A 72089-nucleotide genomic window follows, 5' to 3' on the forward strand; every position below is an offset into this window, starting at 1 on the left:
GGATACGTTGTTTAAGGATTAAATAGATGAATTTTAAATTTTATATCTAACTAAATAGATATAAAATTTGAATATTAAAATTCCTTTTTGGATGCCTAGTGGAATACTATTCAGCCTTAAAAAGGAAGTTCTGATATATGCTAAAGCATGGATGAAACTTGAGGACATTATGCTAAGGGAAATATGTGTGCTAAGTCACTTCAGTTGTACCCGACTCTTTGTGGCCCTATGGACCATAGCCTGTGGGCCACTCTATGGACCACCAGGCTCCTCTGTCCATAGCGTTTTCCAGCAAGAATACTGGACTGGGTTGCCATGCCCTTCTCCAGGGGATCTTCCTGACCCAGGGACCGAACCCATGTCTCTTCCGTCTCCTGCACTGTCAGGCAGGTTCTTTCCCTCTAATGCCACCTGGGAAACCCATAAGCCAGTCACAAAAAGACAAGTACTGTGTGATTCCTGTTCTATGAGGTATGTAGTCACAGAAACTCTTAGCAAAGAAAGTAGAATGGTGGTGGCCAGAGGCTGCAGGGAGGAGTTGGGGGAGATACAGAACTGAGTTTCTGTTTTGCAGGATGAAAAAGTTCTGGAGATTGGTTGTACTATAAAATGAATACACCCATTGTTACTGATCCATATATACGCCTAAAAATAGCTAAGACGGGAAATTTCATGTTATTTTTCTTTTACCACGAATCAAAAAAAAATTCCTTACTGCATTAAAGGGTTTCCTGAGAGATTGCATCCTCCTTCAAATGACACAAACATCGCTGAAGCCACACCTGATAGTCACACAGCCCAGGAATTGCATTTGTTCACATTCAGTGGAAAAACATCTTAGTAAGAACTGAATTTGACCTGTCCAGTTCCCGTGACTGGTCCCAAGGGTTCTGAGTAAGGCAAAGGATTTCTGAGGAAGAAAAGTAATTCTAGAAAGATGCCAACCCACATGCTCCAAAGCAATTCTTAAGGGGAATTTTTCTGAATTCTTTTTTTCAACCAGCCCACCCACCATGCACAAGGGTCTCTCTGGCAGATTATCTTGAAAGACAAAGGATTTCCTCCTCTTATCTCTTAACCAAATGGTCTGCTGATGAGCTGACAAGAGTCCATATTTGCAACACATAATAATTGTTTCCTTGGCTAAAAAGGATTAGTAACTCTGACATCATAAACAAAGAAGCACACTAGGGATTCATCTGGAATTTGGTTAATATTACATGGAGGGAATGGGATTAATTCCAGGGCTGATTTGAGGCTTAATGTCCCCCCAGATAAGTACTCAACTATTACTTAGAGGAATATAGGATGCTTTTACACATGAGACATACCAACTCTGGCCCCTGTACCATTGTTGCTCCCTCCGCAATGCTGGGGGTTCTCATCTTGGAAATTGCCATGACGGGCAAATTGGCCATGATCTTATAGAGGAGATGCAAGAATTGGGCTCACAAAATCTTCTCCTGAAAGTGTCTGTCTGAGGACCTGTTCTGCTAGTTTTTCCCAGTACACAGAGTGCCTCATTCCTGATCTCCACCCTAAATTCCTTTCAGGGGGTGTTGAAGGTCAACAACTGAAGCAGCTCATAATTTGATCTTTGCAGAGGTAGATGGCAAGTGCCAGCTTGTAGCCGGCAGTACAAAAGCAATAGTTGCTTATAACAGGTAAAGAACAATGGGGTTATGTTAAGATAGTTCATAATCTTTTTCTCCAGGCTTCATTCAATCCCACCACCTTGAAAAAAAAAACAATGTTAAGTTTTATAAGTATTCTGCCACAATGTATGTTTATATATACATATAAATAAGTATATTCAAAAAATATAAGATTATGATGCATGGGTTATAGTATTTTACTTTAACAAAACTACTATAATCATTACTCAGCAGATTACATTATTTCACAAATATAATATTATGGATTTTTCTATAGATGCAATGCAATCTTTTTTTAATAGCTGCATAATTGTCGATAGTATGAATGAACATAATTCATTTAACCATTTAGAGTTTTCAAATAATTATTTTTCTGTTACAAACTATACTAGAGTAGCATGTTTATACATATCCTTATTTTACTCGTGGCTTGATTTCTGCAGACTAGATTCCTTGGAAATGAAATTTCTGGATGAAAGCATATATACACATTCAGTTTTAATAGATACCACTGTGTGCGCTGTGCTTAGTAGCTCAGTCATATCCAGCTCTTTGCAACCCTATGGACTGTATCCCACCAGGCTCCTCTGTCCATGGGGATTCTCCAGGCTAGAATACTAGAGTGGGTTGCCATGCCCTTCTCCAGGGGATCCTCCCAACACAGGGATCGAACACAGGTCTCCTGCATTGCAGGCAGATCCTTTACTGTCTGAGCCACCAGGGAAGCCCAAATAGATACCACTAGATTACTTGAATGGAGAAGGCAATGGCACCCCACTCCAGTACTCTTGCCTGGAAAATCCCATGGATGGAGGAGCCTGGTAGGCTGCAGTCCATGGGGTCGCTAAGAGTCGGGCACAACTGAGCGACTTCACTTTCACTTTTCATTTTCATGCATTGGAGGAGGAAATGGCAGCCCACTCCAGTGTTCTTGCCTGGAGAATTCCAGGGATGGGGGAGCCTGGTGGGCTGCCGTCTATGGGGTCACACAGAGTCGGACATGACTGACACGACTTAGCAGCAGCAGCAGCAGCAACAGATTACTTGAAAAGATTACAATGTTGTAGCCATGTGTTCCAGGAAACAAACTCACTCAGAAGGACAATGCAGATAGTGGGGTGCAGTTTATTACACCGACGGGCCCAAGGCAGAGTTTCCTCTTAGCCAAGGACCCCAACCAACTTTTGTGAAAACCTTATACACCATAAGTGTACTGCTCAAGCCCACATCCCCAAATTCCTTAAACCTAGCCTGGAAAGTGTTAAAGGCAGATACAATCAGGTTACAGCCATGATTCATAATCAGAAGGGTCAGCTGGTTTACACTGCAGCCTACACCAATGGATGCCATAATGATCACAAAGGTGATGGACCACATAGGATTATTACATTCTTTTCGGCGACGGGAAACCTTGGTATGGAATCTGTTGTTTATCAGTCCAGGAGGCCAGTTCAGCCATAGGTATGTTATCCCCATTGTTACCAGACACATAGTCCAAAGCTCACTGAAAGCGCAAGATGGAGTTTCCTTCTTTTTCAAGACAGAGTCAGCTTGGCCTGTTCATTTCCTCCCTCAATAACAATTTAATCTTCCACCAGCAATGAAGATTGTGTCCATTTCCCACCACGCTTGCCTGTGCTGGATGCTAATAATCTTGAAATGTTTGCCAATCTGTTAGGCAGAAATTGAAATTTCCATCATTTGGTTTGTTTACCTGACTGCTTGAGACTTTGAGCATCTTTTCATATTTTACTGACCATTTACATTTCCGTTTCTGTGAATTGCTTGTTCAGAGCTTTATCTCATCTGTCAGGCTGTTTGTAGTTTCCATATCCATGTGGAGGCACTCAATTTATTAGGGGTATAACACTTTGTCTGTCTTATGTATGGCAAAAAACTTTTCCTGAGCTATCATCTTTTTTTTTCACTCTGTGTATAGAGTGTTGGAGTTTCCCTGGTGGCTCAGATGGTAAGGAATCTGCCTGCAATGTGGGAGGCCTGAGTTCGACCCCTGGGTTGGGAAGATCCCCTGGTGAAGGGAATGGCCACCCACTCCAGTATTCGTGCCTGGAAAATCCCATGGATAGAGGAGCCTGGTAGGCTACAGTCCATGGGATCGCGGAGTTGGACATGACTGAGCGACTAACTCACACAGTGTTTTGACACATACAGAAATCTTTGTATGTAGTCAAAACTGTTAATCTTTTTTTAATGGCTTTTGGACTTTTCTTTCAAATGAACTTTAGAACCAGCTTAACAAATTTGCATTAAATAAACCCTTTTCAGCTATTAATTGGGATTGCATTGAATTTATAGGTTAATTAAAGAGAAACGACATCTTCACAGTAATAAGTGTGCTTTCCACCCAGGAGTGGTATGATTTTGACTATATTTAGATTTTCTTTCATTTCCTTCAAGAACATTTAGCAGTTTTTCTTCACTTGGGTACAGATGTATCTTGTTTGGTTTATTTTTGGGCATTTATGATTATTGCATAATTATGGACTGCATCTTCTTTTCCACTCAAGTTTGTAGGGATGGAAATTGTGTTTAGAGTCAGTTGAGCCCAGTGGTAAAGGGCAGGAACTTTGGACTCAGTGCCCTGAATTCAAGCCCCAGATTTCCCACTCACTGTTAAGCAAGTTAATTCCTCTCTGAGCATGTTTCTTCACCTGTGAAATGGGAATGACAAGTTTGTTATGATGCTTAAGTAAGATAATGACATCTCATCTTCAGTTCAGACCCTAGAATGGAGTTGCCACTAAATGATAACAAAGATGATGAAAATTGAAAGTGTTAGTCACTCAGTCGTGTCCTACTGCCTATGGACTGTAGCACTCCAGGCTCCTCTGTCCATGGGATTCTCCAGGCAAGAAAACTGGAGTGGGTAGCCATTCCCTCCCCTCGGGGATCTTCCTGACCCAGGGATCAAACCCAGGTCTCCTTCTCTGCATGCAGATACCTTGCCATCTGAGCCACCACGGAAGCCTAACAAAGATAATACAGACCTCTAATTCATACATCTTAAGACTTACTGGGTTTGATTCTCTTGGCTTTTATAGGGAGAAAAATCATATACTCTTCTAATAGTGATAATCCATCTTGATCTTTCCAATGTTTATATATTTATTTCATTTATTGTCTATTACACTGGCTGAGGCCTCCATTCCAATGCTGAATTGGAGTGGTGGTGAGAGCCAGCATCCAATATCCAATTTACATTCTCAGCAACAGTGTTCCCTTTTCTCCACACTCTCTCCAGCATTTACTATTTGTCGACTTTTTAATGATGGCCATTCTGATAGTCCTGAGGTAATACCTCATTGTAGTTTTGATTTGCATTTCTCTAATCATGAGTGATGTTGAGCATCTTTTCATGTACGTGAAGGCCATCTGTATGTCTTCTTTGGAGAACTGTGTATCTATATCTTCCGCCTATTGTTTTGATTGGGTTGTTTGATTTTGGGGGGATATTAAGCTGCAGGAGCTGTCTGTATATTTTGGAAATTAATCCCCTGTCAGTAGCATCATTGGCAATTATTTTCTCCCATTCTGAGGTTTGTCATTGCATCTTGTTTATGGTTTCCTGTGCTGTACAAGATCTTTTAAGTTTAATTAGGTCCCATTTGTTTAGTCACTTTTTTTTCCTTCTCATGTAATATTGGGTTGAGAGCTCTCTAATAACCAAAGTCAAAAAAATTAACATTAAAAACTGGTCATAGGTGGGTAATACCCCTGGGGTCCCTGGCAAAACAAATACCAGGAAAGACACTCTATATTTGGGGTACAAAGAAGTGCCACAGACAAAGCATCTCGCTCATGATTCCTTCCTTTCTCTCATTTCTCACACCCAATCTTTACCTCAATCTGAGGGACAAATACAACCATTTAGCTTACTTGGTGCTCTGTTTCCTCTCTGGCTCTTCACCAAACCATTCTGTACGGATAATCAGTGTTTTAGAACTGTGCATCACAGCATGTAACTCCCTTGTTTAAAAATCTTTAGTTACCTACCACTGCTCTTAATAGAACATTCAAGCTTTCTGCCTGGTGTTCAAGGCCATATACGTTCTGTCTCCCGCCAATCTTCTACTTAATTCTCCTGCATGTCTCACTAGGATTTACAAAGTTGTAGCCACATTGGCCTCCTTCGTGTTCCATGAAGCCAACAAACACAATGGGGATTCTGCTTGGGATGAACAGCAGGGAGGAAGAGTAAAGAGATAAAGACCTCTTCCTGACATCATCAAGACCCTGGATCAAACCTTTCCTGAAGTCCCATTTACCACTGGACTTTGTGATCACATCTCATTCCTTTTCCCTTTTCATTTCCTTCCTTCCACCAGCCACTCTCACATCCAGCATTTTTTGGCAAGTCAGGGTCTTCATCCATAAAGAACTATGTCCCTTTATTGACCATTTCCCAGAAGCTTTCAGAGAAATGTTACAGCCAAAGGCAGTCTTTACAGAGGATTTGATTCTATTCCAGGGTCCAACAAAAGTTGAAGAAGAGCTACTCGTGATATATCCTTGGAGAATTCACATTTACCAATATTCAGGAGCAACTGAACATGACGTTTCTGAAATTTAATGTAGCAGTAGTTTTCTCATTCAGTTTGCAATACCTTTTGATAGGTGACACACGTTTTTCTATTTCACCATCCTTGTATATATGCTTTTAATGAACTCAATAGTATTTAACAACCACAAAGCACTCCCTTTCAACATCACTTCATGTAACTTCTCCCCACCCCCCCACCCCCCAACCCCCCACCCCACCCCCATCAAAACAATTGGTAAGAATTTTTTTTCCACAACCTATCAAACATTCTGGCCAATTCCAAACATTTGCCCCATTCTTTGAACTCAAAAGGTAGCAAAAAAATCAGAAGTGTGTCACATTCAAAAACAAAAGCTTCTAGTTTACAAAATTCCTTAAGCATGCATTGTTGTGTTAAACTCTAATGACAATGCAACAGTCCTGAAATACACTCAGTGTGAAGAACATCCTGGTTTTACAACTGATGGGAGGAAAGTGAGAAAAAAGGAACAAACGTACTGAGCAACTGCTCTACGCAGAGCGTGCGTGCTAAGCTCCGTCAGTCTTCGTGACTCCCTGGAGTGTAGCCCACCAGGCTCCTGTGTCCGCGGAATTTACTAGGCAAGAATACTGGAGTGGGTTGCCATTTCCTCCTCCAGGGGAATCCTCCCAACCCAGGGATCAAACTCACATCTCGTACATCTCCATCACTGGCAGGTGGGTTCTTTACCACTAGCGCCACCTGAGAAGCCCATTATCACACAAGAAGTGTACATATGTCATCTACTCTAATCATCTCCAAAAGTTAAGTGTCTTCACCACATCACACAGTAATTGCCAGAGGCAGGACACAAACCTGGTCTGCAGAGCCTTCTCTGCTGCAACTCGCCTCTTCAATTCAGCATCCCTGGGAGCCTCTTGTCTACACAAGGCTACAGGCTGAAAATGATTTATTCTACAGGAGCTCATTACTGTCTTTTTCCCCTCAGAGCTGCCCACAGACTTCTCTGATTTGTGTCTTTGACTTCATGTGATTGGTGCTGAGTTTGACAGTTTATTATTTTCAAATGACAGAACAATCAACTCTTAAGACAGCGTGGTATGGACCAAGTAAGCAGTTCTTAAAATTCAATTACTTATTAATAGCAGATCTTCCCACTTTAACTCTTTTAATATTGTAGCCTTGGGCTCGGATTCTATTTTGATTTACATCTCCTATAGGACAAAAGTATTTTTTCTGGTGTTGCAAATACTGTCTCATGTCAAATCAAAACATCCCCTTTGAGACAGAGATGCTTGTATAATGTGAGTGTGATCTGAGAGTCTTAGGATGGAGTTTGGGATCCAAAGTGAGAATTATTCATTAAAAGGGAAAATACTCATATAGGGCTTATCTGCCAGGCGCTGTGTGCTTTACAAATATCAAATCATTTATATGATTAGCAGTCCCATTTAGGGACATTAGCTTAGTCGTGGTTTTCTCTTGTAAGCAACAACAGTAATCCTGTAATAAAGGAGCTTATGAAAGAAAAATTGAGTGTTCACAGTGGGGTTGGGAGGGCTGGCAAACTAGGCTAAGGGTTAGGCATCCTGGAAACTTCCAAAGCCACACCAACAGCTGGCCTGGTGAGAGACCACCATGGTTGACTCTGCCGCTGCCTTGCCCTCAAACCACACCCTGGGCCACCAGGAGCTCAGTCTCACAGCCACCAGAAAACCACCACCTGTACTCGACTGCTTCCTCTTGAGAGGGGGAGGTGTGGAACACAAACCCTCTGCACAGAGCCTGGGTCCTGACGTCACTCCCGCCCAAAGTATCAAGCCGGCGTGGCTGCCTGGAAGCTTATCACATACGTGTCCCCGCAGCAAAGCAGGCTGGGTGAACTTGAGCTCTGGTATCTAAGCTCCTTCGTATCTCCACAAAGAGCAGATCTCTCCCAAGGATAAGGACGACCATGGATGTGATGGGACAGCCCCTTCTAAATGAAAGCCCTCCTTCACCTAACTTCCAGTAAGCAGTCCATTCTGGAGGAATGGGCGGCTGCGGCACACATTATCTTGAAACATCAATTCAGTAAAGTGCATTTAATTCCACTCTATTTGGACTGTTTTCTAGAACACCTCAACTCTAAAGGGGACTGGGGCTCAGATTTCTCTTTTTCAGCTGCACTTCTGTCCCAGTGATCTTAGTCTCACAGCTTTAAATATCTTTCTACAAGTGACTTAGAATTTCTATCTCTGACACCCACCCCACCCTGGAATGCCAGCCTCCTAGTTGCAACTGTCTACTCGGATATCCAAAAGATTTCAAACCCCAGAAGGCCAAAACCAAATGGATGGTCTTTCCCCCTGAAGTCAAAGGTGCCATGTAGATGCTTCTTTCACGCAGATGCTCAAGACGGAAGTGTGGGAGGCAGGCGAGATTTCACCCCTTTTCTCATTCCCCTCATCCAGCCAACCGGAAAGCCTACTGATTCTACCTTTAAAATACATCCCAGTCTCTCCCCTTCTCCCACCTTCCCCGCTACCACCCTTCTCTCACCCAAATTCCCTGCTATTACCCTTTTCTCACCCAGATTGCTGCAATGGCCTGTTGCCCGCTCTTTCTTCTAGGACTGCCTTCACAGGGGAGTGACCAGTGCCACCACGTGGAGATCCACGCATATGGAGGCCCCATTCTCAGGGCTCACTGCTCTGTGGAGGTGGCCTTGACGCCCTTAATAAGGTCATCTTGAATTTGTGTTTCCAAGTAAAGTCTGATGGGACAAATCTGCATGCCCTGGGGGTTTGAAGCCTGATGGGTGGCGATGTTTCTTGCTGTCTCATGGATAAACATGAATGAGTAGGCATGGGTTTTATGTCATCTCTCTGTGTGTCAATGAACATGCGTGTTCAGTTGCTTCAGCTGTGTTTGACTGTGTGCAACCCATGGATGCAGCCCACCCAGGCTCCTCTGTTCATGGGATTTCCCAGGCAGGAATACTGGAGTGGATTGCCATGCCTCCCTCTAGGAGATCTTCCCAACGCATGGATCAAACCTGCATCACCTGCATTGCAGGCGGATTCTTTCCTGCTAAACCACCTGGGAAACCCCTGAGTGTCACTATTTCACGTCAAATGAGCAAGAAGTGAGTAAGAGCCTGTGTGGATAGGGATGAGCAAGGCCATCTCAGGGTCAAGCATGTGCTAAGGGCGGGGAGTCCTGTTTGCATGGAGGGTGGTATGCAAGAAAGCTAACAGTGGGTGATGAGTCGAGGCACGTGTGTGGGAGCTAGCAAGGGAGGTAGGATTAGCTTCACATGCTAGCAGGTGTCAGGGAAGGCGGGTATCTAAGTGAAAGAATCCAAGGCCAGTTGACCGGCCACCAAAGAGAGTGGAAGTCACTGAGTATGGTGTTAATATCCATCAGCAGTAGAACTGAAGCTCCGGCTTTGCCACTAGGCCCATCATGAATCTTTGGCCGCAAGAACTTTGCTGAGCACAAAAACATATCCCACCACACTCAAAGCAAGTAAATCTCCAGCTCAGCTTCCTCCTAGGCAGGTCTCAAATTTCCCCAAAGTTCTTCTAACCTCAGGCAACACGAGAGGAAGTGGTTTGACAAGAGGCGAGGTTGCAGAGAAAACAACAGACATCTTAACCGAGATTGGCTAAAATACGTGACTCCTGCAAGTTTTGCAAAATCAGGTGAGCATGTCAAAGAGATGGCAGGGCCCCTCCCATGGACTCAGAAGGAGAGAGGCAGTGAAGGGCCCTCTGACTTAAGTGTCTTTGGCTTCCTGCTAAATCCAGTCACTCAGTCGTGCCCAACTCTTTGCAACCCCATAGACTGTAGCCTGCTAGGCTCCTCTGTCCATGGGATTTTGTAGGCAAGAATACTGGAGTGGGTTGCCACTTCCTTCTCCAGGGGATCTTCCCAACCCAAGGATCAAACCCAGGTCTCCTGCGTTGGCAAAAGGATTCATTACCACTGAACCACTTGGGAAGCCCCAAACCCCGACTTTGCAGGCCCTTAATAAATACTTGTCAAATAAACAAGTAAATGCATAGTAAGGGCTTAGACTTGATGTCTGAGCATTAAACAATGAGCATGTTCCAAGAGTACTTCTGAATTATACCAGTAACTAAAAACCAGGCAAACAAGCTTAGAAACAACAGCATCAAAGCTTAGCATCAGAAAACTGATGAAAAGTATGAAAAGCTGGGGTGAAAAATAAAACCTCTTGGTGAGATACTGAGGATGAGGCTAGTCCCTGTGGCTGAACTTTGGATGTGGAAGAGCGTGTATATTATCTGCCCTCTATCTGTTCCTTTTCATCTGGGGACAGGAGAGAGATGCACAGAAGGAGCTCCAGAAAAGTCGCTACTGTTGCCATTTCCTGCTCCAGGGGATCTTCCTGACCCAGGGATGGAACCCAGGTCTCCTCCATTGCAGGCTGATTCTTTACCATCTGAGCCACCAGGGAAGCCCCCAAACAGTTGTGGGCACACCCAATTAATGTCACACCCTCCCATGAGCTAAGACAGGAGGAAATAAACCAAGACCATTTCCAGGAGAACAAGCAGAGGAGGTTTATCCAGTGTTTGCTGAGGCAAGGGAGGCAGCCAGGCCCCTTGCATTTGGCAGAGATGCCAAAGCAGAGGGCAGCAGGGATGGGAGGGTTTCCTGGAGAACGGGGGAAGAAGATTCCTGCATCCTGCTCTGAGGTTGCTGGTCTCAGGGAGCTCGAGGTGGGCCAACTAGAAGGGGATGGAGGGGGTGTGAGGGCTGGGGGGTGTCCTGTGTGATGAGTTGTGAAAGTCGTTCAGTCGTGTCCAACTCTTTGCGACTCCATGGACTGCAGCCTCCCAGGCTCCTCTGTCCATGGAATTCTCCAGGCCAAAATCCTGGGGTGGGTAGCCATTCCCTTCTCCACGGGATCTTCCCAACCCAGGGACCAACCCCAGGTCCCCCGCTTTGCAGGCAGATTCTTTACCAGCTGAGCCACCAGGGGATGGGTTGGCGAGGGGGCTGCCTATTTGGCTTTCCCTGCTTGGTCCCAAGTTAGAAGCAGGGACAAAAATTAGGAAAGCTGGAAGTTTTAAGTCAAGTCCTGGCCATTTGGGGTAGGTGATTACATAAACTATTATTCAGTTTCCCGGACTGTTATAGACGGAGCAGTCTGTCTTCCTACAAGTCTAGTCTGTCCGACAGCAGGCTGGCTTCCCAGGGTGTTTGGCAGACGAGTAGGGGTAGGGTGGGCTTCCTGGGCAGGGGCTTTGGGCTGTGAGTCAGGGCTCTGTCTGCACACGTGACCTGGCCACTGTCCCTTCCTCCAGTCCATCTCTCACACACCATTTGCTGTCAGACACATGTAGACCTGTGGCTGATTCATGTTGACGTAAGGCAAAAACTGTCTGTAAAGTAATTAACTTCCAATTAAAATGAATAATTTTTTAAAAAAAAGCTTTTTGAATAGGTATATTCACCGTTACAGGGAAAGGCAAGAGGGTATGGATACTGGTTGTTTTTCTTAGGAAAAAACTCTTAGCAGCTCCATGAAGGGAGAACTTATGAAATTAAAGGGTAAATGGACGTGCAAGGGCCAAGCTGCATGCGTCTCATCAGGGTAATAGGAGGCGTGTGGCTAAGTGCCCACATGCGGGGCTAGAAAATGCCCCTTCAGTGTTTTGAAACTAAAAAAGCAGGACGAGGAGTCAGTTCACCCTAAGCCTCCTCAACCTGCTCTCAGCTCATCTTCTCTCAGGAGAAAAAAAGTGGGGAGCACGCAGGTCTGTTACTGCAACAGGCCCTGAGAGGTCATCATCTGGGCCCGATTCACAGCGATAACCACATTCCAAGCCCAGAAGTGACTCAGATCGTTTACAGAAGAGTGCTCTCATATTTCTTTTTTTTTTAATTTGAGCCAATTATTTAAGGCAAAACTATCTTTCACATTAAAACCCCAGCGGGCAGCTTGTAAGCATGGAATACATTGCACCAGGGGTCCATTTTCCGGCTCTGTTATGTAAAACTGCCAGCCTTACTTGCTCTGCTAGTTGTGGAAGAAAAAAAAATGCATTATTCTGCATTTCACACACACACACACACACACACACACACACACACACACACACATGCACACACTAAGCTCAAAGGCATTTTTTAAATGCAGGCTTGCCTTTCCAAACTTTGCAGAGTCCGTGGGCTCTAGGAGGTAGAGTGAGTGGGCCGGACTCACTCCAGTAAATTAGCTCCACATCCTAACAGGATGAATGTCTTCCCCACCCCAGGCAGGGCAAGGAGGCAGGCAGAACCCTCCCCTTGGGACCAAAGACAGCTTCCCCTCCTTCCAGAGAGGGTGTGGCCATTAACCAAACCCTCCCCACAACCCCTCAGGAGCAGCAAATATGAAGAATTAGTTCAGTTCAGTCTCTCAGTCATGTCTCTTTGCCACCCCATGGACTGCAGCACGCCAGGCTTCCCTGTCCATCACCAGCTCCCCGAGCTTGCTCAAACTCACGTCCACTGCGTCGGTGGTGCCATCCAAACATCTCATCCTCTGTCGTCCCCTTCTCCTCCTGCCCTCAATCTTTCCCAGCATCAGGGTCTTTTCCAATGAGTCAGTTCTCCACCTCAGGCGGCCAAAGTATTGGAGCTTCAGCTTCAGCATCAGTCCTTCCAATGAATATTCAGGACTGATTTCCTTTAGGATTGACTAGTTTGATCTCCTTACAGTCCAAGAGACTCTCAAGAGTCCTCTCCAGCACCACAATTCAAAAGCATCAATTCTTTGGTGCTCAGCTTTCTTTATAGTCCAACTCTCATATCCATACACGACTGCTGGAAAAGCCATAGCTTTGACTAGACGGACCTTTGTCGAAAAAAACCTCTTAGCGGCTCAGATCAGACCTGGAGCAAGGAAAATCTCCCTTCAGCTTCATCAACTGGGTCTGCAGAAGTGCGTGAGCACAGCCCAGTAAAGGAGCCCAGTAAAGGAGCGACTGTCCCCCAAACTGCCCATAAAGTTGAGCTGGGGCCTCCATTTCCTGACTTGTTTTCAAATAGCTGAACCTCCACTTTGCACAGTCACTACTGGACACGTTTCTTCCCAAGAGAAAAATAAGCTGACCAGAGGCACCGTTTCCTTCAGCCTCCATCTCTGCCCATATGGGGTTTTTCTGCCTGGGAGCTGAGTAGCCTGGTGGCTCCCAGGAGGCCTCCCTGGAGAAGGCATCTTGGGAGGCCTGAATGTCCTGTTGAGTCTCTGTCTCTTTCATTTTACACAAGGTCAGCACTAGAGCCAGCGTCCCTAATGTGGAGCTGGGAGAGTTATCACATGCATCACATTGAGAGAGTCCTCCACACTGTGCTTAATTCTGGAAAGGATTAAAAAAAAAACAAACACCAAGGGGGACTTCCCTGGCAAACCAGTGGTTAAGACTCTGCACTGCCAATGCACAGGCTCGGGTTCCATCCCTAGTGGGGGAACTAAGTTCCCACATGCTGCTCTGCAGCTAAAAAAAAATAATAAATAAAAATAAAAAATGTAATATAAAAAAAATTTTTTTTAAACATGGAAGCTGCAAACCAAACCCCAAGGATTTACATGTGACTGAGGAGAAGAAACCTGCACTGTGAAATACAGAAATTCATTCATTTTCCAGATTGAACATTCACGATATTCTAGGTGGGATTTCAGAGACTTGGCCCTGCCCTCAAGTAGTTTATGGTCTAGAAAGTCAACATCCAACTCATAGCCAGTCCATCCCCAAATTCTGTCGATTACTTTCTATCTCAATTGCCCAATTCGCTTCTACCTCCACTCCCATGAGAGCGGCCTGAATCATCACTGCCGTCATCTTCACCATCATCATCAACCTCTTCATCTCGCACCTGAACTTTGACAGTGGCCTCCTCCCTGCTCCTCCATGTCTATGCTTTGTTTCCAAAGCCACAATGATCTTTGCAAAAGCAAAGTCCACCTTAAAAATCTGTGAGCAGTACCCACAGACTGCAAATAAAATGCCTTAAACTGTCCTTAAGGCCCTGCCTGCTATGGGCTCAACCTGTAACTGAGCAGGACTCTAAGGGGCTTTCCTGGGACAGGCCTTCCCCCATATCCTCTGCTTTAGCTCCTCTCTGAAGCACCGCTATAACAGTGTTTGCACATTTCCTGAGTTGTTTTACCAATGTGAAAACCTCACACCCTTCCCCACCACCACAACCACCAAAAGGAAGATGTTAACTACTTCATGACATTGAGCATATAGGCCCGAGCTTAAGGACTGATAATGTTAACCCCTGAGAAGTCACTCAGTTGTGTCCAACTCTTTGGGATCCCATGGACTGTTGTCTATCAGGCTTCTCTGTCCATGGGATTTTCCACGCAAGAGTTCTGGAGTGGGTTGCCATTTCCTTCTCCAGGGGATCTTCCTGACCCAGGGATCGAACCCAGGTCTCCTGCATTGCAGGCAGACGCTTTACCCTCCAAGCCACCATCAGACTGTCAGAGATCTGTGCATGAGCTGATCACATACCCTGAGACCACACCCCGTCACCTGACTTTTAAAAGTACTTTGCCAAAATCCTTTGGCGAGCTCAGGGCTTTTGAGGGCATGAGCCACCCGTCTTCTTGCATGGCCCTGCAATAAACCTTTCTGTGCTCCAAACATGGGCTTTTCTGCTTGTTTGGGATCACTGTGTGTTGGGCACATGAAATTGTGCTAGTAGTTGCAAAAATGGTCTCAATTCTCCACCCCTCCTTGTATTCCCTGGTTCTGCAATGTGACTTCATAGCTCATTGCATTAAGAAGTGAAGTCCGTTTTCCCACTCTTGAATCCTCTCTGTGAATTACTTTGGCCAACAGAAGGGGATGGAAATGTTCTGAAAACATAAGCCATCCTGGGTTAGGATCCTAGCTCTCCTGCCTGCTAGTTTTGTGTCCATGGAAAGACTTGTAATCTCTGCTCAATTTCCTCATCAGGAAAATACCCATCTCAGAGCACTGTTCTGAGACTTCAGCTGGAAAGTGTTACTATCCATGGTTTAAAATAACTTAAAGGAAAGTTGAAGATTGTACAACTATTTACAGATCAGAAGAGAAAAGATGGAAATTCATATTGGAATCAACGGGACCAAGGTCAAAGGGATAATTACTATTATTTACACACACATATACTTTTTCTTACTCAGCCCTCGAAGACTCTTTCACCTCATTAAGATGCCAACTACTCATTCACCTTGCTTTTCTACTTAAATCATCAAGGCAGATTACAAAGATCAGCATAGGCATTCCCTAAATGGACCTTCACTTATCCACCTGCCAAGTTTAACCAGCACTCTCCAAGTTTCACTTTCCAAGTGGAACAGACTGATAACCAATGCCTTAAATGTTCAGATCTACTACGTCATTCTCGGGAATGCATAAACACTTCTGCTCACATCAGCTCATTATATGTTTATCAAGATTTGGTTACTTTTATTTCCCAGTCTATGTCCTTACTATTGCAATTACATAATGTAATTAAATATGAAAATCAACAAAAGATGTTTTAAAATTATTTTTTAAAGTGAATTGTTTCTATGACTTCTAAGTTGGATACTATAGAAAGAATGAGTTGTAAAGAAGATTGTTGTTGAACTTGGTGTGGATGAAATAAGAGCATTGGACTAAGAATAATTCTTAACTCTAGAAGATTAATATACTCAGACTGGTTTTTAAGTATTTTTCACTTCTCATTTCTGCTTCAAAGAAACTAGAAAATGTAGGTGATGCAAGATAAATTTAATTTGCAAAAAGAAACTCCAATGTGTAGAATCAAACTCAATGAAAGAGTCATGGCACTGTATCAAGAAATCAGGGAAAGAACCACACTTATATGTTTCAGCTAAAATAAAATTACTGGAAATTTCTACTTTTGGCTAAGATGGATGAGCAAGAATATAAAGAATTTCGTATCTGAAAACTGAACAGAATATATGGAATAAAAGCTTTCAAAACACTGGACATTAGGAAATGAAAGGAAACTATCTCTAAGAGACAGACCATAAATTAGGTGCCCTTGTGCATTGTCCCAGGTAGAGCCCAGTGAGCTCCCTGGATTGAAATGGAGATACAGTTCAGGAAGCCCAAAGGTTTGCAGGTCAGAGTTTGGAAAGGAGAAAGCTACACAGAGAAAACTCTGAGGATCTTCAGAGGAGCCCCCAGAAGAACTCAACTGGGTACAGATCAGTTCACACATATAAGGAAAAAACCTGCCCAAGGCTGGGGGAAAAGCCACTGGAAACAATTGTCATTGTTGTTTAGTTGCCAAGTCATATCTGAATCTTTTGCAACCCCATGGACTGTAGCCCACCAAGCTCCTCTGCTCATGGGATTTCCCGGGCAAGAATGCTGGAGTGGGTTGCCATTTCTTTCTCCAGGGAATCTTCTCCACCCAGGAATTGAAGCCACATCTGCATTGGCAGGTGGATTCTTTACCACTGAGCCACCAGGGCAGCCCACTGGAAAGAGTAGGGTGCCTATTTTTAAGAGTCAGACTAAAAGTGTCATCGTTCATGAAGCACCGAGGAGAGTTTATCTCAGTGGTAGGTAATGATTAGCTTTACACTCACTACTGCTCTGATTAAGCCTAAGAAATCTTACAAAGCAAAAGCCCCAAAGACCAAACTGTTTTCCAAATTATTAATTACATTCCAAGAATAGAAGCTCAAAAGATTTATAAGAAAACAAAAATATCCAGTACCCAACAAGGTAAAGCTCAGAAAGCAGGGATCCCCACTAGTTCATGACAGGAGTGGTCTGGTTAGAATGCCATCAACGGCACCTTTATCTCTCCCACTGCAGGACAATATCACCCTTTCAGAACACCTGTATCACTGCCATAGACACACTAACTATGTTGCTGGCTGCCTTCATCATGAATAAATCCTAAACTGCCTTTTCATCTCTTTGTCACTAGTTTGATGATCAAAGTCCCAAAGAGAAGTTAAAATTGGTCAAGCCTGAGTCATGTGACCATACACCAGCCCCCAGGTAGTAGGAAAAAGAAATATGTGGTTACCTTTGGCTTTTATGGTGGGAAGTAAGGCCAATACTCACAAAGGTGGCCTCTCCCTAAATAGGATGGGGCTTTAGACGCTGGGCAGCTAAATGAATGACCAATGTCTACTATGGTGATTGACTATGTATTATTTAATTTTTTTTTTAATTTTGAACTTTTTATTTTGTATTGGGGTGTAATCAATTAACAATATTGTGATAGTGTCAGGTGAACAGTGAAGGGATTCAGCCAGACATATACATGTACCATTCTCCCCAAACTCCCCTCCCATCTAAGCTGCCACGTAACACTGAGCAGAGTCCCCTGTGCTATATACTAAGCTTGTTGGTTATTATTCTTCAAACCTAACCTTAATCTGTTGTCTTTCTTCATGGTCCACAGTAGCTCTCTTATAAGGATTCAAACTCTTCTTTCTTAATCATCTATTTCATTTATTTTTCTAGGATATCTTTTTTTTTTTTTTTTTTGCATTTTAACAGTTCTGAAAATGTTGTCTTACAATTAATGAAAATTATCAATCCATTAGAACTGATGTCTTAAATAAATAAAAATTAAAAATTGCCAACTATTTTTTCTTAGAGCTTTATGAAAAGGATAGATCTTTTAAATTATTATGGCACAGTAGATTCAGTGAAATCTGGCAGCATCTTTTCTCCCCTGTTATGCAACTTATCACATTGAATCGTCTTTATCTCTCATTAGACTGTAAGTTTCTACATATATCTTAATCTCAGTGCTTAACAGAAAATAGATCCAGAACACGTTTATTGAAAAAATGAGTAATTTGGTGCATGAGAATAAAGCTGCCAGGCAAATTTCTGTATTCCATGTTTCATGCTCCATGAGTCTCTGAGATTTATTTAAATACACCCAGAAAAGTTTGTTTTTCAATACTTTCAACCCCAGATGTCCGACTTATTCATTCAACAATTATGGAAGTCTGAGTTGATCCCAAACATTGTACCAAGTACCTTCTATGAGTTATCTCATTTGATTACAAGTGTCCTCAGTAGGTACAGTGAGACTCAAAGAAGATTAATAAATCACCAAAGGTCACACAGCTACAAGTAGGGGAGCCAATGGGTAGTCTAACTTCAGAGTTTATGCTCTCAACTCTTCCACTATTGTCAAGACTATATTCTGTAGATTCTCTACTATTGTGGACTCTCTTCATTGTTAAATGTATCAGGGGGTCCCAATCTGAGTCTAAAGTGGGTCCACACTTGGATTCTGTCAAGTTTGGAAGGCTGGTTGGATGGGTCCCTCAAGAGTCTACCTAGAAAAGTTCTTAAAAGAAATCTCAGCACACAAGTTCAGGTCGGTGAAAATGACCCAAGGTCAAGGGGAAGCACAATTCTACGTAGAGCACTATCTGTGACACTCAGGTTTCCTCCACCCCCACTCAGAAATTCATGCTGAGATCTGAGTGGGTATGGGAGAAGGGGGATGGGCTGGCACTGGTGGATCATGTTGACATCAGGTGGTACCATCACGTTTGGCCCAGGCAGAAGCAACATCAGGTCTGATAGACACCTTCACAGCAACCATCATGTTTGGGGAAGGCATCAGCCTTGCTGGCCTGGTCATCACTTGTGGTATCATCACAACACAGAGAGGAGGAAAATGGCAGGAGTCCTGGTGTAGTGAAGGGTTTCATCTGAGAAGCCCACTGCAGACCATTCCCAGTGGACTCCAAGAACAATCTGAGAGACATCTGAGTGGGTCTTGAGGAGCTAGAGCACTGCTGTTGCTCTGTGACCCTGTTTTCACTCAACCTGTGCATAGGGGGCAAGATGAGTTATATAATTACAACTGCAACCCAAGGAACACTTTAAACCCATCAGAGCTTTGAAAGTGAACTAGAAAACAAAGAACAAGCAGTCTATTTGAAAGAGAGCAAGGAGAATAATCAGTAGGATGACAGACTTTTTAAGAAGGCAAATGTCATGGATGAGGCAGTAAACCAGAAGCCAGGAGATTTTAGTTACAGTCCCAGTTCTGTCCCAAATGTTCTGTTTCACTGAGAGGCAGTCAATTCACCTCTCTGAGCCTGCTTCCTTACCTCCTGCACAAGAGGACTGGACTGCATGGATGACCAACCCTAACTTCCACCTAGCTCACAAATGTTGTGCTTCAGCAAACACGGGATTGTACATTCTAACACCCATCTGACCTTTAAAATAGCCTTGCTAGGGATTCAACCAGCATGGGAACTGCATGACAATAGCAAGACTAAGTGGCTTTCTGGGCTCTGGAAATCACAGCAGTAAAGCAACAGGAAAACTGAATGTGCAGTCAACTGGTATACCCCAGCAATTTGGAGCAGGATGAATAGACTCCATTTGGGGATGTTAATAAGTGCCTCTGGCTGAGCCTGGTCAAGTTAATTGTACATGTGGGTAAATCATAAGAGAATGTATATTTCTGAGCTCGTAAACCCACAGAGTGTTTACAGATGGATTTAGTAGCCACAGGTTAAATAATGTTGCATAAAAGGACATCCATTTGAGAGCAACACTTTCGTGGCTTAGTACCTGATTAACATCTGCCTAAACTCCCTCTGTCTCTCTAACTTTCTTCACACACACCTTCATTGCATTGTCACTTCACAAAGTTGGACAGGAAGTTGATTTTCATCAGGTAGCTGTCACAGGACACCCTGGGCTCTGGGGTTGGCACAGGCTTCTCTCTGTGCATTCACATTTCACTTGACAGCTAAGGCTTCTGTATACTTCCCTTCTAGTATCCATCACTCACCAGTCAAGGTAGACCACGCCATGGACCAAAAATATACCCTGGGCTTTCCTGCATCCTGCCATTCCTTCTGCTCTGACTCCCTCCTTACACCTCATTACCCTCTGCCTATCATATCTTACCCATCTTTTAGGTCCTTAAAGTTTCAATACTCTCTAAAGTCATTTTTACAATTAATGTAATTCTGATCAAAATCTTGACAGGGTTTCTTACAGATCTTGATTCTGAAATGTAGGTGAAGTGTATAAATAGCCAAGAAAATTATAAGGAAGAATGAGATAGCAGAAGTGCCATACCGGTTGTAAAGATATCGTATAAAGCACATTTAAAAGGCAATTGGTTCAAGGACAAACCGACAGACCAATGGAAGAGAAAAGAAAGGCTAGAAGCAGACTCAGGACACTTGATATGTGACAGGGATGGTGCTAGAGACCAAAGGACTTTTTGTTTTAATAAATGGTACAAAGATAATAGGGTGCTCATATGGAAAAAAATAAAAGTAGAGGTCAACTCACCCTAAGCACTAACTTCACTGCAGATTAAGATACATATAAAAAACAACCATTTCAGTAAGAACCTGTATGCTGTTTTCTCATGCTCATAACAATCACAGGGAGTGGGCATTTTTCATTCACTCTAAGTGGAGAGCGAGCTCAAATAAATAAAGTAATTTACTCGTGGTCAGAGAGCCGACACGTGACTGGGTGATAATCCCCAGTTGTCACCCCAAAGCTTTACTTTTGTCATCATGCCATATTGTCTCTCTCTCTTCTAAATATTGCATTATTTGATTTTAAAAAGTAACTTTGGGTAAGCAGTACTGTATCATTTGTCGAGCTACCCACTTACCCACTTTTGTCTTCTGTTTGTATGTCTCATCTGTTTATCTCATTGAAGTCAGAGATCACGTCTTGCTCTGTGGCATTTCTGCAAGAGGCCTGAGGTGGGTCTTAGTAATAGATCTTCCTGGCATGTTCATGATCACTGATTATCCATAGTCACACCTAAACAGTTAGTAGAGAAAGAAGAACAAGAGCAAGTCTCTCCTCTCTTCATTCCTTCTGTCTATCCTGTTATGTGATTGATACCTTTGATTTGAAGAAATTATGCTGGAAAATGTTGATCCAGAGACGTGTTTGTAACAAAAAGTGGCCCACACTTCCACACAGACAACAGAAGGGTTACGCTTTCGTGTGTCTGCTCAGTTCTCTCACACCCATCCTCCCATCAGACTTTGATCTAAGTCAGAAATAAAAGACCTTTCTCACCTGTGACACCTTTTCTTTTTCATATTGTTACAGGTTTGATTGTGCAAAAAAAAAAAAAAAAATCAAAGTAACAGTGATTTAAACAAGATAAATGTTTTTCTCTCATAATAGTCCAAGCACAAAGAATCCAGAAGTGACCTATTGGCTATAGGTATTGGGAATCCATGCTCCTTCTCTCTTCTTAATCTGTCATTCTCAACATCAGCTTCTATCTCAAAGTCAAAGAAAGCTACTCCAATTCCTGCCATCACGTTCACAGTCCAACCAGCATGAAGAGCAAAAAACAGGTAGACAGTATGTAGCTAAGTGCTCATTAAACTTGGGAGGTTCTATTAGTTCAGGAATAGTGGGGAAATTAATATTTAGGGAACCAGCTTGAAGGACTTCGTATGATCTTTTGGGCTTCCCTGGTGGCTCAGAGGTTAAAGCATCTGCCTGGAATGCGGGAGACCCAGGTTCGATCCCTGGGTCTGGAAGATCCCCTGGAGAAGGAAATGGCAACCCACTCCAGTACTCTTGCCTGGAGAATCCCATGGATGGAGGAGGCTGGTAGGCTACAGTCCACGGGGTCACAAAGAGTCGGACATGACTGAGCGTCTTCACTTTCACTTTCAAGATCTTATCGCATCTATTTAAGGAATTCACTGAGATTTAGGTAAAGACAATTTTTTCAAGTGTACTTGCTGTCACACTTTTCATCTCTCATAGAAAACATGTTTCTCTTTGTCCAGGACTTGAAGCACTGCTAATTTAAAGGGAAAGAGAGACATGTAAATTGAACATAACAATACAGCACAGAGAATGTTGTCAACATGCAGAGGGAGAAAAAGAATGAAACCTGCCTGGGTGGCTGTGGAATGGAGTGCTTGAAAAGATGTCACTGCCCTGGGAACAGAGGGACATCCTGGCAAAGGCAAGAGCTTATTCCAAACCCGGGAGGAGTGAAAACACATGGCATGATTTGTGAACTGCAAGGATGTCCCTGAATCTGCGAGGGGAGACGCGGGAGGTAGAACTAGGGGTGGAGGCCTAGGGTCGGATCAGGAAGGGCCAGGGGCCACACCAAGAAGCCTGGACCTCATCTTTTGTGGGGAGCAAGAGCACATTTCCAAATGTAAAAGAGGAGGCTTGGTGGAAAGTGAGTTTGCTTTCTGCGAGAATGCACAGGACATTAGAATGAAGAAGACAGGATAGAGAAGAATGGATCAATATGTCTGTCATTTGCTTTTGTCACCCAGACCCTGACTTCTCTTTCTGCAGTTGGGGACTCCTAGATCTTACAAATCCAAGCCCACCTTCCACCAGAAAAGCTGAAAAATGCCAGACCCTTGTCAGCCTCCTTTGCTAATAATATATGCTGACCTATTATGTTCAGTCAATCAGACCACCTGCATCAGACTTTGACTTGAAATGTAGTTACAGGTAGGGTGATCAACTGTCCTCGTTTGCCTGGGACAGTCCTATGTTAAAGTGGAAAGTCCTACAGCCCAGGAGACCTCTCAGTCCCAGTCAAAGTGGAATGGTTGATCACTCTAGCAGGGACCACCCTAACAAAAGAATAAGAGCTTCCAGAAATACACAAGCCACGTAGCCACTGCAAGAGCACAGGGAAGAAGACACAAAAACCTGATCAAGGGTAACAGCAGCAGGCTGGGGAGGAGACAGCTTCTGCTGTTCTTTAGAGGGAAAATCAGCTAAATTCAAGGACGTGTGATTGTATGGAGAGAGATGAATGGCAACAAACGTGAGCCAGGCCTGGTTGTAAAAAGATGCCATTTAACAGACAGAGGGAAGGTTCGTTCCGTCTTGACTGTGCCGAATTGAGAGTCTATGAACAATATTGAAGGAATGATTTTCACAGGCATTTGTCTATGTTGCTTTGAAACTCAGAAGATTGACGGAGAAATGGAGCACCTCGCGCAGGACCTGGGATGTGGTTTATGTACGTTCTGTTGAGTGCTGTTGACTGCTGAGCTCCCCTCATCGGCTCATACAGGACATGCAGTTCTCTGTGCACAAGAGACACCCCAGAAGGATGTGGTTACTGATGGATTCATTCCTTAGCTCAGCACACCAGACACATCGCCTCAAAACTACCTTTTTTTTTTACTGATTAGTTCACTTATTACTGGTTAAATAGAAAGCTTTTTAGAAGAGAAAATGTTCTTCTATTAGCTGAGCCCCACTTTAATTTCTAACTATCAAAACACTGTGTTCCTTTCTTCAATCAAGCAAATATGTATAAATTCTAGCTCTTGCCTGAATTCTAATTCCAATCAAAATCCCTGTATTTTCTCACATCTCCAAAAATATTACTTTTCCTGAAGACAAAAAACTAGGTTGAAATGACATTATTTTTTACACTGAGCCAGGAAGAGAAGAAATCAGGGTAAATAAAGAAAGCACAGTTTTTCATCATCATCACCGTCATTACTATTATTATCATTGTAGGTAGTTTGGGAGAAATTGCTTAGAGGAGAACAAAGGAAAGAGTAGAACTGGGAGTGGAAAACATTCTCTTTCTCACTCTATTTTATAACAAAGACCAGTGGGGGAAAAACTAGTCAATCATTAGTATGGAAGAAGAGCTAATAAAATAAATGGAGCTTTTTTATGAAAGAAATAAATTTAATAGCTGATATTATGTGCCAGGACTCAGGCACTGTGTTAACAAAAACCCAAATGTATCAAGTGAGTTTTAAAATTTATTTTTACATCATCTATTTGTTCTTATAAAATGTCAGTAAATGGGTAGATACAGTAATCAATAAATACAAAAGACAAATGACAGGAAAAGCAGATGAAATTTCTAGTACCTCTTCCATACCTAGTGTTAATAGTTGTAATATTAATATGAAATATTAATAATGTTTTATTAATAAAACTTCAGAAGTGAATCTAGAGGACTAGATGCAGGGAGGTAGAATATGCACCATAGTCCTATGTCTCTAACATGCTGTGTGTCTCCTTTTTAAAGTGACTCAGTAATTGGTGCTTTAGGGAATGAGTCCCCCAAGCCCCAAGGAGCCCCAGAGAGTGGGAGAGAATGGGTGTTTTTTCCCTCTAAGGCCTTCTCCAAAAGCAGATTTAGAAACAACCAGAGAACTGAGATGTTCTCCACTTTCTTCTGGGTTAAAGACAATGACATCCAGTCCCATCACTTCATGGCAAATAGATGGGGAAACAGTGAAAACAACGACTTTATTTTCTTGGGCTCCAAAATTATTGTGGACGGTGACTGCAGCCATGAAATTAAAAGACACTCACTCCTTGCAAGAAAAGCAATGACAAACCTAGACAGCATATTAAAAAGCAGAGACATTACTTTGCCTACAAACGTCTGTATAGTCAAAGCTATGGTTTTTCCAGTAGTCATGTACAGATGTGAGACTGAACAATGAAAAAGGTGGAGTACTGAATAATTGATGCCTTTGAATTGAGGTGCTGGAGAAGACTCTCGAGAGTCCCTTGGACTGCAAGGAGATCCAACCAGTCCATCCTAAAGGAAATCCGTCCTGAATATTCATTGGAAGGACTGATGCTGAAGCTGAAACTCCAATACTTTGGCCCCCTGATGTGAAGAGCTGACTCATGGGAAAAGACCCTGATGCTGGGAAAGATTGAAGGCGGGAGGAGAAGGCGACGACAGAAGATGAGATGGTTGGAAGGTATCACCGACTCCATGGACATGAGTTTGAGCCGGCTCCGGAAGTTGGTGATGGACAGGGAAGCCTGGTGTGCTGCAGTCCATGGGGTCACAATGAGTTAGACATGACTGAGTGACTGAAGGACAGCAAAGACAATGACAGAACAGAAGGCACTGGACAGGGAAGGCTCAGCGAAGAGTTCTCCCCTCCTGCTTTCTGAGAGCAGCAGGGCTTTCCCAAAGAAGATGCATACCTGGAGGTGAGCCCCGGGAAAGCGAAGAAGCTTTCCCCTCTCATGTCTGCGGAGAAGTTGCAGATACCAGGTGCCCACTGGCCAGCAGCAGAGCAGGTGCCTGGGGAAGAGGGCACCTCGGTCAGGAGAGTACTGGGCACTCCTGCCCACCCCCGGCATTGGCGCAGCTTGTTAGCACATCCTGAGCACTGCAGATGTGGGGCCGGGACCTGCACTGAGGAGCGGTCTCCTACGAAGTGTTTCTGCAGCATCTCAGACTTCACGGCTTTTGTACCTGTACACAGGAGGAACACAAGAGGGTCCATAAGGCGACTTTGATTTGTGGGAAAAAGAATGCTGATGGGATGGCAGCAGCCAGAAAGAAGAGAGGAGACTAGGAGGGAGAAATGGAAGAAAAAGAAATGTGATGTGAAACAGGGGAAAGCACAAGAGAGGCTTCTATATGGGGAGTAAAAGAAAAAGAGGAGAAAGGAAAAAAGAAGCTGATCTGCGATTTAGAGGAGATGGGAGACTACAGAGGATGATGGAGAATTAGGCATCTGTTCCTTTGCCCTGTACCTTCCATCATGCTCTCAAAACACTTGCTCTGCATCTTTATCCACCAAGGTACACGGGAAACACTGAAATGTAGCAGAATGATAGCTCTAGAACAGGTTTTTTTCCTTAAAAGTCGCTACCTTTTCCTCTGTAGACAATCAGAATCCTGGAAACGAAGGTAAATAAAAGCCAAGAGGCTGTCAAGACCTCCAAAATGGCCCATGAACATTCTCAGAGCTTTAATACTAGGAAGAGCTGACTGCTGTACTGTGTGTTGAGTGGATATGAAGGTAGAACAGACTGGTCCCGACTCACTGGAGACAACTGTTACTCACCAGCGGAAGCCTACCAGCTCTTTCCCCCTGCAAATGACAATGCGCAACCATCCTGTGGCCCTACTAAACCAAGCCACGGAAATCTCAGCGGGCTCCCAACCTGCTGAGTACATTGTAACTACGGTGATGCAAATGTCATTGCTATTTGCAGCACCCTGCTAATGAATTATATTTAACTACATTAAAAAATAATGATCTGGAAAGGCTACAATTATTACATTTAAAATATGAATTGCACCCAATGGATATTACATGCGGGCTTTGCACTCTCTCTTGCATTCGGAGCCTAACAAATATTCTTTTATCCTCTGAAAGAAAATGGGCAAACAGACTGATCAAATAGCTCACTCCAAGCAATTAAAACTTTCCATTACCATATGGAAGCACGTATGACTTGTTTCCAGAACACTTGACTCTAATAAGGATGTATTAACAACTGCCAACTGGAGTTTAGAAGTTAAATAAGATGGCAGTAAAGGGATTAGGAAGTAATGAAAAAAATGTTTTTCCAATAAGGCATAAAAAAGCTTGATTTATCCTGGAAAAGCAAGTTTTACGTATATATATATATATATATATATATATATATATATATATATAATTTGTTGTTTAGTCACTAAGTACTGTCCAACTCTCTTGTGACCCCATGGTCTGTAGCCCACCAGGCTTCTCTGTCCATGGGATTTCCCAGACAAGAATACTGGAGTGGGTTGCCATTTCCTTCTCCAGAGGATCTTCCCAACTCAGGGGTTGAACATGGGTCTCCTGCATCTGCTGCACTGGCAGGCAAATTCTTTACCACTGAGCCACCTGGGAAGCCCTATATGTATATTATATATATACACACATGCAAAGCATGTATGTATCATATACATACGTGTGCTTGTGCAATATTCCCCATCTCATCTCAGCAAAGGTAGGTTTACCATTAGAGTAATTGTCTTAGCTCAGGCTGCCATCCAATACCATAAACCAGGTGGCTCAAACAACAGAAACTTCTTTCTCACAGTCTTAGAGGCTGGCCAATTTGGTTCCTAGGGAGAGCCCTCATCCTGGCTTGCAAATGGTGACCTTCTTGCTGTGTCATGTGGTGGAGAGAGGAAAGGGGTAGAGAGAGAGAGAGAAACTTCCTCCTCTTCTTGTAAGGTCACCAGTCCTATTGGATTAGGGCTCTGCCCTTATGACTTCATTTAAATTTGTTGTCGTTCAGTTGTTCAGTCATGTCCGACTCTTTTTGTGACCCTATGAGCTGTAGCTCACCAGGCTTCTCTGTCCATGGGATTCTCCAGGCAAGAATACTGGAGTGGATTGTCATTTCCGCCTCCAGGGGATCTTTCCAGTCCAAGGATCTAACCTGAGTCTCCTGCATCTCCTGCATTGCCAGCGGAGTCTTTACCGCTGAGCCACCTGAGACTTAATCATCTCCTAAAGACCCCATCTAAAAATACAGTCACACTAGGGGCTAGGGCTTCAGCATATGAATTGGAGGGGATATAGTTCAGTCCATAATAATAAGGAGGCTTAAATTCCAGGGCTTTTTTTCTCGCATACTTCCCTTTTAAGTCTCTGACCTACATTTGTGTTTATAGCTTTATATTTTCTTTTCCTTAAAAATCATTCCTCAAGTTGTATAAGCATCGGGCCCTACAAATCCCAGAAGTGTCCTGTATCTCAAGTCACAGAGTATTTAAGTGAGTTCCAGATACATATAAGAAGTAAATAAACCACGTAGTGGGGCTATGTTGTCAAACACAATCTTCAATATATACCAAGATACTGAGTGGGATTTTCCTGGTACCCTAGAGTTGTTATTAAGGCCCAAAGCTAAGAACAAACTGGACTAAGTACGTTATGCGCTAAGCAAGATGGCCGCAAATATGCTCAGTGGGGTCCAGCTCCCAGGCCGGAAGTGAAGCACAAGTTTAGCCTCAGCTTCCCCTCCCAACACCCGCCCCCCTCCCCAGGCAACTAAGAGAACAGGCAGAAAGGGAAAGGAGTGAGTGACCTGTAAGCTCTTTCCTCCCATGAGGAGAAAGGGGGGTTTCCTCTCCCTGGAACCAAGAGGTACGTTTTTCATTTCCCAGTTGGATTTGGGGATGCTTAATTTTATGTGCCAACATGCCTAGACCGGGGTGGCCAGTTCTTTGGTCAAACACCAGTTTAGATGCTGCTGTGAAGGTATTTTGAACGTGTGATTAACACTTAAATCAGTAGACTCTAAGTGGGGCCAGTTACCCTCTATCACATGGATGGGCCTCATCTCATCAGTTGAAGGCCTTAAGAGAAAAGGCTGAAACCTCCTGAAGAGGAAGGAATTCTGCCTCCAGACTGCCTTTGGCCTCAAGACTTCAATATCAGCTCTTCCTGGCTCTCCAGCCTGTCCACATCCCCTATAGATTTTAGACCTCCCAGCCCCACAATCACATAAGCCAGTTCCTTAAAATCCACCTCCTCCCTGTGTGTCTCTCTCTGAAGATGTGCATATAAGCATTCTATCCATCCATCCTCTGGATGAACCCTGACTAATAACAGAGTTTGTTCAGTGAAGTGCTGGTCTGACACCTGAGTGGGAAAAAGAATTAGAGGGAGATGGAGGGGCGGCTGTGGTGGACACGTAGGAAATGGTTATTGGGGTGCCCTCTGCAATCCCACCTCTGTGCAGCAAGAATATGTTATGTGAGTGTCCCTTTGGTCAAGCAGGTATTCTGGAAAACACTGTGGCTTCCGCCATCTTACCAAGCCCACGTGCGTGTGCTAAATCACTTCAGTCATGTCCTACTCTTTGAGACCCTATGGACTGTAGCCCCACCAGGCTCCTCTGTCCACGGAATTCTCCAGGCAAGAATACTGAAGTGGGTTGCCATGCCCTCCTCCAGAGGACTGAACCCATGGGATCGAACCCACGTCTCTGATGTCTCCTGCATTGGCAGGCAGGTTCTTTACTACTAGTGCCCCTCCTGGGAAGCCCACAGAACCCTTCAAAGGACCCACAATATGCCTCAGAACAGAGCCAGCACTCAGATGTCAGTTGGACGAGGAGTGAGGCTTAATGAATTGGAGAAGTAACAGCACCCAATCAAGGAGAGGACCACCATCACTTCCAGTTGATTAAAGGACTATCAGCCCTTTCCCCATCCTCCTTCCTACCATACACCCTGGAAGAGCTAGAGAGAAGCTGTGTGGACCAGTATGACATACCACTCGCACACAAGCTGGTTTCCAGCAGCAGTTCTCATCCTGGGCTGCACGTTTGCATCATCTGGGAGGTTGGAAAAAAATACTGCTGCTTGAGTCTGACCCCAGAATCGCTCAGGGTGGGGGAGGTTTAACAGCTGCCAGTTGCAACCAGGGCTGAGAACTATCTTGTTAGTGCCACTGACAGATTACCCCAGCTAAGATGAAGGGAGAAAAACAGTTTTAAGGTTGGACACCTGAGAGTGATTAAGACTGCGCCTTAAATCCCAGAATCAGACTGTTCTAGTCACCTCTAGTGGACAGAGGTCTACAGAATCGGGCTAAGATATTAGGACTCGTGACCCAAGGTGTCCTAACCACCTCTAGCGGGTGGAAGGCTATGGAACATAGTAAATAGATGATCCCGAGACTGATTACTCAATCCAATAGTAGCTTTGCGCTAAGTCGTCGGTAAAAGTTCAACTGAGAAGGTAAGTTGCAGGTGCTGACCCCGGTGAATTGAGACCCCTCCAAACAAGTTCCAAAGGCATCACTTAATAGAGCTGCCCAGGCCTCGGGCTATGTGGTTTATTCTATGAGTGTGTGTGTGTGTGTGCCTGTGTGTGCATGCTGACACTCAGTCATGTCCGACTCGTTGAGATCCCACGGACTGGACCCCACCTGGACCCCACCAGGCTCCTCTGTCCGTGGGATTCTCCAGACAAAAATGCTAGAGTAGGCTGCCATTTCTTCCTCTCATTCTACGTGATCTTCTACAAATCAAATAGTTTGGTTCCTATTATGGGAGCAGGATTTTAAACGCAAAGTTACCTAGGTGTTACTCAAGCCAGAAATGTATGTCTTCTCCAACGCCAGTGCCTCCAGCTGTTTCCTGCTCTTCCTTAGACATCCGACAGCTGGAAGCCTCGGAAGCAAAGCCAAATTCTGGCTCCTGCCCCATCTCTCCCGTCTCTCTCTGCCTCCTGGCTCTGCTCCTCTCATCTCCAGGCCAGGCAGTGAGAGGATGGTCCCCCTTTGCCTATTTTTCTTGTCCGCTGCTCACAGAAATACAAAGCATGGGATGGGGGTCCTTTGCTAACTTTCCTGCTGACCACCCCACCTGCAAATAGAGAGACTGAGAAGGGTTTGAGGGAGGGAGCAGGGGGCGGCTGGCTTCATATCACCTTCTAGCATTCCTTCTCCCTTCTTCCTGCTTTCTAAACACTTTCCTCCAATTCTTTTGTGATTGTTTCTGGCCTTACTATAGTGACAGTGAGGGTAGCGATGGCTGGAGGGGAGTCAGCAAGCCCCTCCTTAGCTACCAAAATCAATTCGGAATCTAATCACCTGCCACCAAAAGGCCTTCAAGCATAATTCTGCAAGTAGGTGTGTGCTCGTGTGTCCCCACATGCATATTTTAACTGTTGCACCTTTATGAAAAAGGAGTCCTTCGGGGCAAAAGCTGTGTAAGAGTCTATCTTTCAAATGGGAAAATATTTAATACCTCATAAATTATAATGTGATCACTTAAATGGAGCATCATGACTTTTGAAAATAATGTTTCTAATTATTATTATTGCAAAGCAAACTGTAATATTTGGCAACATTTTATTATTTACTCATCAAGTGCTGGGAACTATAAAGTACTTCACACACAGTAGCAGATTTCTTTTTCACACACACATACACACACACACAAAATCCCTGGAGGTAAGAGATAATCTTCCCATTTTCCAGGTAAGAAACTGAGACCCAGAAGAGATGAGGAAGTTGCTGTAAAGATGAGACATAGGAGAAAAGAGAGAACACAAATGAAAACCTGTCTGATTCCAGGAACCATAGCTTTAACCAATGCCTTCATACAAAATAAATACTAAGCAAACATCTTCAGGTGAATTTTGGAGAAGGCAGCTAGCTGCAGGAACATCAAAGTCACCCTAGCTAATGTATTCTCGGATTAGTATAGGTCCACAGGGACAGAGGAGCCTGGTGGGCTACAGACCATAGCGTCTGAGAGTCAGATACAACTGAAGTGACTTAGCACACGTACACAGCTGCCTATGGTAATCTCACAAATATTCAGAACAAGACTCACAGAATTTGTGTCTACCTAAGAATTTAGAGGGGGGCTTCTCAGGTGGCTCAGTGGTAAAGAATCCACCTGCCAACGCAGGAGACTGGGGTTTGATCCCTGGGTCAGGAAGATCCCTTGGAGGAGGAAATGGCAACCCACTCCAGTACTGTTGCCTGGAAAATCCCATGGACAGAGGAGCCTGGTGGGCTACAGTCCATGGGGTCGCAAAGAGTAGAACAAGACTGAGAAACTGAGCAGACATTCACACAGGAATTTAGAGAAGAATTTCATCAACCCTTCAGTCCTTGGGTAGAGCCACACACGTGTGCATTGCAGACATGCAATCTGCTCTTCTAAAAACCATCAGAGGACATTCTCTAACTTCTTTCAGGGACCAATTCCAGTACTTAACAGCACTCCTAACGGAGCAGTTTTACATCTAAACCTATTTCTCTACATATTCAATGTGCACTAAGAAAAGCCGATCCCCAGTTTTTTTTTTTTTTTTCATAATTACTTTTCATCAGTTTGAAGGCAGCCACAAAATTTCTCTTCATTCACGAATAATCTTGGTTCTCTCAGTTTTGTTTTTTAAGCCCTAACATTTGCAAGCTTTGATTAACATCTGTGCCTCAGCTCCCTGAGTCTCCTCCAGGATTTTCACGTCACTGCCAAAGCCGTGGAAGTCAGAGCCAGATGGGGAGGTCCGGGCTTCAGGGTGGGCGTGGGGCGAGGCTCCCTGCTCGGGTAGATCCTATTAGGTTCCCTCATTTACCCAGAGCCTTTCACGGCTGAGTCACGATGCCTGGGACACTGAAAATGCCACCTAGAGCTACGGCAAGCTCCTTTCTTCCCAATGTCCTCATCAAATTACAGTCTCAAGGCTGTGCTATGCTTAGTCACTCAGTCGTGTCTGACTCTTTTGCAACCCATGGACTGTAGCCCGCCCGGCTCTCTCTCTGTCCATGGGATTCTCAGGGCAAGGATACTGGAGTGGGTTGCCATGCCCTCCTCCTCCAGGGGATCTTCCCAACCTAGGGATCGAACCCAGGTCTCCCGTATTGCAGGCAGATTCTTTACCATCTGAGCCACCAGGAAAGCCCCACAGTCTCAAGGCACCTGCTGTCATACAGCGCAAGGGATACTGATGGTTAAGACTAGTGTCAAGCCATATAGCTTTAGGGCAAATAAAGATAGCAGTTCCAACTCTCATTAGAGGGATCACACAACGAATGTTCCAAGTATGTTTGATGAATGAAATAAAAAATTAGCCCATTTAACTTGATGACGATTAACTTGCTTGCACCTCATTTTGGACTAACTCCACCATGTGACTCTATCCTGCTGAGGTGGGTGGGAACCTGGAAGAATCTTATGGAAATGAGAGGATAGGGTGTGATGAGTCTGCAATTCGAGGGTTTTATGTGAAATATATTTTGATTGGGAAAGCCTTCCCCCAGAGCAGTCTTAAAAACCAAAATAATTTCTCTGGTATTCCTGAAATAATTAAGTAAAAGAAATTAGAATTGGAGAGTATGCAAGACTTACTTAAGAAACAGCCTGAAACAGCCTAATCCAGCCCCACAAACTGTAATAGGCTGTCATCTCCTCCTCCAGGATGGTCTTAGCAGCAAAGTGCATAAGAATAAGGGCTCTGGAGTCCAATTCTCCAGGTTTAAATTCAAGGTCCATCACTCACAGACAGTTCTTGCCTGGAGAATCCCATGGACAGAGGAACCTGGTGGGCTACAGTCCATGAGGTTGCAAAGAGTAGGACACAGCTGAGCACGCACACACAGGATTAGCCTCTATTTAAAAAATTATCCTATAACAACTTATTCCTAAATAAACATTCAACTATTCATTTACTGGTCACAAACACTAGCTGAGCACCAATAATAAGCACTATGTTAAAATGTATGCATAATACAGGGATGAATAGGCATCGTCTTGCCCTTCAATAAATTCACAAAATCTTATAAAATAACTGTAATCCAGGGTTACTGACAAGCACCATGCAAAAGGGGAATTGGGAAAGGGAGATATTGTGTGCTCAGGGGAAGATGGAAGGGTCCATGGAGGAGATTTCCAATGATTTCCAGCGGGGAGGGTGTTGTGAATAAGTGCTTGGTTCTGTCTGGCCAAACCTGAGTGTGTGTGGTACAGAGCAGGCAGTACAGAGGCAGGAGAAAGGGCTGGAAAGAAAAGTCAGATATCATCGTGGAACACCTAATACACTGTGCTGAGGGCAGAAGGGAGCCATTGAAGGTTCTTAGCAGGAGAGCATCCTGGTCAAGCCATAGCATGATAACCTGCCCTGCAGCTGGAGGATAATTCAGAGAAGAGGACCACATGACTGCAGGGGAGAGTTAGGAGTCAACCTGCAGTATTTCAGGGAAAAAATGATAGTAAAGGACTGGACCAGAGTGACCATGTAGGGAACAGAAAGGAAGAGACCCAGGTGGACACTGTCTGATCACACCCTCACCACCCTGACATCTCACACTGCAGCCACCAACACTGAAATTTCTGCAAGTCATTTTCTCTCCCCACTGGTGACTTTCAAACACCAGCCAGGCTGTGCTCTTTCTGGTTCCCGGAATTTCCATGCCAGTCCTTCAGCCGCTGCTGTCTGGCCTCCTTATCCAAAGGGCAAGATCTTCACGCTCCCTGGACTCCCGCAGGAATCTGACACCCACTGCTTCTCAGTGAATGCTTTTAAGTGACATTGAACTATCTGTTCCAGTGCATCCGTAAAGCATTTCTGTTTGACCTACAGAGACGTCACATTCCGGGTCAGCAGAACGCTCTCCTGGGCTGTTAATGCATGACTAACTAGCTTAATCACGAAAATAAGCTCCCCGTCAGTGGTATTTTGCAGGTACAGGTGCAAAGGTCTCAGCAACGGCAGCGTGCACTCAGGCACCATGGCAACCAGTGCGTCAGCCCGGGTACCCTCCGCAGTGTGGAAACAGTCAGCTCTCCGTTCATTTTAGCTGACAACAAAACCGAGAGGCATTCCGCCCTCCCCTGTCCTCTCAGGAGATGTTTGGCAGGTCCCAGGGTAGTGAGGATGCTGGTCTCTATCCCTGGGGAAATTTGGGGTGGGGGCTGCAGCTCAAATTGACCTGAATGCTTTCTGGTCCCTCTGCAGAGGCGGTCTTCTACTGGCGCTCTTGGCGGGGGCTGGTGGGGGGTGCCTGCCGGCTATGGTTGGCTCACATATGTTGCTTTAACTTGATTTAAAATCAGTTGCCAGAGACTTTGCCCCACCTCTGCAGCCCCACAATTTGGGGGGCTTACGACATAATGTGCATTTTGGGGTTACCATTGTAACTCCTGTGCAATTAATGTCTAAGGTACCCAATATATTATTGCTTTCAGTGGTGTTCTGTAAGAGATGGAAACTCAGGTAAAACTATCTTAAGCACAAATGAGCATGTAAAGGCTTATAGAGAAAAAAAAATTTTTTAATAATAAAGGCTTATATAACTGGGCAGTCCAAGACAGAGTTGACTTCAGGATTCAAATAATATGGTTCTGTTCTCTCTCTTCTCTGTCTCTCTTCAATACTCGATGTAAGTTTCCTGTTCCTTATGGTCTGTACAAGAGCAGGGCCTGCCCACAGCTAGTTCTAGGCTGACAGCCACCACATAGCAAAGCCATAACAAAAGGAGAGCATCTTTCTGCCAGGGTGGGCAGAGAACATCCCAGGGAAGTGTTCTGACTGGACTGTCTTGGGTCACGTGCCCACATCCAATGGGACTACGAGTGTCCAAGCAAATCAAGTGCCTATCACTCTGACAGAGGAGTGGGTTCTATGATTACCAGACCCAGAAAGACAAGGAGGGCTGTTACAAGAAAGAATGAAAAGAAGGTAGCCACGCTGAAATAGGCCAAGCTAAAAATGTTGGGGTGGAGGAACTCTCAACTGGCTACCAGATTTCCCACTTTCAAGTACAATAGCTGTAACAGTACAGGGATGCCCAAGTCCAGAGGGCACCGTTAACTCCGCATCCCATGGAAGGTCTGCCGGGGATGCCTTTCACAAGAATACTGCAGGAATTCTGCCCTGGAGTTGTGCAACCTCAGGCTCTGTTACTCCTTGAGGAAGAAGAAGGGAAGTGTCAAAGGTCAGGGGCTGAAATCAGACAGCCAGAGACCAATGCCTCAGCACTCCTGGAGATCTGAGAATAAATCAAAGGTCTGGGAGATGGGAAGCTGTCAGGGCACATAGAACTGATCCAGGAAGGAAAGTAGTCAGAGCCACGGAAGCATGAAAGGCGGCCTGGTGGGGATGGATGCTGTTGGATGCTGTTGGCTCTCTGGCCTCCACTCCATGTGTCCGCAGGCACAAGCATCTCTGAGCGCATGGGAGGTAACTCCAGCTGGAGGAACCGAGTCTATGAGAGCTTGAGTGAGGAGCAGGAGAAGAGGAGGAGTGGGTGCTCTCACCCTTGTCAGCCTGGCTCCCCAGCAACCGCACTATCTGGCTTCCAGCCACCTGAGCTGCCAGTTGGAGCAGCCCAGTGGTGAGTGCAGTATGTGCTAGACAGGCTGATTTTCAGCTGGATACAACCTTGGCCCCACCAGTGACCGGCCCATTCCCTGGTGGCTTAGATGGTAAAGAATCTGCCTGCAATGCGAGAGACACAGTTTTGATCCCTGGGTTGGAAAGATCCCCTGGAGAAGGAAATGGCAACCCATTCTAGTATTCATGCCTGGAGAATTCCATGGATAGAAGAGCCTGGCAGACTACAGCCTACGGGGTCACAAAGAGTTGGACATGACTGAGTGAGTTTCATTATCACCAGTAACTGACATCACCAGTGTCCACTCCAATTGGTTAGCACCTGTCCCAACTGGTCATCAGCTATGCTTCACTACCTCCCTGGGTTTGGGTGTCTATGCCAGAGTCATGCCTTCCCCACCTCTTACTTTTCTGGACCCTGTGCTCCATCTCCCAAATCCAATGACATCTCTGACAAAGGAATCGTGTTGCTAACAGCTTTCAAAGGAAAGCACTCTGAGCCCTTCTAAAGAGTTTAGTTCAGTTCACTCAGTCCTGTCTGACTCTTTGCGACCCATGGACTGCAGCACGCCAGGCCTCCCTGTTCATCACCAGCTCCCAGAGTTTACCCAGACTCATGTCCATTGAGCTGGTGATGCCATCCAGCCATCTCATCCTCTGTCGTCCCCTTCTCCTCCTTCCCCAATCCCTCCCAGCATCAGAGTCTTTTCCAGTGAGTCAACTCTTCGCATGAGGTGGCCAAAGTATTGGAGTTTCAGCTTCAGCATCAGTCCTTCCAATGAACACCCAGGACTGATCTCCTTTAGGATGGACTGGTTGGATCTCCCTGCAGTCGAAGGGACTCTCAAGAGTCTTCACCAACACCACAGTTCAAAAACATCAATTCTTCAGCGCTCAGCTTTCTTCACAGTCCAACTCTCACATCACGCACGACTACTGGAAAAACCATAACCTTGACTAGACGGACCTTTGTTGGCAAAGTCTCTGCTTTTTAATATGCTATCTAGGTTGGTCATAACTTTTCTTCCAAGGAGCAAGTGTCTTTTACTTTCTTGGCTGCAGTCACCATCTGCAGTGATTTTGGGAGCCCTAAAAAATTAAGTCTGTCACTGTTTCCCCATCTATTTGCCATGAAGTGATGGGACCAGATGCCATGATCTTAGTTTTCTGAATGTTGAGTTTTAAACCAACTTTTTCACTCTCCTCTTTCACTTTCATCCATGTCCTTTATTATACCATAACAGACTTGTTGGTGACCCTGAGGGGAACCGTAGTTACCAACTGGGAAAGGCTTCCTCCTAAGACCGGGGAGGTCTGTTAGTCGCCCATGGCCTCGCCTCACCACCAAACAGACAGGTCTTCCTCTTCAGCCCTGGCCCTCGAGGGGAAGTGGGAGTGACCTGCGACCCTGGGAGGGAAGAAGGGTCCAGAAAGGGAAGCCTTGGGGAAGTTATTCTACGCACAGAGCTCAGGCAAGAAAAGCAAACCAAAACTGACACTTCTTGTACTGCAGGAGCCGATTCCATCTGGGAGGAAACCTTGGATGAGACTGGGATCAGAAACCTGTCTGGGCTGTATTCCTTCTCCTGGTTTCTAAGCATTTGAAGGGCTTACGTGACTAACTATTCTTTGATTTCTTAACTCATCTGGAAAACCCACAATGTTCTTTTACTAACCTCGGATGGTGTGAGGAGATGTTGCGTGGACATGTGTTGGGAGCAGAGAGGTCGGATGAGTGACCCACCTGCCACGAAGCCCCAGAGGCCGTTCGCCATGTCTCTTCTGGTTTGATGTCCCTGAGAAGCGAGTCTGGTGCCTCTAAGCACCCCTACCTTGAACTGTGCCTTCGGTTGTTCCAAACCATTTGGAGGAAACCCCAATGGTATGTAATTTCAGCTCCTTCTGTGAGGGCAAAGGCAATCTTCGCAAGTCCCATATGGGCTGGCTCTTGGAAGAGAGCATTGTTTCTTCTTCTCAACCCTTCTCCAGCCTCCACAACCTGTTCAAGCTGGAGTTCCAATGTGTGGAGGATGCTCCGGAGAAGGGCCCCTGCCTTCCCTGTGTGCCCAGCTCAGCCTCCCACCTGGGAGCTCAGACTGAAAATGGCTTGGGTTTGAATAACGACTCTGCCACTTGCCAGCTGTGTGAATTTAGGTAAATTTCCTAATTTATCTGTAACCCAGTTTCCATATCTATAAACTTGGGGAAATAATCATTTCATATATCTTGGGGTTCTTGTGAGGATTCAATGAATTATTGCACTAAAAAGCGGTTTTAGTCAATTTTATGTTATGTATACTTTGTTTACTTGTGCAGAGCCGCTCAGTCGTGGCTGACTCCTTAGGTCTCAAAAAGTTGTTTACTGCAGTGTAAATAAATAAGTAAATATTTTTTTAAGTGGTATTGTTGTGGTTGTTTAGCTGCTAGTTCAGTTCAGTCCGGTTCAGTCGCTCAGTCGTGTCCGACTCTTTGTGACCCAACGGACTGTAGCCCACCAGGCTCCTCTGTCCATGGGAGTCTCCAGGCAAGAATATCGGAGTGGGTTTCCATTTCCTTCTCTAGGGGATCTTCCTGACCCAGAGATCGAACCTGAATGTCCTGCATTGACAGGCGAATTCTTTACCACTGAGCCGCCAGGGAAGCCCAAATAGTGGTATGTTACATTTTATCAAGTGCTTTTTCTGCATCTGCCTAGATGATGGCTTTTTTTCTATTCTATTCTGAAATGCGTAGTGGCATGTGTGATTGGTTTGCAATATTAAATCAACTTTCTGTTCTTGAATAAAGCCAATTAGTCCATGGGACAACATCCTTTTTTTAATTGTTGGATTCAGTTGGCCTTTTTCCCCCCCCCCAAGATTTTTACATCTATCTTCATGAGAAAATTCAGCCTTTCTTGTAAAGTCCTTGTTATGTCTTTGGATTAAGGGTATGCTGGCCTCAAAAATAAGCTGAGAAGAGATTCCTTTATTTTTTTCTTTTCTGAAAGATTTTGTATGATATTGATGCTATTTCTTCCTTAAATTTTATAGAGAGTTTTCTCAGGACTAAACACGGACCAAAAGTTTCTGTTGGAAAAGGTTTTTAATTAGAGTAGATGGCTCTCATAAAAATGGTACTGTTCACATTTTCTGCTTTCACTTGTGTTGATTCTAAGATGCCCTGTCTTTCTACGAACATGTTCGTTTCATTTAAATGTTCAAATCAATTGACATAAAGGTTTGAAACGATATTTCCTGATTATGTTTTTAGTATGTAGGATCTATAGTGCCGGTTTCCTTTCATTTCAGTTATTGGTAATTGTGCCCTCTTTTTTTTTTTTCTTGCCAATCTGGCCACAGGTTTATCAATTTTGTTAGTCTTTTTAAAGAATCAGTTTTTGACTATGTAGATTTTCTCTGTTGTAAATTTTGTTTGTATATCACTCAGTTCTTCTTACTATTAGCCTTTTTTTCTTTTTCCTTAGGTTTATCTAACTTCTTGAGGTAGGCCACTTTTTTCAATCTTTTCTATTCTAACACATGCATTTAAGGTTTCAAATTTCCCCTTAAGCATAGCATTCATGAAGAATAACATTTCAAGGATTTTGATATGCTGTATTTTTATTATTTAGTTCAAAAATGTTTTAATTTCTGCTGAAATTTCTTCTTTGACCCCATGTGTTGAACTGTATTTCTTGTCTTCAAAAAATGGCTATTTTCTAATACATTGTTATTGATTTCTAGTTTAAATTGTGATGAGAGAATATCTCTTTAATCCCCTGAAGTTGTGTGAAGTATGCTTGATGACCTGCTTGTGGTCAATATACGCAAACACTTTACGTGCAATTGAACGATTGAAAAGTATATGTATTATACAGTTTTGGGGAGTTCATTTGTGTGTGAGCGTGTATGCATGCATGTGTGCTAAGTCACTTCAGTCGTGTCCAGCTCTTTGTGAGCCCATGGATTGTAGCCCACCAGGTTCCTCTGTCCATGGGATTCTCCAGGCAAGAATGTTAGAGTGGGTTGCCACACGCTCCTCCAGAGTATCTTCCCAGCCCAGAGATCGAATTTGCATCTCTTTGCATCCACTGCATTGGCAGATGTGTTCTTTACCACTAGCAACACTGGGGAAGACGTGTGTGTGTGTGTGTGTGTGTGAGACAGAGAGAGAGAGAGGTGATGAAACAGGTGCCCACATGATGAAATAGGTGCCCATGTGAAACAGGAAGTCTTCCCACATCTGCTCCCAAGTCCTGACAACACTTACCTGAAATGCTGCAAATTCATTTCTCCAGCAGAACTGGACCATCTGATACTGTATTTCTGAGAGTCTACCCTCCCAAGGCCTCCACTGCCCTTCAAAGAAGGAATATTCCAAAAGAGCCAATAGCTCACTGGCAAGTCTGCAATTCTAAATGTGAATCAAAGAGTAACCTGCCAAAATAAAGAGTAAACAAATGCTTTAATTTAATTGAATTTGTTAAAGGGCAAAAGTCAGGAATATGAAGAGGGTATTGTTATTCCACTACCTACCAAGAAGAAGCAACCATGATGATATGACAGATTCTATTTCTTATTATGCATTTTTCACAGTTCAGATCGTTCTGTATTTACAATTTTGTAATTGTCCCTTTTTTGGGTGGGGGGAATGCTTAATGTTATTTCTCTAGTATTTCCAAGACTATTTTTTAATACTTTTGTTTTTGTTTTTATTTTTGTTTGGAGGATAATTGCATTACAGTGTGTTAATTTCTGCTGTACAACACCGTAAATCAGCTGCATGTATACATACATCTCCTCCCTCTTGAGCCCTGCTCCCACCCCTGCCCCGTCCCGCCCCTCTAGGTCATCACAGAGCCCTGGGCTGAGCTCCCTGCATTATACAGCAGCTTCCCACTAGCTATCTATTTTACACATGGTCGTGTGTATATGTCAAGGCTACTCGCTCAGTTTGTCCCACCCTCTCCTCCCTGTTTATGTGCACAAGTCCATTCTCTACATCTATGTCTCTGTTCCTGCCTTGCAAATGGGTTCATCAGTACCGTTTTTTTAGATTCCAGATACATGTGCTAATATATGATATTATTTTCCTTTTTCTGACTTACTCCACTCTGCAGAACAGGCTCTGGTTAATGTTATCTCTCCAGTATTTCCAAGGTTATTTAAAAATGTTTATCAACTCCATTTGTAACTTTATGGCACTGTGGAACACTGTGATTTTCTTCAGTTCAGTTCAGTTCAGTCTCTCAGTCATGTCCGACTCTTTGCAACACCATGAACCGCAGCACGCCAGGCCTCCCTGTCCATCACCAACTCCCGGAGTTTACCCAAACCCATGTCCATTGAGCTGGTGATGCCATCTAACCATCTCATCCTCTGTCGTCCCCTTCTCCTCCTGCCCTCAATCTTTCCCAGCATCAGGGTCTTTGCCAATGAGTCAGGTCTTCATATCAGGTGGCCAAAGTATTGGAGTTTCAGCTTCAACATCAGTCCTTCCAATGAACACCTAGGACTGATCTCCTTTATGATGGACTGGTTGGATCTCCTTGCAGTCCAAGGGACTCTCAAGAGTCTTCTCCAACACCACAGTTCAAAAGAATCAATTATTCGGCGCTCAGCTTTCTTCACAGTCCAACTCTCACATCCATATATGACTACTGAAAAAACCATAGCCTTGACTAGATGGATCTTTGTTGACAAAGTAATGCTTCTGCTCTTTAATATGCTGTGTAGGTTGGCCATAACTTTCCTTCCAAGGATAAGTTATTTTCTTAAAGGGTCTTAATATTGGATATCTTCATTTTTCACCCAATAATAATCTTTATCATCTACTTGGTACCTTGTTCATAAGCCTCAGAACTTCGGTAAGATTTTTTAAAACTTCGAATTGCCAACTTCGTCCTTCCAACAGAGCTGAAGAATCTGATTACAGTTCTCTCAGAGTGATAGTCGCTCACACATTTTTTTTCTTATGGCACATTTTCCCTACTTTACATATTTTCCCTTCTTGCAATTTTTCAAAATCAGCCTTGAACTGCTTCTAAATAAGTTTCTGTGTGGCAAGGTATTCTTGTGCTATATTCTAATCATCTTTATGGCCATTTTGGAATTCTATCAGCTTTTCAAACAAGAGCTATTTCGATTTATGAAAGGTGGGTACTGCTGCATGGACAGCTTTGTTTGGTGATCCTAGGAAGCAACTGCAATATTTAAAAATGAAGTCAATGTTCGTTCCCACCCCCAGTCCAGGTCTGTCTTATGGCTTCACTTCAAAGCTCAGTGAAAATATTCTTAGTGATGCAAGATCAACTCGAATGTGCTGGAGATGGTAAATCAGGCATCTGTCAGGTGGAAGATACAGACTTAGAATCTGCTTTCCCTTGCACCTGCTGTGTGGCTCTTATGCTGAATCCAGAGCTTAGAAATTTGCTGAGAGCTGCTTTCTGGGGATGGGGAAGTCAGCTGCAGGCATTCACAATGTCTTTCCATGGCCAGACACTGAGAGACCACCTCACATGGCCATGTACCTGAAATGCACCTGAGCCGAGCACCCACGCTTGCACATGGGCATCAGGCTGGGAAGGCATTAATCCACTGTGGAACCCTAAACCTAATTCATTCAATGAAAATCAAATGAGGGTTTACAGTGCACCAAGGTCTGTGTTCAGTGAGGGCTATGGAGACATAGTCCTTCCCATCAATGAGCTTAGAGTCTTACGACAGAGACAAACAAGTAAGCTAATAACAGCTGGGGATATAACTGGTGATGGGAGTGGTGGGTATATCCTAGGGGATAGAAGGAGAATAGAAAAAGTGATAAATAACCAGCGGAGGAAGAGACACTTGATCTGCATCTTAAAGGATAAGTCTGAGTCAGACAGATCAAAGAAGCTAAGAGGCCAGAATGAAGGAGTAACAATAATAGAAATTACTGAGCATTTTCCTATGTTCCAGGTCTACTCCAAGCCTTTTCTGCATATTACCTCATTTAATCCCCACAGCAATACCCTAAGGCAGATTCTATCCTAGTCCCAAAATATGGAGAAGCTAAGGAACTCACCCAAGATCATATGTGCAGAACCTTAAACAAGAAGATGCATTCAAGTAACTGTCATCCTTTGGATAGTTCTGGAGTGTAGAGTCTAGTGGACACGGGGCCAGAAAAGAGGCTGAGAGCAAGAGGGGCCACATCTCAAGTAGCCTGAATGTCACACTAAGAGATTTGGATTTTAATACTGCCTGCTGTAAAGAACTAAATATCGTAATAGCTATGGTCAAACCAGAGTCAGGAAGCCAATTAGAAGATTATTAATACTGGGGGAAATGAATGAGCCTTTGAGATGAGGGTGAGAAAGTGAGGGTGAAACTGAGAGACGATATAATGGTCTTCCTTGTATCTCTGCTTCCTCTTCTGCAGAGTATGCAATATCATTTCCTCAGTGGGGGCCAGATACTGCCAACCAAACCCACATTTGGTTGGGTTCCCAGGGACCTGGGACAGAAAATTGGGAGAAGGAAGTGTGTGGCCAGTGGTAACTCCATGTCCTGGCCCAAGTGTCTGCTACACTGTTAGGACCTCCAGTGGGCACTTTCCCCTCCCAAGGATGGTGCTCCCCTTCTCCACACAAACCAGGCAAAGATAATGCAGCTCACACACCCAGGGTCACTTCAACCCAGCAACACAGAAGTTGGCCTAAGAGTGGGATATGGTTCTGAAAATTCTCCTCCATGTTTTGTTTTCTTCCCTTCTAGACCTGCCAAAGTACAGAAGGAGAAAATTGCACAGGGTGAGAAAAACAAGACAAATGACAGGCATACCTGGAAGATATTATGGGTTTGGTTCTAGATCATTGCGATACAGTAGAATCACATAAATGTTTAGGTTTGGCATATAAATGGTATGTTTATACTATACTGTAGTGTACTAAGTGTGTGGTAGCATTATGTCTAAAACAATGGACATGCCTTAATTTCAAAACGCCTTATTGCTAGAACATATTAACCAAAACATCTGAGTCTTCAGCGAGTCATAATCTTTTCACTGGTGAAGGGTCTTACCTCCATGTTGATGGCTACTGGTTGATCTGGGTGGTGGTTGCTAACGGTTGGGGTGGCTGTGGCAATATCTCAAAGTAAGACAATAAAGAAGTTTGCCACGTTGATTGACTTTTCCTTTCACAAACAAATTCTCTGTAGCATGGAATGCTGTTTGATAGCATTTTATCCACAACTGCACTTCTTTCAGAGTTAGAAATCTTCTCAAATCCTACTATTGCTTTATCAACTACATTTATGTCATATTCTAAATCCTTTGTTTTTCATTCAAGGATTTTCATAGCATCTTCACCAAGAGTAGTTTCCATCGACTTTCTTTGTTCATCCATGAGAATCAACTGCTTGTCCATAAAAGTTGTATCATGAGATTATAGCAATTTGGTCACATTTTCAGGATCCCAGGTCTAGTTCGTGACATTGTACAGGAGACAGGGATCAAGACCATCCCCATGGAAAAGAAATACAAAATAGCAAAATGGCTGTCTCCTCACAAATAGCTGTGAAAAGAAGAGAAGCCAAAATGAAAGGAGAAAAGGAAAGATATAAGCATCTGAATGCAGAGTTCCAAAGAATAGCAAGGAGAAATAAGAAAGCCTTCCTCAGCGATCAATGCAAAGAAATAGAAGAAAACAATAGAATGGGAAAGACTAGAGATCTCTTCAAGAAAATTAGAGATACCAAGGGAATATTTCATGCAAAGATGGGCTCGATAAAGGACAGAAATGGTATGGACCTAACAGAAGCAGAAGATATGAAGAAGAGGTGGCAAGAATACACAGAAGAACTGTACAAAAAAGATCTTCATGACCAAGATAATCAAAATAGTGTAATCACTCACCTAGAGCTAGACATCCTGGAATGTGAAGTCAAGTGGGCCTTAGAAAGCATCACTAAACAAAGCTAGTAGAGGTGATGGAATTCCAGTTGAGTTATTTCAAATCCTGAAAGATGATGCTGTGAAAGTGCTGCATTCAATATGCCAGCAAATTTGGAAAACTCAGCAGTGGCCACAGGACTGGAAAAGGTCAGTTTTCATTCCAATCCCAAAGAAAGGCAATGCCAAAGAATGCTCAAACTACCGCACAGTTGCACTCATCTCACATACTAGTAAAGTAATACTCAAAATTCTCCAAGCCAGGCTTCAGCAATATGTGAGCCGTGAACTTCCAGATGTTCAAGCTGGTTTTAGAAAAGGCAGAGGAACCAGAGATCAGATTGCCAACATATGCTGGATCATGGGAAAAGGAAGAGAGTTCCAGAAAAACATCTATTTCTGCTTTATTGACTATGCCAAAGCCTTTGTGTGGATCACAATAAACTGTGGAAAATTCTGCAAGAGATGGGAATACCAGACCACCTGACCTACCTCTTGAGAAACCTATATGCAGGTCAGGAAGCAATAGTTAGAACTGGACATGGAACAACAGACTGGTTCCAAATAGGAAAAGGAGTACGTCAAGGCTGTATATTGTCACCCTGCTTATTTAACTTACATGCAGAGTACATCATGAGAAATGCTGGGCTGGAAGAAGCACAAGCTGGAATCAAGATTGCCGGGAGAAATATCAATAACCTCAGATATGCTGATGATACCACCCTTATGGCAGAAAGTGAAGAGGAACTAAAAAGCCTCTTGATGAAAGTGAAAGAGGAGAGTGAAAAAGTTGGCTTAAAGCTCAACATTCAGAAAATGAAGATCATGGCATCTGGTCCCATCACTTCATGGGAAATAGATGGGGAAACAGTGGAAACAGTGTCAGACTTTATTTTTGGGGGGTCCAAAATCACTGCAGATGGTGATTGCAGCCATGAAATTAAAAGACGCTTACTCCTTGGAAGAAAAGTTATGACCAGCCTAGATAGCATATTCAAAAGCAGAGACATTACTTTGCCAACAAAGGTCCGTCTAGTCAAGGCTATGGTTTTTCCTGTGGTCATGTATGGATGTGAGAGTTGGACTGTGAAGAAAGCTGAGCGCCAAAGAATTGATGCTTTTAAACTTTGGTGTTGGAGAGAAGACTCTTGAGAGTCCCTTGGACTGCAAGGAGATCCAACCAGTCCATTCTAAAGGAGATCGGTCCTGGGTGTTCTTTGGAAGGACTGATGCTAAAGCTGAAACTCCAATACTTTGGCCACCTCATGCGAAGAGTTGACTCACTGGAAAAGACTCTGATGCTGGGAGGGATTGGGGAAGGAGGAGAAGGGGACGACAGAGGATGAGATGGCTGGATGGCATCACCGACTCAATGGACATGAGTTTGGGTGAACTCCGGGAGTTGGTGATAGACAGGGAGGCCTGGCGTGCTGCAATTGATGGGGTCGCAAAGAGTCAGACACGACTGAGCAACTGAACTGAACTGAACTGAGGTCTAGTTCTCTTGCTGTTACCACCATATCTTCAGTTACTTCCTCCACTGAAGTCTTGAACCCCTAAAAGTCATCCATGATAGTTGGAATCGACTTCATCCAAAGTCCTGTGATTGTTGATATCTTGACCTCTTTACATGATTACTAATGTTCTCAATGCCATCTAGTTGAATGGTGAATCCTTTCCAGAAGGTTTTCAACTTACTTTGCCCAGATGCATCAGACAAACCACTATCCACAGCAGCTATAGTCTTCTGAAATGTATTTCTGATATATAAGACTTGAAAATAAAAATCACTCTTTGATCCATGGGATGTATAATGGATATTGTGTTAGCAGGCATGAAAACCACATTATTCTCATTGTATGTCTCCATCAAGGCTCTTGGGCGACCAGGTGTAGTCAGAACACATACATTTATTGATTAAATTCACCAATTTAAATGAACAAAGTTGGTTGGGGGCCCAAACAGTTACAATAGTAACAGCAGAGATCACTAATCACAGCTCATCATAAAAATATAGTAATAATGAAAAAGCTTGAAATATTGTAAGAATTACCAAAATGTGACAGAGAGACATGAAATGACCAAATGCTCTTGGGAAAATGGTGCCAACATACTGGCTTGACCACAGGGTTGGCACAAACCTTCAATTTGTAGGGGGAAAAAAACCACATACACACTATATCTGTGAAGCACAGTAAAGCAGACAGCACTAAAATGAGGGCTCCCTGTGAAACTCTGAAGAGTTTTATACGGAGCAGCAACATGTACAACAAAATGGTATTTGGGTTGGCTGCATTTTCTTTCAGTTTATTATAGCCACCACATGTGAACTCTGATCTACTTTCTGTGGTTGTTCTTCAATAATAGCTAAGACTCTACTGTGATGGAAAATTCTAGGGTGTATATCATTTGTCTTTTGCTGATGTATAAATATGAGAACTTTATGATTAACTGATTAAAAAGAGAGGAAAGTTTCATAATTGGGTTTTATAGAGCTATGGATTTTGCATTAAGTGGTTTGCTACAAAAACTTGGAAACACTGATCTGAGACATTAGACCACTCTGATTAAATTTATGGTACATTGAGAATACTTGGGCCAGTTATAGGATTAAGCATTCACAGTGCTGATATAATTTCACCTAAAATATGGCCTGTCTGGTGAGTATTTTAAAACCCTTGACCCAGGCTCTTCTATATTCTCATTTTCTTAAAAAATTTTGCCTACAGACAGGAACTGGCACACTTAGCTTTCTGTAACTGAAATGAAATTCAAGACCTCATTTAAGTTTCAAATCCACTTGGACAAATTTATGGGACAGTTATAGTTTTACATCTTGTCATTTGTAAGAGTTAACCCTAAAATAAAAAGTTTTTAATGCCCTACAACAGATAGTTTTAAAAGATGATATGAATGTTTATATGATAGAATATTAAACAAATGCTCTTAATCATGTTATCACAACTACTGAACTCCTTGTGAAATGTTCATTACATGAAGCTAAGTGGAAATAAGATTGTTGTTGCTGTTCAGTTGCTAAGTTGTGTCCAACTCTTTGCAACCCCATGGACTGCAGCATGCCAGTCTATGTTCCTCACTGTCTCCTAGAATTTGCCCAAGTTTATGTCCATTGAATCTGTGAAGCTATAACAACTTATTCACTGTGACCCCAAATATGTAAGCTAGCACACATGTGTGTGCAGATATTTGAGAGCTGGAGATTCTAGAATAAAGTCTACAAAAGTTGCACAGTGGATATCTCTTAAGGATGGTATGACCACAAATTTCTATTTTTCTACTTATTTATGATTTTCCAAAATTTTGGAATTGTCTACATTAAATATTAACATGTCCTTCTTTTACAACTGAGGAAAAAATAATTTTGTAAATGATTATTGTCCCTCAAAGTAGCTTTCTGGGAACTGCACAATTATTGCAGTGATGCTGCCTTTGCCCACTTTTATAATTACCCCTAAACCCATTCTATGGTCACAAATCAAAAGTGATGTTTTTACCTTATACACTTCGTTTTTTTGTCTTATTTTAGAAAATGTTCTTATTTTGTTCACTCATCCATGTTTATTCAATAGCCTTGGCTTCAAACAACATTTGGCTGATTCTAAAAGTCAAATGTGCCTTCTTATGACAAAGAATTGCTATCCAGGGGTATTTAAAACACTGTTTTAAGGCTTCTATATCACTCAGCTCAGATGGCCATAATAAAATAGCATAGACTCAGTGGCTTAAACCGGAGAAGGCAATGGCACCCCACTCCAGTACTCTTGCCTGGAAAATCCCATGGACGGAGGAGCCTGGAAGACTGCATTTCATGGGGTCACTGAGGGTCGGACACAACTGAGTGACTTCACTTTCACTTTTCACTTTCATGCATTGGAGACGGAAATGGCAACCCACTCCAGGGTTCTTGCCTGGAGAATCCCAGGGACGGGGGAGCCTGGTGGGCTGCTGTCTCTGGGGTCGCACAGAGTCGGACATAACTGAAGTGACTTAGCAGGAGCAGCAGCAGTGGCTTAAACAGTAGAAATGTATCTTTTCATCGTTTCTGGAGGATGGAAGTCCAAGATCAGGGTGTCATCTTGTCAGTTTCTAGTGAGGACTCTCTTCCTAGCCTGAGGACAGTCACTTTCTCTCTGTATCCTGCACGGTGGAGAAAAAGAAAGCTCTCTCTCTCCAAAAAGGCCACTAATCTTATTGGATCAGGGCTCCACCCCACCCCTATGACCTCACTTAACCTTAACTCCCAAAGGCCCCACCTCTAAACACAGTCAAATAAGAGGTTAGGGTTTCCACATACAAATTTTGCAGAGACACAATTCAGTCTATAGCAGTCTCTGAAAGCATTTTGAAATGAAGAATTTTCAAGTTTTGAGCACTGTCTGCCATAAAGCATATTATTTGCCAGTTTCCTACTGAGAGGGTAACAGGCAGGAAGACCAGAGGTCTCCAAATGGAGCAAATAGGCTGCAAGTGTCAGACATTTTTTTTATCTCTCCCTTAAGCAGCAGGAGGAAACAAACTCACTATGGAAATGGTTTTCTTAAGCTATGTTAATGAAACTACATATTTGCTTTGGAATTTGCCTTTCTTCAAAATGGTTCCACCTAAATTTTTTTCTTTTCTCAAACCTTGGGCTGATAATAGCTCAACAAACCAGCATTGATATTGATTGTTTTATGGCTGGGGGACGACACACCATGTGCCATCTTATCTCAAAAATGCATATTGTGGGAGAGGGGCCCGGTGAAATCCCATCAGCCTTGAGGTGTCCCTCTTATCTGATTAATAGCTTTCTGACAGACATAAAATATCCGGCTAAAGACTAGCAGAGGGGGCGCTCTCATCCCCCTTCTGATGTCTATGTCAGAAGCTTTCCCTGTCCCTTTTCATACTTTAATAAAACTCTGCTACACAAAAGCTCCTGAGTGATCAAATCTGGTCCTTGGTCCCGAAGCTAAATCTTCTTCGGAGATCAAAAATCCGACACGGTTCACCATAAGCTATCATTTTGGGAGCTCGTCCGGGATCTTCAGGACAAGGTAAGAACATTCAGAGCTCTAGAAAATTCTGCTATACAAAAGCTCTTGAGTGATCAAGCCTGGTCCCTGGTCCTGAAGTTAAATCTTCTTCAAAGATCAGGAATCCGACACCATCCACCATAAGCTATCACTACTATGAAGACTACATCCCTTATTTGTGTGAATGGTTTCATTTTATAAAATGATCTATCTATTTTGCTAGAAGGCCTATTTCTTTAACACAGATTATCTCACATTTGATCAAGAAATAGGAGAATGATATTTGCATTGCTCCTTCTGTCATTTTTCTGATTATAATTTTTTTCCTACTGAAACAAGAATAAGCTTTCTCAGCATTAAGGAAAAAGTCTTAGAAATATATGAAGATCTTTAAAGGTTTAAAGTCCCATAGAAGTAACTTTAGTGCAATCAGTGGCTGGTTTAATGACCTCATCAACCACAATGTTTATTTTAAGCCTATTTGGGGAAGCTACAATTATAGATGAAGAAGCTACAAAGACATTTACCCCTGGGAAAAAAACAAAAACAACACTGAATAAAACTTTATGCTGGATTACATGTTTAATGTTGATGAAACTGGTCACAATTAGAAATGAACTGTGCATCAATTCCAGTGTCTTAAACTGCAAAAGGTCAATGCTGGGTCCTACGACCAACAAGCAGAGTTCACCAGGCCAGGGTTTCATTGGATTATTATCACTTTTCTCTGTCTGTCTCTTGTTACAAAATGCTGTGGATTTTGAGGCATCTGTCCAATCCCACCTTTCCCTATAAATTCTATTTTGTTTTCAACACAGCACAATCTTTATTTAGTGGCCAAAGAAGGGAGAAGCAGGAACTAAGTTCACAGATCAACTTTCTCTGTTACTTTCAATCCACAAATTTAAAGACAAGGCTTTTAGCAACCCATGCTTGGAGTTACTGACAATGTGCCTGTACATAAACTATCTTCTACAAATAAAAACATATAAATTACATCATTTTAGAATCACTCCGTCTCCTCCTTTCAAAACTCAGCTCTTCTGAATAAGCTTCTAATCATCACCCTCCATTTGCATCCCCACTAGTTTAATTGCCTCCTCCACCCTCTCTCTTTTCTCCTACTTGTTGGACGCTGGCCACACTTTATTAAATTTCTACTGGTTTCTACAGAGTTTCTTGCTTCTGGGCCTCTAATCAGGTGATTCAGTTGTAACTCTCTATTTGTCTTTTCAATTTTGGGGACAGTGGTTTGCCCTGTGATCTCGTTTCTCTGATGGGTGTAAGAGGAGCTATTGATTTTGGGTTCGTTCAGCTTCTTTCTTGTTCAAAAGCTCCTTTCATGCTGGACCAGAATCCAGAAGTCCAGATTTGCCCGAACTCCAATGGGCAATGGCCTCCTGCTCAATCCTGACTGACTTTTCCTTCCTACAGCTTTGCTGACATGTAGTATGACATGGCTCTGTGGAGGATGAACTCCACATGGTTCAGGACAGGAGATTTTGTAGTTGGTATATTTCAGAATGGGTGATCTGATTTTTCTACATGCAGTCACTCAAAATTCACAATTTTGAATTTTGGATTTTTTAATCAGATGCCATTCAGATCATTTGAGATAACTATATAGAAATAGTTTCATATGATAATAGGGGCTTGATGTGATAGCAAGAATATTTATAAGAGGTCTTTTTATTGAGATCAAAGAAGAAAACTGACAGAAGAGTATACATGGCTGCTCTTCTGTGACTAAGTCAAGTCCACATTTTTTTTTTTTGAAATATTCACCATCTGAGAACACAGATAGGCTCTACAGGAAATTACTAATGAGTTTACTATCTAATGAGAAAGGCAAAACTGACAGGAACAATTGCATAAAAGGCATTAATTACACAGAAAAAAACAAAGGCTGAAGATTGAGGAGGATGAAGGACACGGCCAGGGTCTTACTTGAATGGATGGGGAGAACAAACCTGAATGGACCTGCGATGGGCTGGTGCTTCTGAAATATTAGCCCATGTTTTCCTGTGCACTTCTACTCCACCTGTGGTTTTCCTCCAACCCTCCTGCCTACATCCCAATTAAGCCATTTCGTGTTCATTGCCTCAGAGGAGAGGTATGACTTTGTGGAAAGGAGAAGATAACAAAGAATCCTTTATCTCTTCTGGTCCAAAGGCAGATGCGCTTAGAGAAACAGAAAAGCTTGGACAAAATGCCTGCTGGAGGTAACAGAGGACATTTTCTCCTTCCCAGACTTGAAAGATTTCCAGAACTCGTGGAACATAAAAGAGAGGGACAGCTGGCAAGTGCACCTCTGTGTTGAGTGAGTCCGTCAATAACAGGAAGGGAGTATCTAGGGGTCCCAGATGAAAGGGACCTGTCTTGTGCTTTAGGGTGCCAGGGAGGCAGCAAAACCCACCAGAGGGTTGATGAGACCCAAAGGTAGAAGAAACTTACACTCTTGGACTAAATAGATCCCCTCCAAAGGAAGCAAGACCCTTGAGAAGGAGTATATCTACACATGGACCACAACAAAAAAAACCAATGAATGGAGGATACCTCTGTGGACAGACGCCGTGAAGGGCCAGATGTTCCCCATCCCCCTCCCGAGTCGATGGCAAACCCAAGCTCCTCAAGTTCTCAGTGTCAACTGGACAGACCCTGCCTCTGAACCAGAGTTCACTTGCGTTGTCTGGAACCTTTTGAAGTCACTTCAGCTGAGTTTTTCCACGCTGGAGCATGGAAAGTCTGGCCTTGGCACTACCTAAGCCTTACCTAAGTATACCCAATGAAACTCAAATTGAGCATTTCTATTCATCCCAGAAGAATGGAACCCACATTACAGGAAGCTGAATTCTAGAGAAGTATAACATGTGTTTACAGACTCACATTAAAGTCACACCTGCAACTGGCTAATTGGCAAAGTTTGGTTCATCTCAACTTTAATGAATATCTCTTATGTGTCAGGGACTAAACTAAGAGCTTTCCTCTACTTAATGTTCTCCACAACCTGTAACACAAAGAAACCAGGCTAAGGGAGTTTAGGTAACTTGCCAAGATCACTAAGCTAGTGAGCTGGAAATCAAGAACTCCAGCCATGGCCAGATAACCGTCTGTGCTCTTCTCCTCTATTCTGATTCCTGCTGGAGAGCAAAACACATTGGTGAGATGTTCTGCCCCTGCCCTCATTAATCCGATGGTCTGGAATGAATCAGAGGATGGAGAGGGCTTCCAAGGAGACTCCCCCAGCCCTGCTGAGCGGGGAAATTGTAGAAGCAAACAGTCTGGATCATCTTTTATCTTCACAAAAAAAGGAAGGAAATCTCAGCTGGGGATTGGAAGGCAATGAAGTGCACATTATGTACTTCATAAGTATTATTGGTTTTGAAGTCAGAGTTTGGTGCAAACCTGGGTTGTGAGGAGCATCAGCTGTGTGGTCTCAGGCAAATAAACTAATCCAGCTGAATTTCACTTTCCTGACCATTAAAACAGGAGTAAAAGCACCTAAATCATACGGTCATCATATGGATAAAACATGCAGCCTGATAGCTGATTGGGAGTCAACATGCATTAGCTCCTATGCCCTCCCTCCAACACAAAGGATCCTCGAGACCTGCCAGCCCATCCTGAGTTCTTCCTAAAGAATTCTCAATTTGAGATGCCAGGTGAACCTTCCACAGTGACGGCAAACCCAAGCTCCTCAAGTTCTCAGTGTCAGACGGACGTAATCTGCCTCTGAACCAGACTTGACTTGCGTTGTCTGGAACCTTTTGAAGTCACTTCAGCTGAGCGATTCCATGCTGGAGCCACCAAGTCTGGTTATAATTAAAATGGCCTCTGGTTCCAAAGTCCTGGCCATAATCTACATCTTGCAGATACTGTTCTCAGCCTGGCCCTCAGAGGTCATGTTTCCAATTTCAGTGAATGTGTATTGAGTTCCCCTAAGTGAAAACACATGGTCTTTGGCCCTCCAGGAGTTTACAGACTGGAGAAGGGAAAGGATATACACAAAAATAACTAACACAAAGCAGACGGATAAATTCCACAAGAGAGTGAAAGCGCTCTAAGACGTGGATTTATACTGACTGAAGAGGGAGTCAGGAAGGCTTCTTAGAAGAACAGACACTTAAAGTAGGCCTTGAAGGATAGCTGTGACTGAACCTGAATAGTGTGAGGAGTCTGACAGAGGAGAGCACATAGACAGAGATTTCAAAGCGGAGGGGATATCTTCAGCAAAGGCAGACGGCTTAGAAAGCCCATAGTGTATTCAGGGATGAGATGTGGCCAAAATGAATGTGTGGTAGGGAGCAGCCCTGGATGGCCAAAATGGAGGGTTTCTATTGCCCGTTGAGAGTCTATCTTATACAGAATGGAGAGTCATCACAGACAACTTTGTAAAATGGCTGAAACAATACTGGATGAATGGGGACAGATGTTATTGTGATTATTACATGTTTTAACTAGAGTAATTGCATGTATCTTTCTGAGTAATTACATGCTAAGGAAGTAGCATCACTGAGCTAAAAAACTTTGACTTCTGCTTCTGAATTTAATACTTTTTCCCACTAGCCCTAATCCAGGAGCTGTCAACTCTGGGGACAAAATAAGATCATCTGAAGAATTATTTTTTTTTTTAATACCTATGTCTGGGTCCCACTCCCATAAATTTTGAGTTGCTTGATCTGGGATGGAGCTTGGGCATTGTTTTTTGTTTGTTTTGTTTTTTTATCCCCCTGCTGCTGCTAAGTCACTCCAGTCGTGTCCGACTCTGTGCGACCCCAGAGATGGCAGCCCACCAGGCTCCGCCATCCCTGGGATTCACAAGGCAAGAACACTGGAGTGGGTTGCCATTTTCTTCTCCAATGCATAAAAGTAAAAAGTGAAAGTGAAGTCACTCAGTCATGTCCGACTCTCAGTGATCCCATGGACTGCAGCCTACCCAGCTCCTCCGTCCATCTGATCTCAATGTTTAAGCACATTAAAATCCACAAAGTATGGCCTCTGGACCACCAGCAGGAGCATCACCTGGGAGCTTTCCATAACTAGGAAAATAGGAAAAATCAGGTCCTAACCCAGACCTACTGGATCAGATTTGCTTTTTTTTTTTTTTTAATAATATCCCCAGGTAGTTTGTGAACATCAAAATGTAAGAAGCACCTGTATATACAATATTGCCTACACAATCCCCACTTCTGGCAAGCCCATGTTAGCCTGAAAAGGGGAGACAGAAAAGCCCCAAAGCACTAAATATAATTATTACTGGATCATGTAACAGAAATGTGAATAAATGAATCTCAAATTGGCCAGGTCAGGGCTTCATTGCATGGCACCAGATGACTTGAAGCCGAAGGAAAAGGGGTGGCGGGGGGAAGTGTTTGTTTAAGTAGAAGGAATTCCTGACAGAAGGACTAAGTCCTAAAATAGTCAGAGGCAGATGGGGGTCAGCAGAAGCCTTCAGTGACTGGGCCGTGACTTAGCACGTGTTCCTGACACAGCAGTCCAGGCTCAAAGGACAGTGAGTCAACACCTGGGATCTGCTCCTGGTTCAGCCCCGTGCTCCTCTGAGGACACAGGGCTTTCTCCTCCACATCCATCCGCTCGAAGGACAATGTGTCTATTGTCCTTTCTACCTGTAGCCATTAAGCTTCAGGCCCCCCGTGTGAAGTTAAAAGGAAAAGCTCAAAGCCAGCCATCAGTTTGCCGCAACTGGAAGCAAAGACCATCATGGAGACAAAGAAACCAAATTTTAACTGCCCAAAGCTGCCATGGTCTGAATGTCTGCATTCCCCCACCCCAAATTCATATGCTGAAACCTAACCCAAAGGTGATGATTCTGGAAGGTGTGGCCTTTGGGAGGTAATTAGGTCATGGCATGGGGGGAGGGGTTCTCATGAATAAGATTAGTACCCTTATAAAAGAGGCCCCCACAGAACTCCCAGGTCCCTCCTGCCACGTGAAGACTGGACATAACGTCTACGACCTGGGAGAGGGCCCTCACCAGACCATGCTGACACCCTGATCTCTGACTCAGCCTGCAGCACCATGAGCAATAAATGCCTGTTGTCTATAAGCCACCCCGTCTGTGGGATTTTGTTATAGCAGCCTGAATGCACCAGGATGGAAGGCTTTACTAAGCACCCACTTGGCTTCAGAAAATCATTATGAAATTGCAAATTCTTGCTTTGTTCTTAAAGCAGGAGCCTAGTAAGGAGCCAAAAGTGCTCAGGGGCGCAGAAAGCTGGTGAGAGCTGGAAGAGAATTTTCCAGCAAGAAAAAATTCATCTCAGAGCAAAATCAAATCTGGCAGAAATATCTACCACCCTCTCCTACTATGCCTTCCAACTCATTTCTGAAGACGAGCAGAACCTCAGGTTCCACATGGGAAAATACATCCCTTAGGTCTTCAATGTGTGCCTGTAACCAAGTTTCAGCGAGTTAAGAAGCCATCCCCAAATTTGAAGCTACGCTCAGTAACCAATGTCCTTCCTTCTCTGTCTATTGATGGTGGGAAACCCCAGGACGCTTCAGCCCTTGTTTCCTACCTAGAAAAGGACCGAAGTGTTAACCTCTCTTACCTTGATTAAATTCTAAAATGATTCACTTTCTAGCTTCCTAAAAATGTTATCTTGAAAACATGAATTCTAAATAAATAGCCAAATGGGCATATACCCTGACCACACCTGGAGATGCTTAGACCCAAATCCGGTCCCTGCAGAGATACACCAAGCACACGAAAGCAGCCTCTCTTCACCACTTACTGGAGACACACTGCTTCTCACCCACATCCTCAGGACCATAAGTGTTCAGGAGATGTTTACTGGTATCTTCATCTTTGTTGTTAATATTTTAGGTTGAACTCTATGAAATTGCTTTTTTGTGGAGCAAAAACAGTCAGACATTGGCAAGTTCAGAAGTTCAAACTAGTATCAAGTTGACTAAAAGATGTTCTGACTTTAAAAAAATGTACAATGTGGGAGTTGAGAGTTTTATTTGGGGCTCAGACTACAGCCTGGGACGCAGTCTTTCAGATAGCACTGAGAAACTGCTCCAAAAAGATAGAGGGAAGGTCAGTATAAATATGCTTTTGGTGAAAGGGACACACATGCAATCAAGCACATATTTTTGCAGAAGGTTTCTGCTAGCCATGAGGAACAGACGTCACCTTAAAGGAATTTAGTGCTTTTCTAGATACGAGGAGATGCAAGAATAAAATCAGATCCTGAAAATGTCTAACTATTTGAAGACCAGTTCCGATAGTTTTTCCAGAGCACAGAGTGCCTCATTTCTGCTCTCCACCCTAAACTCCCTTCAGGCAGTGCTGAAGGTCAGCAGTGCAGTGGCTCATGATTTAATCCTTGTAGAGGTAGATGGCAAGTGTCCTTGGCAAGTGCCAATTTGTAGTTGACACCAGCATATGACAGAGTGATACTTATAATATCCTATCGGGTCTTTTCTTTTTCTTCAATTTATTTATTGTTAATTGGAGGAAAATTGCTTTACAATATTGTGTTGGTTTCTGCCATACATCACCATGAATCAGCCATAGGTATACAAATGTCTCCTCTCTCTTGAACCTCCCTCCCACCTCCCACCCCATCCCATCTCTGTAGGTTGTCATAGACCACTAGTTTTAACTCCCTGAGTCATGTAGCAAATTCCCACTGGCTATCTATTTTACATATGGTAATGTATATGTTTCCATGCTACTCTCTCCATTCATCCCACCCTCTCCTTCCCTAGTTGGGTCCACAAGTCTGTTCCCTATGTCTGCATCTTCATTGCTGCCCTGCAAATAAGCTCATCAGTACCATCTTTCTAGATTCCGTATATATGCATTAATATACAATATTTGTTTTTCTCTTTCTGACATACTTCACTCTGTGTAATAGGCTCTAGGTTCATCTGCCTCATTAGAACTGACTGAAATGCATTCCTCTTTATGGCAAAGTGATATTCCATTGTGTATATGTACCACAGCTTCTTTACCCATTCATCTGTTGATGGACATCTAGGTTGCTTCCATGTCCTAGCTATTGTAAACAGTGCTGCAATGAACATTGGGGTACATGTATCTTTTTCAATTACTTTCAGGTATTTCCTACAAGCCAGGCGCTGTACAATCCAAGTAGTAGATTTGCTAGCATAAAAACCAAATAAGACCATCAATAATACACAGAGGGATGGGGAGAAGTAGGCTTAGTACCAGACTCTTCCAGGCTCACCAACATTCAGACTGGGAGATGAGAAGGCATATCATATATCATAAGGCATATCGCAGTGCCTTTGCTGAATGTGCTAGGTAGAATCCTGGGATGACCCCTGTGACATTCATCTTTGTCTAATCCCTTGTAGGTGTAATTTGTGATATGATGAGATACCTCTATTGTGATTATGATCAGGGTTGTACTTAAAGGATTTTCATCAGAGGAGAGATTATTTGGGTAGACCTAATCTAATCACAAGTGCCTTTAAAAGCAGGAGTTTTCTCTGATTGACAGCAGAAGTCAGAAAGATTCTAAACACAGAAGATAAAAGAGTCCCTTTGCAGATGGAGGAGGTCAAATAGAAAGGAATGTAGGTAGCCTCTAAAAGCTAAGGGTCATCCCTACTGACAGCCAACAAGGACCTGAATTCTACCATTAGCCCAAATGAACCTGGAAACAGATTCTTTCTTAGACTCTCCAGATAGAAGCTCAGCCCAGCCAACATCTTGATTTTGGTCTGGTGAGACCCTAAGCAGAGAACTCAGCTAAGCCCACCTCGACTTCTGACCTCCAGAACTATGAGCTTGTCAATGGGGGTTAAGTCTCTAAGTAATTTGTGAGGCAACAATAGAAAATGGACACCCCAAGGGAAAGACAACAGTGCAAGATTAGTCAAACAGTCACCACGGAGCTCTCAAGGCTCCAGTCGAACCTCAGCACAGCAGATATTCCTAAAGGACTTACCTTTACCTGGGACTTACCTGGGAGCTCTGATCTAATCAGAAGTGCAATCACTGAAGCCAAGATCTTTCAGAAGTACCAGGCCATAGAGGATGGGATGGGATGCCAGGCCACTGGAAACTAGGAGATGAAAAAGCAATATTAGAACTTCTAGTAGGTGCCTAAGTTTCACCTCTGTCTCCCCACCTGGGGTGGGGTTTAGTTGGAGATAATATTGAAAACTGCAAAAGAGATGAGAGGCAGAATCCCATTAGCATGTCCAGGATGCCACTCTGGAGCTGAGTTAGACAGTGGGGGTTCAAGTGAGCTTCTGGAGTCAAGGGTGCAGTTACAAAAGGAAACTAGGCAAAGAAGGGGTTGGCGGAAGCACCGATTAGCCAGACAGCTCTCCTCATTCTCCCTCGGGTACAATTCACCTTGCATAGGCCTGCTTTGTACCTGTGAAATCTCCTTCAAAGGTCCACTTCTGTTCTTCTCCATCATCTTCTCTCTTTTTTTAATTATTGATTTATTTTGGCTGCACCAGGTCTTCGTTGCAGCAAGTGGGATCTTTCATTGCAGTGCACAGACTCTCTAGGTGCAGCATGCAGATTCCAGAGTACACAGGTTTAGGTGCTCTGCAGCACGTGGGATCTTAGTTCCCTGACCAGGGTTCAAACCCAGGTCCCCTGGATTGCAAGGTGGATTCTTAACCACTGGATCAGCAGGGGAGTCCCCTCCATCATCTTCCCACTGTCCCGTGAAGGACCAGGAGAAATTCTTCTCTTCCAGGAAATCTACCCTTGGAACAACTGCCTGAAGTCACCTTCCTCCATCAGAACTTCAGTTTTCAGAGAAAGACCTCTGATCAACAGGAGGCATTTCAGACTCGATTAGTTGCAAGGGCAATGACTTCATTTCTTTGAGCAATAACCCACCCCATTTTGAGGCAGTTATCATGGCTAAAGAGCTCCTCCTCGCCCTTAATAACTGTGATACCAGGAGAGTGACTACCTCTCTGAGGCCCATTTTCCTCATTTGCAAATGGGAAAAAAATCAGTACCTTCCCCTAAAGATAGTTGGGAGGATTAAATAAAATAGTTCAAGTAAAAAAGGCTTTGAACTGTGTCTGACACTTTGTCAGGGCTTGACAAATGGGGTTGTTACATCGTAGAAAGAGATGTTATAATGTGTCTATTACAATGGCTGGCGCCCTGTAGGCGCTCAATGAATGGCAGCTCTTATCAGCCACGGCAGCTGTCTGAAGCCATGCAGAGTCCCAACTCCTCTCTTTTCAGCTGATACCTCCAAATACATGAAGACAGTTGTATAAGCTGCCTGAAATAAAATATATGATCAATAAATGCTATTTCCTTTATTTCCTAAATGTTCTCTTGTCCAAGTAAACGGCCCACTTTTCAGGTCCTCTTCTTCCAGACGGCCTCTACCAGGTTTCTAACTGCCTCTCTCCAAATGAATCCCCACCGACCAAAGAGAGTTCTAGCCATGTGGCTAAGTATTCAGTGAATATAGAGACGCCATTTATCTACCTTCAACTGGAAAGAGCAGTTCTCCTAATTTGATGGTATTACTTTTTCAAATATAAAATCTGGACTTTTGATCACTTACATTTCCACCCATGGCTCTCTAATTTAATTTAATCCTTCAAGATAATTGGAAATTTTTATTCTCTTATTCATTATATTTGCTATTCTTTTCAGCTTTGTCATCTGAAAATTTGAGAGCCCGCTTCCCAAACCTCCATCATCATTTGGCACTAACTTTGTTTTTATATCTCATCTCCTAATGGATTTAAAGAAGTTTTTGGGTAAAAAAAAAAAACTTCCATGCTTTATGGTATCCTCTACAGTAGCAGCTTTTAAACTTTTGTAAGAGAGAAATACATGGTGAGAAATACATTTAACACTGCAATTCATTTACACATATACATCCTGATTAAAAATATTTAATAAGATAAAATTTATATTTATCATGGTCTCTGATATTCATTCTATTATATTTTAAATTTTTATTGATTATTGGTTGAGACCCACCTAATTGATTTCACAATATATTAACAGGTCTGTTGTTTGCAATATAAGTTCAGTTCAGCCGCTCAGTCGTGTCCGACTCTTTGCAACCCCATGAATCGCAGCACGCCAGGCCTCCCTGGCCATCACCAGCTCCTGGAGTTCACTCAGACTCATGTCCATCGAGTCCGTGATGCCATCCAGCCATCTCATCCTCTGTCGTCCTCTTCTCCTCCTGCCCCCAATCCCTCCCAGCATCAGAGTCTTTTCCAATGAGTCAACTCTTCGCATGAGGTGGCCAAAGTACTGGAGTTTCAGCTTTAGCATCATTCCTTCCAAAGAACATCCAGGGCTGATCTCCTTCAGAATGGACTGGTTGGATCTCCTTGCAATCCAAGGGATTCTCAAGAGTCTTCTCCAACACCACAGTTCAAAAGCATCAATTCTTCGGTGCTCCGCCTTCTTCACAGTCCAACTCTCACATCCATACATGACCACTGGACAAACCATAGCCTTGACTAGAAGGACCTTTGTTGGCAAAGTAATGTCTCTGCTTTTGAATATGCTATCTAGGTTGGTCATAACTTTCCTTCCAAGGAGTAAGTGTCTCTTAATTTCATGGCTGCAGTCACCATCTGCAGTGATTTTGGAGCCCAAAAATAAAGTCTGACACTGTTTCCACTGTTTCCCCATCTATTTCCCATGAAGTGATGGGACCAGATGCCATGATCTTCGTTTTCTGAATATTGAGCTTTAAGCCAACTTTTTCACTCTCCACTTTCACTTTCATCAAGAGGCTTTTTAGTTCCTCTTCACTTTCTGCCATAAGGGTGGTGTCATCTGCATATCTGAGGTTATTGATATTTCTCCCGGTAATCTTGATTCCAGCTTGTGTTTCTTCCAGTCTAGCGTTTCTATAAAATGGCTTTTAAAATTTTCCACTAAGGTGGCTAAGTAAAGGTCATCTGTGCTCTGGGGTAAGGTAGCATAGCTGCCCAAAGAAATCTTTGCTTTCGGAAAATCATTTAATAATTATAGTACTTCCTTACTTCTACACGAAGCTCAAAAATAGGGTAGAACTTCCCTGGTGGTACAGTGGTTAAGAATCTGCCTGGCAACGCAGGGGACACAGGTTCGATCCTTGGTTGGGGATGATCATACATGCCGTGGAGCAACCAAGCCTGTGGGTCACAGCTGCTGAGCCTGCGTGCTGCAGCTACTAAAGACCATGTGCCATGAGAGAAGCCACCGCAGTAAGAAGCCCACCTACCACAACAAAGCAGAGTAGCCTCTGCTTGTCACAACTGGAGAAAGCCCGCGTGCAGCAATGAAGACCCCGCACAACCAAAAACAAATAAACACTTTTTAAAAAAAAAATAGGGTAAAACTCATTTAGTCAAACTACTCAAATGTTAGATCTCCAAATGGAGTAAAACTAGTTTAGTTAATCTGCTAATTTAAAGAAATTGACATACTTCAAGTTAAAACTCTATAATATCATATAAACATTAAAAAAAAAAAAAAAGGCAGAATTATTCTTTTTAGCAAGTAGAACAACTTGAGATGATCAGTGCCTTGGACTTTCCAAAGGATCGAACCCGTGTCCCCTGCATTGCCAGGCAGATTCTTAACCACTGTACCACCAAGGAAGTTCTATCCTACTGCTGAGCTTCATGTAGAAGTAAGGAATTAGTATAATTATTGAATGACTTTCCTAAAGCAAAGATTTCTTTGGGAAACTATGCTACCTTGCCCCAGAGCACAGATGACCTTTACTTTGCCACTTTAGTGGAAAATTTTTACAGTCACTTTATAGAAGAGCATACTGCAAACAACAGACCAGGATCTGTTGATGCATTGTGAAATCAATCAAGTGGGTCTTAACCAATAATTGATAAAATTTTTAAATATAATAGAATGGATGTCAGGGACCATCATAAATATAAATATTGCCTTATTAAATATTTTTATCAGGATGTGTATGTGTGTGTAAATGAATTGAATTGCAGTGTTAAACGCATTTCTCACCATGTACGCAGAACCTAACTCACTTAATCTGATGTTTCGTGTGTGCTCAGTCGCTCAGTCATGTCCGACTCTGCAACCCCAAGGACTGCAGCCCACCTAGCTCCTCTGTCTGTGGGATTCTCCAGCCAAGAGTACTGGAGTGGGTTGCCATTTCCTTGTCCAGGGGATCTTCCCGACCCAGGGATCGAAACTGCGTCTCCTATGTCTCCTGTATTGCAGGATTCCTTACCACTGAGCCACTGGGGAAGCCCTACAAAAACCAGACAGATATAAGATCTCAGATCCCAGAAGTGGAAGTCTCTCAGCTGTGTCTGACTGTTTGCGACCCCATGGACTGTAGCCAGCCAGGCTCCTCTGTCCACGAGATTCTCCAGGCAAGAATACTGGAGTGGGTTGCCATTCCCTTCTCGAGGGGGTCTTCCCAACCCAGGGATGGAACCCAGGTCTCCCACACTGCAGGCAGATTCTTTACCAGATGAGCCACCAGGGAAGCCCAATGTTCTGTGATACCAATTGAGTCAGACAATGGTGCAATTCAGGCAGTCTAAAATTGTATATATGATTTTTAGTTCCTTAAATTCAACAGTATTCCCATAATTTCATCTTTAGGGGTAGTGTTCCTAGCTAAGAAATTTTTCATAGATAATTCACAGGTAAACTTACCAGTCATATTTATCGCAAACACTGCTACTGCCATCCCCATGGAGACAATTGTATCAGAGACCTATGATCATTTAATCACAGCTGATGCTGTCTCAGGGAGACTGAAAACTACTGGAGCAGGACAGAGCTATCTGAATTCTCTGATTTGAGCACAAGTAGGAAAACACTGCCATTCAGGTAAGGACCAGAAGCCTCTTTCAGAGACCTGGTCCAGACGGGGTGGATCTGAGAGTGTCTCCAACAAGCACTGTATCTACAGACTAGGTGGAGATGGTGGTTGTTACTGTTCAGTCACCAATTATGTCAAACTCTTTTGTGACCCCGTGGCCTGTAGCCCACCAGGCTCCTCTGTCCATGGGGCTTTCCAGGCAAGAATACTGGAGCAGGTTGCCATTTCCTTCTCCAGGGGATCAAACCCACATCTCCTGCATTGGCAGGCAGATTCTTTACCGCTGAGCCACCTGGGAAGCCCAGGTGGGAGTTGGACCACACATCAAATGGCTACAGATCTAAGTCCCAATAAAATTCTTTCCAAAGTCCAGTTAATACAGACTAAGAGTTTCTCTAAATGGCTGTCATCACATTTATGTTTTCAGGTGTGGAGAGCTCGTTGCTTTTAGGTTCAGAAAGATCTGAAAAAGCTGGTGATGGGCATTTCCACAGCACATGAATCTCTGAATCCCACTTGATCCCAGGCACAGTGAGTGCAAATCCAGACTGCCACCTACTGACAGGCAGAAGGGGTGGCCTGGCATTGTTCTGTTCCCAGGCACAGCAAGGATGCTGTTGATGACAAATGGTCTACTGAACCCAGCTGCTGCTTCTTAAAAACCCAATAGAAATGAAGCTGTCATTGATTTGAGACCTGAAGTATATATTTCTTAAATGTCTGGGAGAAAAACACTTTGCCCAAACATATGTAACATCTGCTGATGGGTTAAAAAGAGAAGGCATATGGAGACTGAGGGTATAAATATAGTTTTAATTCGAATAACCGCTCCTATTTCTTCAGTATAAGAAATGAGAGGTAGCAGACTTGTACCACTTAACTGAAGACTCCTTGAAGGCAGGAATTATGTCTTACTTATGTTTCTTTTTTCCTAGGCTTGACCTCTTTCTTAGTGCATTTTGAACACAAACAACCCTTGTTAAATGAGTGTTTATAATCTTAATAATAATAGTAAAATTAAAAAGCAAATCAGAAGCTCATATAAATGAACCAAGACCACCCTCAGCTCAAATCCTGTCCCTGATAACTGTCCACTTGAGGAGGATTACTTAACCTCTCCGAGTTCGGGTTATAATTTTTTAAATGCAGATGAAAACGTAAAGAAAGAAGGGATATATGGGTACAGACAGCTGATTCACACAAACTAACACAACACTGTAAAAGCAACTATATCCAATAAAGACTAATTTTAAAAAATGCAGATAACTTGACCATTGGGTTTATCTACCAGGATTAAGTAACAGAATTCACGTGATGTGCTTAGCACAGTGCTTAGGACACAGTAAGTCTTGAATAAATGGAAGGTTTTTTAAAAAGTAAAACAGGGGACTTCCCTGGAGGTCCAGTGATTAAAACTCTGAGCTTTTAATACAAGGGGCACAGGTTCAATCCCCGAGTCAGGGAACTAAGATCCCAGCATGCCACTGACAAAAAAACAAAGAAATAAAGATAAGAAGCCTAGAATTCTGTCTGCTGACCCTGGGCAATGAAATCATCTCCAACTCAGGATCCTGTAGCCTCAGCTCCCTTGGCAGTTTCAAGAGGTTCTTCAGCTGGCTGGTCGCTTGCACACATCTGACACGTGAGCACCAGCCGGAGAACCTCAGCAGAGCAGGCTGGGGATGCGGGGAGATTAATTGAAGAGTTTTATTATTGTTATTTTTAGTTACAAAACTGCAGGAAAACAGTTCCTGTCGGCGGGTGCATCTCTGGCTGCAAGGCAACAACGCAGGTGGGAGGAGGGCTGACCATTAATCACAGGGAAGCAGGGAAGGAAATTGAGACAGGAAATGTCGGCAGCAAGATGTCCTTCCTCTGGGTCACTCAGGCGCAGCCGAAGGCCAGCATGCTCAGAGCTGGGGATCAGCCCCAAACAAAGCCAGGCCAGAGGAAATGGCCAGCCATCGGATGTCAAACCCAAAATAAATCGGGCAGGCTTCCTTCTGACACCGAGGGACCAGCTCTGCTTCTGCTTGGCTCCCAAACGCTCACGAAAAGTCTGGGAATCTGCCTCGAAAAAAAGTGCTTTCGTTATGGATGAAAGTTAGATGCCCAAGTAGCGGAGGATAGGAGCGTAGCTTCATATAACTTTTCTGAGCCTCTGTTTTCTAGTCTGTGAAATGGGGATTTCCAGGGCTGCTATGGAGACCAGAAGCACAAGGCGATGACATTGGGCTTGTCGTGACTCTAGGAATTCTGTTGACTCCTCTCAGGATAGAAAACGAAAATCCAAACCTTGACGGTCCCTATGCCCCCGACTGAGACAGGGCAAACCCAGTCTGCCTGGGGACCCTTAAACTCCACTGAGGATGAGAGATGCTGCTTCCAGAGGCGCCACATTTACGCCTTTGATCAAAGCTTCTGAAGAACATTTGCTTCCCTTTTGATTTTTTTTAAACGTCGGCTTTTCCAGACAAGTATTTTTTAAGGAATATATTTTGTCAATATTACAAATTAAGCCCTAAGGCATAAATGAATGAAATAAATGCCTATGTTGTGGTAGCTTTTATCCCTAACAAATCTTTTGCTCCCAATACTATTTTTATCATCAGATATTTCAGTATTGGGGAGAGTGATTCAGAACACAGGCTAGAAGTCAAACAGATCTGAGTTCAATATCCATATCCTAAGCCTTCTGGATGAATGATTGGACATTTAAACTTATCTATGCCTCAGTCTGCTCATCTCTAAAGTGGGAGAAATAAACACATGATACAAAACCCCGCACTTAATGGTAACTAGTGAGTTTATGATGCATCGAGACCATAAAGTTTTGCAGTCTTATTTTTCAATACATTGGCAGGTTCATATTCATTCATTCAGCATTTATTCCAGACCTATTACCCTAGGCATCATATGAAACAATTAATTTGCTAGTGAATAGAGCTGGATCACTCAGTCTAGTTGAGGAAAGAAACATGTTAACTATTGCAATGCCATGCAGCGAATGCTGTCCCAGAGGAAAGTTCTAAATTCATTTGGTTTCCAAAGAAGGGTGTGGTTAGGAATCACCTTGCAATGTAAGGTAATCCCTGGTCCGGGAAGATTCCACACACCAAGGAGCAACTAAGCCTGAGCACTGAAACTACTGAAGCCCATGTTCCAGGATCCCTGCTCCACAGCAAGAGAAACCACTGCAGTGAGAAGTCCATGCACCGAAAGGAGAAAGAGCCCCTGCTTGCTGCAACCAGAGAAAGCCAGTATGCAGCAACGAAGACCAACCACAGCCAGTAAATAAATGAATCTTAAAAACAAAAGAAAGTATAATTGCTGAAACACAGAAGTTCTTTGAAATTTTTTGAGGAGGGGGAGCCCCATGGACTGTAGCCAGCCAGGCTCCTCTGTCCATGGGATTCTCCAGGCAAGAGAATGGAGTGGGTAGTCTTCTCCAGCAGACCTTCCCAACTCAGGAATTGAACCAGAGTCTCCAGCATTGCAGGTGGATTCTTTACCATCTCAGCTACCAGGGAAGCTCAAAAGATGGAAAATTCTCACTAAATTAACCTTTTTTAAACAAAAATACAGGTTTGGGGAATGCAGAAGTAAAGACCATGGCTCAACTTTCAAGAAGCACGGAAACCAACAATTATGGAACAGAGTTTACTGTCTCACTTTGACCACAGACATCTAACCTCCAGAACTGTGAGACTATAGATTTTTGTTACTTATATCACCCAGTTTGGAGTACTTTATGAGGGCTGCCCTAGCAGACTACTATAAGAATATCCTTACAAGAAATAAAGATCTCAACAGATTTTCTATCATTCACACTGCAAAGACAGCACTTTGATTCTGTCTGGTTGTCTTGGTGAAATAAAAGTCTTTCCACCTGATCTCTGGGCAGAGGAAACTCAGGAAAACAGCTGAAAAGGCATGATCTGGACCCCAGAACAAGAAGTGGGTGTCTCTGTGACTATCTCTATTCCTCCATCCAGTTGGAGGGTACCAACTTGATTAGCACCACCTTCCCTGGTAGCTCAGATGGTAAAGAATCTGCCTGCAATGCAGGAGACCCGGGTTCAATCCCTGGGTCAGGAAGATCCCCTGAAGAAGGAAATGGCAACACACTTGAGTATTCTTGCCTGAAAAATTCCATGGACAGAGGAGCCTGGCAGGCTACAGTCCATGGGGTCATAAAGAGTTGGATAAGACTGAATGACTAACACCTCAGCCCTCACCTTCAGTGATAGTTTAGGCTTTATAGTATGTATATGTTTACTGTAGATTTTAACAATGTATACATGGCATCCAATTTACAAATAATAATACACTTGGTTGTAAATTTCTAGCCAATGCAGTCTCATGGAATGCTTTCATTGATTTTTGCCAAACTCTTGCATGCAGCACCAACCGATAATTACAATTAAACCATGACTGATAAATGGAGTTGCTTCCCAACTTACTCTCTTCCCCATGAATGTGTTGTCCTTAAATCTGCTACATGATTTTCTGTTAAACTAATTTCTCACCCTTGTATTAATTATATTCATTAAACTGAATATTTTCCAGCTTTGGCTGTAAGTCAAACTCTGATTTACACTATCTACTGATCTCAGTGGTATAAATACGACATAAAGACCAATTTCAAGCTACTGTAGTGTCATCATCGAATGCAGATTTGGGAGGAAATGCATAATAATCCTCCATTATGTAATGTTTCCACCATACAGAGGCCATAGCTATAGAACCCAAGAATGTAGACTAAATATACTAAAACATTGAGACAATGATGGATTTTATGTATTACTGTCTTTGGTTTTGGTATAATGCTTTTAATTTTGAGTTTGTATCACTTAATTTCTTATAATAGCTGTGTTTAACAATCAGCTTTCAAAATACATAAAAAATTAACAATTGGCTCTCATAGTCTGGTGTGAGTCAGTCCAGCACACCACTGCATGTGGCTATTACCAACTTGCAGATTTCCCCAATATGTGAATACAGCAGAGTTTCAAACTATAGCCTGAAGAGGAAATAACTGCACCTAGTACAATATCCAAAGTCACTGTGAACAGTTATGGCAGCCACAAAACTCTAAGACACTTCCTCCTTGGAAGGAAAGCTACGACAAACACAGACAGTGTATTAAAGAGCAGAGACACACTTTGCTGACAAAGGTCTGTACAGTCAAAGCTATGGTTTTCCCAGTGGTCATCTACAGATGTGAGAGCTGGACCGTAAAGAGAGCTGAATACTGAAAAATTGATGCTTTCGAACTGTGGTACTGGAGAAGACTCTTGAGAGTCCCTTGGACAGTAAGGAGATCAAATCAGTCAATCCTAAAGGAAATCAACCCTGAAACTCATTGGAAGGACTGATACTGAAGCTGAAGTTCCAATACTTTGGCCACCTGATGCAAAGAGCCGACTCATTGGAAAAGACCCTGATGCTAGGAAAGACTGAGGGCGGGAGGAGAAGCGGGTGACAGAGGATGAGATGGTTAGATGGCATCACCGACTCAATGGACAAGAGTTTGAGCAAACTCCAAGAGATAGTGAAGGACAGAGAAGCCTGGCGTGCTGCAGTCCGTGGGGTCGCAAAGAGTCAGACATGACTTACCGACTAAACAACAACAACACAATATTACTCTTTTTCCTTCCACCATGCCTTGCCCAAGAGGCAATCCGTAGAGTTTAGCATCATCAGTCATAACTATTGATTATATTTTCATGATGTACACCAGCCTGTGAGTCCTTGAGATCAGGGACCATGTGGCCACAGCATGGAGCACAGAGTTGGACATACTGTAGCTTCTCAGTGAATGTTTGCAGAACCAGTGATCTAAAATTGTTACCTAGTACTCCAAGCAATCACAAGTCTACTTAGGATACATGATAATTTTTTTTTCCTTCATCATCCCTTTTCCAATCAATTTATGGACAAAAATGGCATAAAAATTAACAGACAAAATGAACTGGGCCTACAGTCATTCTTGTCCTCCTCTTCTACTCTTATTTGTTAAAGCATGGCCATTTGGCTTGATGGGGGAACAAGTAAAATTGTCTGAATGTAACCCTAGGAGCCCTCTCTGGAGTCTTGGACTACAAATTCAGCCAGAGTCCAGAAGAAGGGGCCACATCCAGTGGGACCAGTAACCTCCTCCCTCTAGAAAGAAGATAGAGCAAACATGTGTAAGTTGCTCAGTCGTGTCTGACTCTTTGCGACTCCATGGACTGTAGCCTGCCAGGCTCCTCTGTCCATGGGATTCTCCAGGCAAGAATACTGGAGCGGGTTGCCATTTCTTCCTCGAGGGGATCTTCCTGACCCAGGGACTGAACCCGCATCTCCTGCACTGCAGGCAGATTCTTTATCATTTGAGCCACCACCAGGGAAACCCAGAAGAAAAATATGTAACCTCTTATAGGCCCTGAGGTTTCTAGCTGATGAACAGATAAAGCACCCAGACAACTTCTACCTATAGTCAGCAGCCCAACCAGAGCCTACCTGCTACCAAGCAAGCTGTGCACTCCCCACCGACCTGGGTACGCTCTCTGAGCTGTGCTGTAAAAGAAGAGTCCGCGGAGCTGCGCTCCAACCACCGGGACGGAAATCCACACCAAGGGTCTACCCGCGCCGCGGCCCAGCACATCTTTCTGGGATGATGAGAAAATCAGCAGTCCACCCCTTCTCTTCTGTCAATGCCCGCCCCCCCAGCCTCTGTTAGTTTTTTACTTTCCCAGTAAAGCCTGTATTATAACCCAAGCTGTGCAACACTGTTGAATTGGCATCAAACCCAAATGAGACTCATTTGGTGGAACAGGAAGGGTCCCAGAAGGAACCCACGATGTTCTGCATTAACTGGGAATCTATGCATGTGGGGGGAAGTCTGAGCCAAGGAATCAGGCGGCCAGGAGCCCAGCAATCCCCAAAATAGATGTTTTTGAGATCTCTAGTCCTCAAATAGCTTCTATCTGAATTTCCAATAACACACAAGCTAAAAAACAAGATAGTCAAAACTCTAAATGCCCCTCAATGCCACAAAGCCCATTGAGCTACCACATTTGATGTCATGCAATCTTTACTGGTGATTTCTTATTGATGCCCAGGGGGAACTGGGGGCTCACTGTCCACAGTCCAGAACCTAAAGGGGATCTTTGTTCTAGGATTGTTGGGGATACAATGAAAGAGGTATAACGGACGCGATTCTGCCAGATGTTGTGACAAATCAGTATGCATTTAATAACAAACAAATGGTAAAAGGTGAGTCTTACCTACCATTGAAGGCTCTACAGATGATCGGATGAAAAGAAAAAAGGTTCGCAAAAGATGCCAAATTATACACCAGCATATTTTGTCCCTTTAAGTCTTTTTCTGTCATTATTGTGAAGAGAACACCCAGGGTCATCAGTAAGATGCAGTTGCTGGTCACCTTAACAAATGCAAGACACACAGTAACTCTAGACCAGACACTTCTGTGTGACATTTTGAAAAATATTTTGAGATAACTTCTGGAGCACCTCAAGGTCAGACCACACTAAAAGAACAGCAAGTTCTTCATACTTCTTCAAGAGTTCAAGGGCTGTGCAGAAGTGAATTGATTCAAGTCCAAAAGAAAGTGGAATCCATTTTATGTTATTCTCTGATTCCTCTGCAAAGATAGAATAATTCTTTGCAGAAGAACAGGAAAATGAAACTGAACTTTGCTTCTCGTGAAGTACAGCTCAGCAGTGGTGAGCACACAGGGCTGTGGTCTTCACATCAACCCAGCCCCCACCCGACAGCTGCTCCTATTATCACATGCTGCTACTGGGCTGAGCTATGATGGTGTTTACAGGGAACATCAGAGAGCAATAGCCACTGCTTAGCCAAACCTCCAGGTGGCTCAGTGGTAAAGAATTCACCTGCCAATGCAGGAGATGCACGTTTGATCCCTGGGTTGGGAAGATCCCCTGGAGGAGGAAACGGCGACCCACTCCAGTATTCTTGCCTGGCAAATCCCATGGACAGAGGAGCCTGGTGGGCTATAGTCCATAGGGTCGCAAAGAGTTGGCTGCAAAGAATGCAGCCACACTCAGCAGCAGGGCCGTGTTCATTTAAGACACTGAGGTCAAGGTGTTTCAATTCTTGAAAGTCACAATGGTGCCACAAAGCACAAAAAATAAAATCCTTCCATGTTGAGATCTGGTTCTGTCTGCAAAGGACGACGTGGGCTATGAAAGCTCCTTCACAGCCACCAACAAACAAATAAAATCCCAAGTCACGTAGGCTATTCTAAAAGTCACGTGGAAAACACTAAATTATTTTGGGCAGTGAACTTGTTTCATGAAAATCTACAGGGATCACTGTATGTACGAACGTGAAGGGCTTCTGAGTTTCAAATGGAGGAATCATAATCCATACTCAGCACCATTATTTTTATAACTAGCACAGTGGTCCCTTTTGAAATTGCTTAGGGGGTCATTAGCAGTGAAAGGATAGGAATCTAAGACTTCTATATCATGATTACTTCTTTCT

This window comes from Bos indicus, chromosome 12 (genome assembly GCF_029378745.1).
Source record: "Bos indicus isolate NIAB-ARS_2022 breed Sahiwal x Tharparkar chromosome 12, NIAB-ARS_B.indTharparkar_mat_pri_1.0, whole genome shotgun sequence".
NCBI lineage: Eukaryota > Metazoa > Chordata > Mammalia > Artiodactyla > Bovidae > Bos > Bos indicus.